Below are 67,134 nucleotides of genomic sequence, written 5' to 3'. Positions count from 1 at the left end.
CAAAAATTAGAGAAGGATTTAAAACAACCCTTAGGAGCTAATATTTCCTGTTGTTCTCTCCTTTCATTTTTATCGATTTCTTAAAAAGTGTATAAAAATATTTTTTAAAAATGACACTGGGTACTCTGTACCCTAGGGCTGTTTGGTATTTCCCTAGAGAGAGGCTTGGCTTCCTCTATTCAGATCCACTGTTGGATTTCAAGTGATGCTCAAAGCGAGGTCACAGCCACACCTAAACACTCTGAAGTCAATTCTAGGAAGCTGAGCCAACGGTCAAAATTAAACAAAGAAATGAAAACTCATAAACCCTGTGGGAAATGCAGTTATTTCAGCACATATTCTATTTGTTTAGCTGGGAGACTAACAGTACTTACGGGGAACATGGATTGTTTTTGACAGAGTGGTAAAAACGTAGAAAGACGCACGAAAAAGAGGAGGGTCCTTGGGAACTTTCTGGCGCTTGCTGTGAGCTTCTTGGTGGACAGTGTTGGTGGCTGGCTCTGAGGCTGGCGATGCTGCAGGAGGTCATCAGATACATGGGTCCCCACCAGTCATCCTTGGGGACTGTCCTGGGAGAGCTGGACCACAGTGGCTGTGGGGTTGAGTCCTGCCCGGCTCTGAGCGTGCTGTAAGGACAGTCATGTCCTACATCCCTTCTGGAGAGCTAGAAGCTCATCTCACTTTTCCACTGGGAGCTGAGGCAGCAGCCTCTGGAGACAGGTCTCAAGTCCCTTATTGAGAGCACTGCAGGCACATCTCCTTGATGCTGCATGGAAACCCCTTGTTCTGGAAGGTTGGCTGGCTTGGGTTCTTTGGCCATGCCCCTCAGCACTCCCACCTGGGGGATTCCTGGAGGGGCCCAGTGGAAGGACACCAAGCACAGAGAAGAGTTTTCTGTAGAGGAACTGATTCAGAGTCAGTGTCCCCACGATTGGCTGTCTCTGTTCCAACCCAAGGAACAGGTGCTCCTAAGAATAGTCCTTCTGACATCTCAGAAGGCCCTGAAGTGCAGTGGCAAAAAGGGAATCTGCCTGTCTTGTCATAGAAGAAACTTGCTTTTACAATGGGCAACACAGCACTTAACCATTGCAAAAATCAGCAGGGCTTACCAGCAGGACAGAACAAAAGGACAAAGAAGCAGGTGAAAGCCGTTCAGTGGCAGTGGGAGAAAAAGGCTCCTGGATGCAGCAATCAGGCTGGAATAGGAGGATGGTGTCCCTTTGCAGATGAAGAGGCCTAGGAATTGTTTGAAGCACAGGCTGGAATCCAGATTGCCGGGAGAAATATCAATAACCTCAGATACACAGATGACACCACCCTTATGTCAGAAAGCGAAGAAGAATTGAAGAGCCTCTTGATGAAAATGAAAGGAGAGTGAGAAAGCTGGCTTAAAATTCAACATTCAAAAAACTAAGAAGTCCAATCACTTCATGGCAGATAGATGGGGAAACAATGGAAACAGTGAGAGACTTTATTTTCTTGGGCTCCAAAATCACCGCAGATGGTGACTGCAGCCATGAAATTAAAAGACACTTGCTCCTTGGAAGAGAAGCTATGACCAACCTAGACAGCATATTATAAAGCAGAGACATTACTTTGCCAACAAAGCCTGTCTAGTCAAAGCTATGGTTTTTCCAGTATGTATGGATGTGAGAGTTGGAGTATAAAGAAAGCTGAGGACTGAAGACTTGACGCTTTTGAACCGTGTGGTGTTGGAGAAGACTCTTGAGAGTCCCTTGGACTGCAAGGAGATCCAACCAGTCAATCCTAAAGGAAATCAGTCCTGAATATTTGTTCAAAGGACTGATGCTGAAGCTGAAACTCCAACACTTTGGCCACCTGATGCGAAGAACTGACTCATTGGAAAAGACCCTGATGCTGGGAAAGATTGAAGGCAGAAGCAGAAGGGGACAACAGAGGTGAGATGGTTGGATGGCCTCACTGACTCGATGGGCATGAGTTTGAGCAAGCTCCGGGAGTTGGTGATGGACAGGGAGGCCTGGCATGCTACTTCGGGTCACAAAGCATGGGGTCGCAAAGAGTTGGATATGACTGAGGAACTAAACTGAACTGAGGAACTGGTAATATAGCATAATAAGGGGAATTACAGTAATGTGGAAGTCATTAAGTTATTGGTGTTATGTTTTCATGCAGAGCAACATGAGGGCAAAATGAAACAGAAAAGACAGATGGGAGAAAATTACCTCTGAGCTCCTCCTCCCTTTTTGGCTGCACCACCTGGCAATGTGGGATCTTGGTTCCCCAATCTGGGATCAAACTCACACTGCCTGTAGTGAAAGCGCAGAGTCTTAATCCCTGGACTACCAGGGAAGTCCCCCTAAGCACCCTTTTTTGAAAAGAAAGTTTAGAATGCCTCTTATCAAAAGGGAGGGAGTGCTGAGTGGAACATGCAGCTCTGGGTTATGAGGAGGAGTCAAGGTTTGCCGGTTGATACAGGAGCAGAATTAGCAAATGCAGGAGAAATGCATCGGTCTAAGATCTTGAGGAGAAGGACAGAGGGAATCTGGAGGAAGAAGGGGTGCAGTGAGAGGAGACGGTCCTGTGGGACCGTGGCAGTAGTTTGTATCCTGCTGAAGGCCAAGGCCATGGTGAAAATCAGAGTGAGTCCCAGAGTAAATGGGTCCAGTCAAGACTGCCCTGGGCACACGCCAAGCTCTGTTGTCCTGACAAAAGTTCTCTTGTTATCATCTGGCAGCAAAATGAGGATAAACAAAGTTCAGGAAAGTGAACTGCATTTGGGGGCAGGGGCCCATATGGGGTGGGTCCCACTTTGGGAGGACTGCCTGGATGCATGAATTTTGGATGGTTTATGATGTAGACAAAGAGTCATCAAGGGGATTAATAGGTAGGAGCCCATGTGTCCAGAAGAGAGAGCACACCCTCTTGGGAGCTGCTGGTTTTCAGTGGATGCTGATAGAGGCCGTAGAATGAACATCGGGTCATGCAGCCTCTGTGTATTTGGAAGGAAATCTAGCATCTGAGGAACCCAGGATGGGCCGAGTGTGGGCGTGTGTGCTCTGGGTGCCTGGGGTAACAGGTGGAACAATCCAGAAGGCTGCCACATGTTCCCTTTCACTCTGACTCCCCCTCCCCTTACCTCCAGCCACAACCAGCGGTGGGAAAAGCTGAAGGGCTGGTACTGGGAGTTAGCGGCACCCCCACCCTGTTTGGGCTCTCCTCCCCTTTCACCTGCACCTCTGCAGCAACCTCCCATGGACACCCCAGCTCCTACCTGTCAGCACTTCAATCTTCTCTCCATACTCCCATGGGAGTGAACTTCATTCCCCTACTTAAGACCCATCGGTGAGTCTCAGGGCCTAGAGAATAAAGCTCCAACTCCTTACCTGGCTTACAGGTGCTGGTTCTTTCGGATCTGGTCCTGCCTCCCCAGCTTGCCTTCTCATTCCAACTCTGCTCAGCCACCTGCACTGCTGGCACTTCTGGGCTGGGCAGCTCTGATCTTCCATGTCTCTGTGTTTCTTCCTTTCTCAGTGTCTCTCATCTTCCAGGTCTTCCCCCAAGCATCTCCTGATCCATCCCTTCAGGATGGAACTAGCCACTTCCTTCTGTGGGCAGAACCAGAGTGTGGCAGGGCTTCAGGAAGAGTGGGATCCGGGTGCTTGGACACTGTCAAGACCCTCTTGCTCCATGTTCCTTTCTACTCTTGGTCACTCAGCTCCACTCAGTGGGGGGCTTATTTCACTTAGTGAGAAACAAGCCTGTGCAGGATTGTCTGTGCTGGAGTTCATTCAGGACACACCACCCCAAGATACACCTCCTGGGCATATTAAATATCTGAAGCTGAAGGAATTAAAAAATGACATACGCAGGAAGGTTACTCTGACTCCTTCCCATCTTGTTCTTCTTCCCTGAAACAAATAAGTCTTCCATGTGGAAGGTACTCTCCCTGTACAAGGAGAAAAGAAGATATTCTCATCACCAGAGAAGGGAATTTGGGGCCAAGAAATCCATACAAACCTTGTTAAACCAACCTTTATCTTCCGAGTTAAACCAACCCTTGTCTTCCTCATTGCTTCATTGCCATTGATTACCCCTGAGGTGTTTGTATGTTAGTTGCTCAGTCGTATCCAACTCTTTGTGACCCCCATGGACTGTAGCCCACCATGTTCCTCTGTCTGTGGGACTTCCCAGGCCAGAATACAGGAGAGAGTTGCCATTCCCTTCTCCAGTGGATCTTCCCAATGCTGGATTGAACCTGGGTCTCCTGCGTTGCAGGCAGACTCTGCCATCTGAGCCTTTATTACCCCGCTTGTGGTCATGCCAAGTCGCTTCAGTTGTGTCGGACTCTGCGAACCTATGGACCAGAGCCCACCAGGCTCCTCTGTCCATGGGATTCTCTAGGCAAGAATACTGGAGTTGGGTTGCCATGCCCTCTTCCAGGGGATCTTCCCAACCCAGGGACTGAACTCGAATCTCTTGTTTCCTGCACTGGCTGGCAGGTTCTTCTACCACTAGCACCACCTGGGAAGCCCTTATCACCCTAGCTCAAGGCTTTTGTCTTGTCAATCCTTCAAAAATTCGTTGCTTGTCTCAGAGTATACAAGCTTCCTGCTTTGGACACTTCTTTGGGTCTTCATTCTCTTGTGAAGGCTCCCATGTACATGTAAAAATTCAATAAGATGTGTACACTTTTCTCCTGTTAATCTTTGTCACTTTAATTTTTTGACCCAATCAGGGATCCTGAAAAAGTTGAAGAAAATTTTTCTTCTTCTTGTCTTACTTCTTAGGGGCTCAGTCTTTTTTTTTTTTTTTAATATTTTATGTATTTGGCCACCCTGGCTCTTAGTTGCACATGCAGAATCTCTAGCTGCCACATGCAAACTCTTAGTTGTGACACGTGGGATCTATTCCCCCAACCAGGAATTAAACCCAGGCCCCCCGCATTGGAAGTACAGTCCTAACCACTGGTCCACCAGGGAAGTCTCAAGGGCTCAGTCTTAAGAGGGCTCATTCTCTTTCTCAATTTCTTTTATTTTTTTTAAGATATATTTTTAACTGGACGATAACTGCTCTACAGTATTGTGTTGGTCTCTGCCATACAACAACGTGAGTCATCCCTAAGTATACGTATGTCCCCTCCCTCTTGAACCTCCTTCCCAACCCCTTTACTCAATTTCAATTTGAAAAATCCTAGGAAAGAATTCTGACTGCCCTTGCTTGGGTCAGCCGTCCACCTCTGACTCAATCAACCGTGGTCAATGGAAAGGGTAGTTATTATTATTCATAACATTGTACAAATATATGTAGCTTTTTAATTAGTCAACTACTAGCTTATTTCTAATGACACTGATGCCAGATACACAGTCCATGGTGAGCTTGGCTAGAACTCCTCACGTCTCTATCTTTTCACATGACCGTCAGTCTGCTGAATGGGCACTGTCGATCCACCACACTGACTGAAAAGTTACAAAGCTAATACCGAGTAGTTTTAATTGACTGATTTTCTTTCTGTCTTCACAAAAGTATTTTAAGGAATATTCAGTTTGTTTTTGCCTTCACTGCCTGTTATTGAAGCCAGAGCCTGAAGAAGAGAAGCTAATGATGAGGGCAGAAAGGGTAAAAAAGACGGGAAAATGAGCAACCATGCATGTATTTATAAGAACATATTCCTAAGGCTATAGCCTGAAAATGATCTATTCATTGAATGAAATGAACTCATTCAAAAATATATTTAAGGAAAACACATGCATAAAGAATATCCTCAAATATAAAGAATTCTGCTTTCTGTATTCTTATGAATAAACATATTAATGTCAAGTGGGTATTTGTCGGGATCTTTATATCCAAGATAACCTTATTAGTACATTTTCTTGGATCCCTTAGTCTCTCCCCTTCTCTGTCCCTAAGCTTACTTAATTGCTAATTTGTTTCTTTTCCTTTTTTTGATGTGGACCATTTTTTAAAGGGCTTCCCCTGTGGCTCAGTGGTAAAGAACTTTCCTGCCAATATAGGCGATGTGGGTTCCAGCCCTGGGTCAGGAAGATCTCCCGAGAAGGAAATGGCAACCCACTCCAATGTTCTTGCCTGGGAAATCCTGTTGACAGAGGAACCTGGAGAGCTACAGTCCATAGTGTTGCAGAGTTGCACATGACTAAACAACAATTAAAAAAAAAAAGCTTTATGGGATTTGTTACAATGTTGCTTTATATTTTGATTTCTTTTGGCTACAAGGCATGGGGGATCTTAGCTTCCTGACCAGGGATTGAACCTAAACCTCCTGCTTTGGATGTCGAAGTCTTAACCACTGGACCACCATCGAAGTCCCACTACTTTGCTTCTTTAAGCTAAATCTCAGAGCCATCAACTTTTTTCTTAGATGTACCTTCTTTCAAATATACTACTTTTCCTACTGTTTTCCTGCCAGATTGGCTCCAGCTTGCTGTGCTGTGCTTAGTCACTCAGTCGTGTCTGACCCTTTGCAACCCCATGGACTGTAGCCTGCCAGGCTCCTCTGTCCATGGGGATTCTCCAGGCAAGAATGCTGAAGCGGGTAGCCCATCTCTTCTCCAGGGGATTTTCCTGACCCAGGGATCACTCCAGGGTCTCTTGCATTGCAAGCAGATTCTTTACCAGCTGGGCTACCAGGGAAGCCTGCTCCAGCTTAGACTGTTAAATAAGTAAGAGAGAGCATGAGACAACTATCTCCTTAAATTCACACCCTATTCTTCCACTAATCATCATCATAATTATTATTAATATTGTCTAATAGGAGTTCATTTTCTTGACAACGACCCCCTTACAGTGAGTTCAGGCTGGACTTGCAGCCAGATAAACCCCTCCCACTGTTTCCTCTGAAATTGCCACTAGCCTGGGGAAAAGATGTTTTCCCTAGAACCGGGGCCCTTGAAAACTAAAAATACCACTCCACGTTTGTGTTCCCTTTTCTTTGAGTGGGAAGAAAAAACACCTGAGATCTGACCTCATTTGAAAATGAGAGTTTGTACTACAGGTATTTTTAAATTGTTTACGAAGCTTTGGGTCCTTCTGCATAGTTAGGCAATAGTCCTCAAATTTGCAGAATGTGCTGTGTACCGTTTTATATTAATCCCAGCAACACGGTGTCTTGATGGCTTGAATCTGCGTGAGCTCACTGTACTCACACATTTTCTTCTTTATTGAATCACATCACGGCATCACTGGAGCTCCCCAGGGCAGATTCCGTGACTTAATTAGATTTTTATTTAACCACAGGAAAGCAAAACATATCATGTTGCCAGACAGTGTTTTCACCTAAACTCAAGAGCATTTCCCATCGTGTTCTAGAATCAGAGTGTGTTTTCACCCACGCTCTCAACCTGCCTATATTATTTTGATTTCTATTGCTCAAGGCACACATCAAAATTAGCCTTTAAATACTGATTTAATCTTTGTTATAATTACATTGCTCCTCATCCCCGAGGCTTTAATTCTTTTTTTACCCCCTGTTTTCACTTCAAACTTTTTTTATTCTGTATTGGGGTGTAGCCAATTAACAATGCTGTGGTAGCTTCGGGTCAACAGTGAAGGGACTCAGCCGTACACACACACGTATCCATTCGCCTCCAAATGGGCTTCCCTGATAACTCAGTTGGTAAAGAATCCACCTGCAGTGCAGGAGACCCTGCTTTGATTCCTGGGTTAGGAAGATCCGTTGGAGAAGGGAAGGGATAGGCTACCCGTTCCAGTGTTCTGGCTTGGAGAATTCCACGGGCTGCATAGTCCATGGGGTCACAAAGAGTCGGACACAACTGAGCGACTTTCACATTCTCCTCCAAAGCCCCCTTTAACTCTTGATTGTGTGCTAAAAAGCAACAAAGCCTCAGGATATAAAAAAAATACAATTGAGTAAATATATTTAAAAGAATCCCATGATAGTAGGAGGAATTATGGGTGGATGGAGACAGAAGTGGCTGACTGGGCAGCTGGCTGACACTGGCACTGAGACTTTCCAGCTGAGTGGATCTGGCCTCGAGCACATGGGCCAGGCTCTTAAGGGATGATGGGGAGAGTTCTAGAAACCGAGCTTCGAGTTTCTGCACCCCTCACACTCTACATCTGTAAAATGTGGAAGGTTGCAGCTAATATTTACTGAGCACTTACTCTATGCCAGGTGCTCTTCAATGCACTTTAGTCATTGAGGCTTCTGAGTTGGGTACGCAAATTACTCTAGCTGCTTTAGAGACAGGAAAACTGAGGCCACCTAGAGATTAAGTAACAGCCCACAGTCATGTATCTGGTCTATTGAATCCAACAGTCTGTTTCCATAATTTACACTCTTAACCTCAAATTGTATAGCATGAGGGCAGTTACCCTCTCATTCTATGAAAATGAATGAGAAAGGAGTACATCAAGGCTGTATATTGTCACCCTGCTTATTTAACTTCTAGGCAGAGTACATCATGAGAAATTCTGGGCTGGAGGAAGCACAAACTGGACTCAAGATTGCTGGGAGAAATATCAATAACCTCAGATCACAGATGACACCACCCTTATGGCAGAAAGTGAAGAAGATCTAAAGAGCCTCTTAATGCAAGTGAAAGAGGAGAGTGAAAAAGTTGCCTTAAAACTCAACATTCAAAAGCTAAGATCATGGCATCCAGTCCCATCACTTCATGGTGGACAGATGGGGAAACAATGGAAACAGTGAGAGACTTTATTTTCTTGGGCTCCAACATCACTGCAGATGTTGACTTAAGCCATGAAATGAAAAGACACTTGCTCCTTGGAAGAAAAGCTATGACCAACCTAGACAGCATATTAAAAAGCAGAGACATTACTTTGCTGACAAAGGTCCATCTAGTCAAAGCTATGGCTTTTCCAGTAGTCATGTATGGATGTGCTGCTGCTGCTAAGTCGCTTCAGTTGTGCTTGACTCTGTGCGACCCCATAGATGGCAGCCCACCAGGCTCCCCCATCCCTGGGATTCTCCAGGCAAGAACACTGGAGTGGGTTGCCATTGCCTTCTCCAGTGCATGAAAGTGAAAAGTGAAAGTGAAGTCACTCAGTCGTGTCTGACTCTTCACGACCCCATGGACTGCAGCCTACCAGGCTCCATCCATGGGATTTTCCTGGCAAGAGTACTGGAGTGGGGGGCCATCGCCTTCTCCATATGGATGTGAGAGTTGGACTATAAAGAAAACTGAGCACTGGAGAATTGATGCTTTTAAACTGTGGTGTTGAAGAAGACTCTTGAGAATCTCTTGGACTGCAAGGAAATCCAACCAGTCAATCCTAAAGGAAATCAGTCCTGAATATTCATTTGAAGGACTGATGCTGAAGATGAAACTCCAACACTTTGGCCACCTGATGTGAAGAACTGACTCATTGGAAAAGACCCTGATGCTGGGAAAGATTGAAGGCAGGTGGAGAAGGGGATGACAGAGGATGAGATAGTTGGATGGGCTCACCGACTTGATGGATATGAATATGAATAACCTCTGAAAGTTGGTGATGGACAGGGAGGCCTGGCATGCTGCATTCCATGGGGTCACAAAGAGTCAGACATTACTGAGCGACTGAACTGAACTGTGCAGCATGAGGGCAGTTACCCTCTCATTCTATGAAGGTATGAAGTGAAGATTCCGTTTGTGCTGGGTGACCTGCTTTGTAAGCTCAGATGCTCCCTGACGCTCTCAGAGGCACCCACACTGCTGTCTGGCGCCCTCCAACGGAGGGGTGGGGTGAGGAGGCTGAAGGACTCCAGTGCACAGCCAGGTTCTGCACCTCCAGCCATAGCATCTTCAGGAAACCATTCAATCTCTCTGAGCCTCAGCTTCCAAGTCTGTAAAATGGGTGTAATGACTTCACCTACTTCTCAAGGCTAGTGTGAGGTGAAACAAGGCCATGAGTGTTGGGAACATGGAGAAAAACCGAGGAGGGCAGATAGAGTTGCTGACATTCACAGGGAACTAACCACATGCAGGTGTTACAGGGAAGAACTGACTCCAGGATGGATCTGTTGTTTTACTTTAGCCTTTGTTCCCCCACTGCCTGCTTTTGTTCACTAAGAGGATACTGTTTATCCTCAGGGAACTCTGCCCTTCTGTTAGATTATTGAACCAACATTCAGGACCCTGTGCACCTGTGAGTGGCTACAGGAAGAAAGAAATGAACATATCCTCTTCCCGAGGTTTGACTTTCTAGGAGATGTGTGCAAGATTAATGGGCTTTTTACTTTATTTCCTCGCTTCCTTCAGCTCTGTTCTATAAAAGAACCTGGCATCCAGACCCCAGATGATGGTTATTTTGAGAAATTAGTCTGCCATCTCCTTGGGCAAGCAGAGCGAGTGTGGACTCGGGTAAGGGAGACTAACCCAGGGACCTACCTGGAGCTCATCACCTGAGTTATCTCATTCTGACTCAGGGAGCACAGAAAGTGAGGACTCTCGTGAACCCGATCTACAGAATAGAAGCATCACACAGCCAGGTGGGGTTAGAATGTTTGAGCCCATGTCCTTAAACCCTGGCCTGGAGCTCCCACCACAGACGTGCCCAGGAAGTGGTTTCAAAAGGTCTCCGCTGGCCCTTCCACAAAACCTTCTGGATGACCATCTCTGGGCGTCCATCCAGTGGCCCCTCCAACTTGTGTTTCTACCTCAGCGAGCTTGTTCTCAAGTGGAAAGTACCTCTTCAGCCATCCTCCTCCCAGGCTTGCCCCGTGTCTTCCGTGAGCCTTGAACTTTCAGAACAGCTGTTTTGGAGGTATTGGCAGTTTCCACTATTCCTGCCTCTGGACTCTGGCCCAGAACTCTGCTCACACTTCAGGGTTTGGGGTCAATCATCCTGAGTGTCTGAGTTTAGGGAGAAAATGCAGGTCATACTATTGGAATTAATTCAGAGGGTGTGATGGATCAAAACTTTGGACCGAGTCTCAGGACTCCTGGGACGGCAGGGAGGCAGCAGGGTTGAACACAGCAGAGGTGGATGTGCCAGCCGCAGACCCTTGGCGGCTCTCAGGGACTGTCCTACCACTCTTTGCTCCGGGTTAGACTTCTCCCCCAAGGCCATTTTGAGTGGGGAAAAAAGGGTGAACAGACATTGTACAAATCAATTCTTTCTCTGGTAAAATCAATGCTGCCTTCAAGGAAAAAAAGCAGAAGTCGAATTTATTTTTAAAAATTTCTTTCTTTCTTTTTTTTTTTTTTAAACTAGAGTATAATTGCTTTGAGGCTTCCTAGGTGGCGCTAGTGGTAAAGAACCTGCCTGCCAATGCAGGGGACCTAAGAGACATGGGTTCGATTCCTGGGTGGGATGGGCATGAAACCCACTCCAATACTCTTGCCCGGAGAATCCCATGGAGCCTGGTGGGTACAGTCCATAGGACTTCAAAGAGACGGACACAACTGAAGCGACTTAGCATGTAATTACTTTATAATGTTGTTTGTTTCTGTTGTACAACAGTGTGAATCAGCTGTATGTATACATATATCCCCTCCCTCTGGAACCTCCCTCCCCTCTAGGTCATCACAGAGCACCGAGCTAAGCTCCCTGTGCTATACAGCTTCCCACTAGCTATCTATTTTGCACATGATAGAGTATATTTGTCAATGCTACTCTCTCAGTTTGTTATAAAAAGAAAGATAGCTCTAAGTCTTGTCCAACTCTTGGAATCTCATGAACTGTAGCCTGCCAGACTCCTCTGTCCTTGAGATTCTTCAGGGAAGAATACCGGAGTGTACTGCCATTTCCTTCTCCAGGGGAACTTCCTAACCCAGGAACCGCACCCAGGTCTCCTGCATTGCAGGCAGATACTTCACTGACTGAGCTACATGGGAAGCTTCAATTCATTATAAAGCAGATGTGATACTGTCTTACTCCATCTCCAGGGAAAACTTTTTTTCTTGTCTCATCCCTGTTGGCTGGAAGCAGCATCGTGTCTCACGGGTCCACTCCTGCTCATGCTGCTTCCCCTGATTTTGGAAGCTGTCAAGTCTCCTTCATCTGGATGTAACTTAACCAGAACCTACCAAATGCCTTGGGGAGCAAGACGATAAATCATCATCCCTGACTGGTCTCACGGAGGCAGTCAGCCCAACAGATGAAACCCAGGGGAGGAGGCAGTCCCGCAGGCGAGTAAGAGCAGGACCCAGGACTGGAGGGGCAGCTGGAGCTGGAGGACTTGGGACGAGGAAGAGGTCAGTGTGGGCTCCAAGTGGGGAGAAGTGGCCCATTTTTTTCTTGGTTTTATTAACTAAACAGGACTTTTAACAAATAAACATCTTTGAGGATGCCCTTACCTATGGGATGAGGGTAAGGAAGCAAAGCATGGTCTAGGCAAAGGTAATGAGTTGGAAATGAACAGGCTTGGCCTCTGAACATGGCACTTTTCTCTGTTTTTATTGTTATGTCTGCACAGTCAGCATGGGTTTTCAATTTTGAATGAATAGAAGAATTAGATCAGAAAGTTCTGGGAAGCTAGATGAAATTGGTTCCTCTTTCAGGTGGTCATTAGCATCACAAGAACACCCTCCACTCGAGGAAAAAGCACAGAGTGTGCGCTCCAGGGAGCTGGGGCTACCAAGTGGCTGTGTGACCTTGGCCTGTCATTCAGCCTGGCCTCAGTCTCCTCACCTCCTTTTGCCCCAGAGTTTCACTTTTTTTTTTTTCATGGACTCCTTGGGAAGCACCTGGGTGCCCTGGATGGGTTTTGCAGTACCCGTGCTTGGTTAAGTGGAGCTGGTGACCCAGGGACATGGTGCTCTTGGCAGAGACACAGAACGCTGAGTGCGACCTGCAGCCGGGGCAAGACCTTTCCATTAGCCTGCCTTTAGAAAGACCATTTCCATTAGAAATTTTCATTAGAAAGACCAGAACAAGGCAGGGGGAAATGCTAAACAGTTCTTTTCTGGCTGTGATTTTTGGCCTGAGCTACACAGAGGGGTTTTCCTGAATGGTTCAGGTGTGGCTACTCAGATGCAGAATGGGGTTTGTGATTCCAAGTACCCAAATGAAAGCAAGTTGGAGAAGCTTCTAGCACAGTGCTTCTTTTTCTTCCTTTTTAATGATGCTAAGTGGGCAATCAGTTTAAAAATAATAATTTATTTATTTTATGCTGCGTGGATTTTCTCTAATTGTAATGAGCTGGGGGCGACTCTTCCTTCTGCGGCACAGGCTTCTCATTGCGGTGACTTCTCTTGTGGAGCACAGGCTTCAGGCTCACAGGCTTCAGTGGTTGTGTATGTGGATTCAGTAGTTGCAGCTCCCGGGCTCCAGAGAACAGGCTCAGTAGTTGCGGTGCACACTTAATGGCATGTGGTCCAGGGATTGAACCCCAGACCAGGGATCGAACCCCTGTCCCCTGCATTGCAAGCAGATTCTTATCCGTTGTGCCACCAGGAAAGTCCTAGCACAGTGTGGCTCGAAGTGGAACTTGCACACCAATCACCTGGGATCTTGTTCATATGCAGTGCTGCTTCAGGAGGTCAGGGGATGGAGCCTGAGATTCTTTTTTAAAAAAAATATTCATTCTTATCTATTTAACTGTGCTGGGTCTTAGTTGTGGTACAGGGGATCATCAATCTTTGTTGTGGTGTCTTTAGTTGCAGTATCCTGGATCTTTAGTTGTGACATGTGGGGTTTAGTTCCCAGACCAGGGATCGAACCCTGCATTGGGAGCATGGAGTCTTCGCTGCTGGACCCCCAGGGAAGTCCCCTGAGATGCTGATTCTAACAAATCTCAAGTACTGCTGCTGGTCCATGGACTATACTTTGAGTAACAAGCCTCTAAAATATTTAAACCCATGTTTGACAGGTCATTAAATAGAACTGACAAAAATAGAACAAAGAGGTGAAAGCAAGAAGGCCTCAAGTTCTAATATTCTCCCAGGATCGTCAGCTGTTTGAGCATTTGATTGATAACAGACAGTTTCTAGGAAAACAACTTATTGCCTTGAGTCCTGTGTGTTTTCTGTGCTTTTTTCCCCTAATGAGGAAACTCACATGAGAAACATCTCAGGGAGCTCTCTAGCTATGTTTAATTTTGAAGGTTTGATTTAAGGGGAAAGAGTCCAGCACATCCCTTAGTTGCATTTTTGAAATTTATGCTATGAAAGGGAAGTGGCTGGGGGAACAGTTGATGATTTTCACTTGCATGCAAAAGCATCATCCTAACCGCCAGAGCCTTTACACAGCTGGAAAACTCCTGAAGAGTGAGAATGAATATGTTATTCTTTTGATTGTATCTGGTGAAAAATGAGAATCAAACAAAACACAACTTACTAAACTCTGAAACTTGCAGCAATTACGCAGGCGGAGTTTCCTCATGGTGCTTAAGTCTTGAGAGCTGAAACGTTGTGAGGGACACACGGGGATTAAATTATTTCCTGCAGGGAGTCTTGTCTCAAGGAAGTTCAAATCTGAGGGCCTAAGCTTATTTCCTAGATTTGTAAGAAGGCCAGACCTGTGGAGAGAAAAACTAAAGTGAAACTGTCCAAGGATGTCCGTGGACATTGAGTAGAAGGGGGACCATCTTTCATTGAGGAAGTAGGGATGAGTGGTATCATCTGGGTGTGTGAGAGAGAATGTTATATATACTACGCTATGTATTATATAATATGAGATAACATTATCTAGATGTGTGCAGAGATGAAGGCATCCAGGTGTGTACAGACAATGATGGCGACCAGGTGTGCAAATAGTTGACATGACTGTCTCAGGACCACAGTCTCGGGTTCCTGGACTGGCAGAGCTTGTAGAGACTTTTGGGATTGTCTGGTTCTCCTTTCACAACATGTTTTGTAGATAAGGACACAGAGATTCCAGAGCTGGGTAGGGCTTGCTCTGGGCGACTCCAGTAGTTACTGTCAGTCTGGGGATTTGTACACAGTGTTCCAGGCGGCTCAGTGGTAAAGAGTATGCCTGCAAAGCAGGAGCTGCAGGTTCAATCCCTGGGTCTGGAAGATCCCCCAGAGTAGGAAAGAGCAGCCCAGTAATCTTGCCTGGACATTTCCATGGACAGGCGAGACTGGTGGGCTACAGTCCATGGGGTCGCAAAGAGTCAGATATAACTGAGCACACATGAGCATATCCCAAGCCTGGGGTCGTAAGCCTTTCCCCTTAGACATCTTTAAGCTGTCCTCTCCCCCTCATCCCAATTCACTCCTACAAGAGCCTGGCTGGTGATGGCCCCAGCATGTCCTGTTGTATGTTCCAGGGGTCCAGTGGCTTAGACATTGGCCTCAGACATTTTATTTGCCATGGGGTTATGTGCTTCAGTGATATCCCCCATGGGTGTCTTATTTAATAACATCTTAAAACACAGATCCCTCTGCTGTGCCCAGAACCTGATGGAAAGCTCTTCCTTACTTAGACTGGTGCATGCCCTTCACACAGGTCCTGCTGGCTGAGCCAGTGTCCCCCACTCACCCCAGGAGAATCTGTCCTTCCAGCAGCCACCATGAGGCCCTGGTTGTCAAGGGGCTGTAGGAAGGGGAACATGCAGGGAAAACCAAGTTGGAGGATTTAAGAATTTTTTAAGGAATTTTTCCTAATATCCATGAAAAATGCTACATTTCCTTTCCATGCTCATCTGGCCATTGTAAGAACTCATGTTGTAGTTAACGAGCTGTTACAATTCATGAAGCAGAAGAGAGTCCCATTCAGTGCTGGTGAGTCTGAATTGGGTCATATCTTGAGACTTATAAATTTCCCTTTGCTGAATGGCCCCTCAAAGAAACCTCTCCAAGAAGGCATATGGGAACATGTTTATTCTACTTTAATTTCTCTGAATTTGAATCTTGAGCTTTTATAAAATAACTAATAAATATAGAGCAGTATATGTTAGTCTGCTAGAAAACATCATTACTGAAAATATGCTTTATTCTCAACCCAAATATAACTGTTAATATGGAATCTTTTTTCCAGCTTCATTGAGATGTAACTGACATATAGTCTTATAAGTTCAAGGTGTACATCTAGTTGATTTGATACACTTGTATGTTGCAAAACGATTACCACTATAGTGTTAGTTAACACCTCCATCCATGTCACATAATTACCCTTTCTTTTTTGTGATGAGGACATTTAGATCAGATCAGATCAGTTGCTCAGTCGTGTCCGACTCTTTGCGACCCCATGAATCATGGCACGCCAGGCCTCCCTGTCCATCACCAACTCCCAGAGTTCACTCAGACTCACGTCCATCTAGTCAGTGATGCCATCCAGCCATCTCATCCTCTGTCATCCCCTTCTCCTCTTGCCCCAGTTCCTCCCAGCATCAGAGTCTTTTCCAATGAGTCAACTCTTCGCATGAGGTGGCCAAGGTACTGGAGTTTCAGCTTTAGCATCATTCCTTCCAAAGAAATCCCAGGGCTGATCTCCTTCAGAATGGACTGGTTGAATCTCCTTGCAGTCCAAGGGACTCTCAAGAGTCTTCTCCAACACCACAGTTCAAAAGCATCAATTCTTCGGCACTCAGCCTTCTTCATAGTCCAACTCTCACATCCATACATGACCACAGGAAAAACCATAGCCTTGACTAGACGAACCTTTGTTGGCAGAGTAATGTCTCTGCTTTTGAATATGCTATCTAGGTTGAAGACGCCTCTTAACAACTAAGTATATAATACAGTATTCAGTATTATTATCTATATGCTTCCCAGGTGGTGCTAGTGGTAAAGAACCTGCCTGCCAATGCAGGAGACTTAAGATACACAGGTTCAATCCCTGGATTGGGAAGACCCCCTGGAGGAAGGCATGGCAATCCATTCCAGTATACTTGCCTGGAGAATCCCTGGGACAGAGGAGCCTGGTGGGCTACAGTCCATGGGGTCGCAAAGAGTTGGACATGACTGAAGTGACTTAGCACATTATTATCTATAATCACCAAGCTGTACATTAGACCCCCAGAATTTATTCATTTTAGAGCTGGAAGCTTGTGCTCTTTGGCCAACATCTGGAACATCTTTATTATAGGGAGGTTTGCGATGACAAAAAATGTGGTCAACAACCTAAATGTCCATCAATACTTTTCTGTGGGTTCAGATATATACATGTAAATGCACAGAGAAAGGACAAATATAACTTCTGAGGGATAGAGCAGGATTTTAGGCTCCTCTGTTTTATGTCTATTAAATAGGAGAATATGTTCAGATACTACTTACGTCATTAAAAATAAATTGAAAAAGATGTAAGATAAAGCACTGAGCTAGTACAATTGTCTTCCTGTATCTATTAGGTTAGGAGAGAGCTAGGGCTCTGTTAGGCTTCTGCGGCAGGAAGCCAGGCTGAATTTGGGAGCTGCTTCGTGCCCCCTGGCTTTCATCCTGATCAAGTTTGGGGAAATAAAGAACCAGGATTACTCACTGTGAAGACAGTGGTTCTCACACTTGAGTGTGCCTCAGAGTAACCCGCAGTACTTGTGATAGATTCATTTCCCCAGTTCTCACCATCGATTTTAATTTAATGGGTCTATCTTCTGGTCCACCAATCTGCATTTTTTTGTTTGTTTGTTTGGATCCTGCGAGGCTTTTGGGATCTTAGTTCCGCGACCAGGCATTGAACCGAGGCGCATAGCATCGGACGTGTTGAGTCCTAACCACTGGATTGCCAGGGAACTCCTGAAATCTGCATTTTAAATAAGCACCAGAGTTGATTTTGATGAAGATAGTCTTTGGGAGTAGTAATACATTTCTGTTATTCCTCCTTTGCTGAGACACTGCTCACGATGTCATCACACATGAAAGCCAGGGCTGTTTCCCTGGTGACAGGGACTCATTTGCTAAGATAAAATGCAGGGAAGACACACCCATCCTAGACCTTCTAACTGCCAGACTGCTATCCCTGAAAGCCTTGTATATGTGTGTGTGTGCATGCACACAGACACATGCACAGTGAACTTGAAAAACACCGCAAGGACCATTCTAGTTCTGCACTTTGTCAAAAAGAAAACAAATAGGAAAGAGCCCATCACTTTAGACAGCAACGCCAGAATGAACTTAAATGTGTCTAGAAAATAATTTGGAGGTGGACGTAATGAGATGCGATTTGGTTCATCACTGTGTTTTGTCAGGAGACATATATTAATGGAAACTCAAACGAGAGGCTTCTGTAAGGTCATGCTTTCCATGTAAATGTGGCCACAAAGAGCCCTTCACCACTAAATGGCACCATGAGGATGCAGAATGATGTTTACCATCCATAAAAGCTATTTTTGTCGACAATGAAGGATAGAAATCAAAATGAGAAAGCAAATTGCCTTGTCCCTGCCTTTGGAAAAGAATGTCATAGAAACAAATGGCTTTCAAGTGTTTTGTTTTGGTTTCCTTGTTTGTCTATCTAGCTATCTGTCTACCTATCTGTCTAATCTGTCATCTATTTATGCATTCATATATATTTACTTCTAATAGACTAAGCTGTTAGAATGGACATGAGCACTCTGGGAGATAGCGGAGGACAGAGGAGCTTGGTGTGCTACAGTCCGGGGGTCACAAGGAGTCAGACATGACTTAGCAATTGAACAACAAGAAAGACTAAGCTTAGGCATGCCATCCATGCTGCTAATATGGTTATTGGTAAGAGTCCAATCAAAAGTTAAAAAATAAAGTGGCTGATATCCTGAACTGGGCAGGCTGGCCAAGCCTTGTGTCTTTTAGGGGAGTCTTTGAACAGAATGTCACTAAAGAAGATGACCTGGCTGGGTCCTGGATCTTCAGGAATTCAGTGAGGTCCAGGGATGGCTGCAGTGAGACTGCCTGAGATGAGAGATCCTAGGTAAGTCAAGGGCAGGTACTAAAGCCATCCTCGAATGCTATAGAGAGGTCAGGTCTCCAGCAACTCAGCCACCACGGACCTCTCCCCAGCCCTGGATAACCACATCAAATAGGCAGCCCTGTGAGCATCATTCATGGGCCACTTGGGATATTGTTAAAGACATATATTTCAAAGTTAAGCAATCAAAAGGAGGAGGAAGGAGTTGTACCAGGCAGCAACATCACCCAGGTACTCCAGGGTAGTGCCTGCCAGGGATGCAGGGAGCGTGGGAACGCCTGCTCTGGGAAGAAATAATGCTGAGCAGTGGCTGGGGAAAGAGGAGGAATGGATTCCTGACACAAAGCTTCAGCCCGAAGAACATTTCAGTCATTAGAAAGACTCAGTGAGCACTCACTTCTTGTTCATTTCCTGCCACCTGAATATTTGCAGACATTAATAATGGGCCCCAAGTTGCTGTGTGTGTTTGATGTAAACATAGGAGGGAGAACACATTTAAGCAACACATGCAACATTGACATGGTTGAGCAACAGATGTTGTGAATCCTTTAAAGAGTCTTGGGCATTAAGATAAATATGATCTATAAGGGTAAATACAGTTTTAATTTACTAAAGCAATTAGCAAAATTTCCCAGTAAGCATTAATGTCCCCCTTTTATAGCAGTTGTCGGGATGGCATTTATCATCTTAGAGCACAGTGATTTTTGTAGACTTCTCTCTTATTAGGCTGCCCAATTCTAGACAATAATGTTCTTTTTTCCTGGGATCTCTGGGCTGTGTATGCCTGGTAAAAAAGGATGGAGTGAAGATAAGCATTTAGACTAAAACCCAGCAAATTCTTCTCACCACAAAGACTATCTTCTGGAGTAATGTTCAAGAGGAAGCCTTGAGAATTACACCGAAGAAACCCTCTTGATGAGAGGCGGTGACATAAGGCAGGACAGAGGTTTCCCCAAAAGTTGACCCCATTGCTGTGAGCCAGCTGTGTGCCAGTTGATTCACATGTACTGGATCTTCCCAATGCCTTGCAGAGAAATGGGCGTTATTATTAATTTCTCCTATTTTCCAAAACCGGGGTCCTTCTTGGATTAGGACAGCTCGTACTTAGAACCGGAGCCTGGTTATACAAGCCCAAGAGCCATCTGCTCTTCCTCATATTTGGGTTTTGGGACCATTTCTCTCCTTCCTTTGGCAATCAACTTGTGCTTCTCTTAGGGTTTTCTTTTTTCTTAAACACCTTCCTCCATTTGCCCTGCTGCCATTTTAGGGAGCAGGAAGAGGACAATCTGAGAAAATTCATTGTTTTTGAAACCCAATTCTGGAGTCTTGGTATCTGAAGAGAGCTAACTATGAAGGCTGGTAGCACTCCCAAGCAGAGTACTTGGTGAATTTAAAAATTTTATTTATTTATTTATTTTAGTTGTGGTATGCACACAACTGAATATAGTTCCCTAACCTAGTTAACTATAGTTCCTGGTTTAGTTCCCTAACTAGGAACTGAACCCAAACCCCCTGCATTGGGAGTGTGGAGTCTTAGCCACTGGATCACCAGGGAAGTCCCTACTGTGTGAATTTTTAAGGTGCTGTGTTGGTGTAAGATACCGCTGCTCAACCGGGGGTGATTTTGTCTCCTACCCGCAAGGGTATTCGGCAATGTTGGAGACATCTTCGGTTGTCACAGCTAGGTGTGTGTCCTACTGGCATGGGGAAGGAAGAGGCCTGGGATGCTGTTAAACATCCCCTAAGGTAAAGGACAGCCTCCCATGACACAGATTTATCCTGCCCAATGTGTCACTAGCGCCGAGGGTGAAAATCCCTGCTACAAGGCATTGCTATATTTCTTATATCTTTGGAAGCTATCTTTTGGGGGAGGAGGGGGAAGGGGGTATGTCTCATAAAGTGGAGCACAGTTACTTACATGTATTAGGGTAAACAAAACTCATATACTCTAAAATACATCCTTAATTCTCTCATGTTTTTCTCTGGCATTTTCATTCAAAATGATATAGAAGCAAATTAAATTAAATGATGGCAAGCAAATTAAGAGAGCATTCAAGTCTCCTTGTAGCTGTTGGTCTTTTAAAACTGATGTTCAAGACAGATAATAGAGTGAACGCTTGTTGTAACTCATGTCTGGTTGTCATCTGTGCATATTTGGGGAAATTCTTCATCATCATTCCCAAGTTGAAGTCAGAACTCAAAGTCCCAGCATTTTTGCTATTAGAACTCAGGTATGGGATTCTGTGGCTTCCCTGGTGGCTCAGCGTTAAAGTATCTGCTTGCAATGCAGGAGACACAGGTTTGATCCCTGGGTCAGGAAGGTCCCCTGGAGGAGGGCATGGCAATCCACTCCAATATTGTTGCCTGGAGAATCCCAAGGACAGAGGAGCCTGGCGGGCTACAGTCCATAGGGTCACAAAGAGTCGGACACAAAGGAGCGAATGAGCTCACATACATGAGATCCGGGCTCTGCCACTCAGATGCACTTGAGGGAAACTTTTCTTTAGAAATGAGGAACCTGAGGGCACCTGAGCAAGTGGGAGCCCCATTCTGTTGGGCGCGGTACAGAGGTGCTTGGCTTTGGGGAACAGCAATGTCTGCAAGATTGAGTTCCTGATGAAGAATGGCGTTGGCAGAGGTGACAGTGGCCATGGCAGCAGCGTTGTCACAGGCAGGGGATGTGGGTGGAGATTTCTTCATCAAGGCTGGTTTTAGAAGCTGAGTCTTGAGGCTGATCCTCCAGTCCTCTCAGCAGTTACAGAAGCAAGCTGCCACTCTTTTCTACTTAAACCAGTAAGACTGGGTCTGCTGTATGCCAGGAAGAACTCTGACTGATGCACAAGATTTATCAGTGGTGAGCTTCTTTAAAATCTAGAGTCTTTTTAAAAAAAATTTATGTTTTTGAGATTTAGCTTTTTAAATTTTTAAATTTATTTGGCTGAGCTGGGTCTTAGTTGAGGCATGCAGGACCTTTGACCTTCATTGTGGGATCTAGTTCTCTGGCCAGGGATGGAACCTGGGTCCCCTGCAGCGGGAGGGTGAAGTCTTAGCCCCTGGACCACGAGGTAAGTCCCCTTAAAGTCCTTTAAATAGCCTCCTTTGCTCTAGTAACTTTCTGTGTGTCCAGTTTAGAACCAAAGATCGAATGTCCTCCTTTTTTCCAGGCTCTAGGTGTGGGGCTTCAGAACTTTGGGGAGCAGGTAGAAGACCAGGCTGGAGTAGGAAATGGCAGCCACACCAGTATTCTTGCCTGGGAAATCCCATGGATACAGGAGCCTGGCGAGCTCCAGTCCCTGGGGTTGCAAACAGTTCAGGCATGATTGAGCAACTATCACTCACTCACTTATTGTTGACACCCTGACTGCTAACTCAAGATCCTATTTCTTGTTTCTAGTTGAGTGGGTGATTCTGAGGCAGGCTCCAGGTTAGAGATTCCCTCCTGTTCATATTTCATGGGGCACGAAGAAGTGGGTATCAGGTTGGAGACTTATAGCTGTTAGCATTTCTTGAGATAAGGGATAGATGGGTGCAGTTAAGGCATTTACAATCAGCCTCCTGTTTACCATCTAAAATGGAAGTAACAACAGAAACAGGGTGAATAGCCAGTGTTTGTCTCTTGTAAACACCTTAAGGTAATAGTCATGGCAATAGTCAAGGTAATAGTCATGGCAAGGACAAAGAGGGGCAAAACCCTGTTTAAGAAAAGGCTTAAGGGATTCTGCTCCCCCTCTTTTGGGACACGGGAGACTCTGCATGCACAGAAAGACTCCTTGTGGGTCAAAAGTCAGGGGATAACACCAAGCCATAATGAATCTTGCTCCTCCCAGAAACCTTCACCTCGAGATTCATCTTAGTTGAGGGGTACATGTGCACTCAGGGGAGGGTCCTAGGTAGATCAGATGTGGAAAAAGAAACCATATAATTGGCCTGAAGGAAGACAAAGACCCAGAAGAACTGATCCATATAAATGACTTAATCACCTCTTTACTTCGCTCCTCCTCACTAGGGGGAACACCCACACCCTTTCTCTTTGGGTGTGCATCTCTGCCTTGCTTTTGTCAAAACTAAACTGTTTCTCTGTGAGCTCTCCCACTTGCTGTTATGCTATGTCTCATCATAAACTTTGTACCTGCATTTACAGTTTCTGCCTCTTTAATAAATGCATTTTTCCCTAGATGCAAAGATACAGGGAAAAATAGCTTCTAGCCCTTGCTGGTCTGATGGCTAGGATTGTTAGTTCTTATCCAGAGTTTCCAGGTTCAATTCCTGGGCAGAGAATTAAGATCTTACTTCAGGCCACCTCTTACTGCTGCCTCACGGAGATCAATTAATGCAAAAACAATTATGAAAAAAGCAAAAGTAAAAAGAAATTATTTAAATAAGCAGCTATAAGGAGATATGTTAAGACCAAAAATAATCCAAAATCAAGAATCCCCAGAGATTGCTAATTTACTAAAGCCACGGGGCTTTTCCATTTTACCATTGGGTTTTTTAGAGTAGCTGCACCCTGAGATTATTTTCATGGGTCCCTCCACTAGCTGATTCTGTTTCTAGAAAAGTCTGCCCCAGACTGTAAACTGTTTGAGAGCAGAGACTATGTCTTATTCATCTTTCTCTCACTCAATGCACCCTGTCCAGGACTTGTCACCTAACAGATGAATCATAAATAGTTGTTGAATTTGCAGGTTTTATCGTCCCCTTTTCCTGTCATACCCCAACTCCTCATGTTACTCTGGGGTGTGAAGTTTCCTGTCACACCCCAACTCCTCGTGTTACTCTGGGGGGTTACCCACTCCTTTTCTGGGGAGCTAGCCTAACCAGTAAAGATAGAAAAAAGACAAGACTTTGTTAGTCTAGTTACAAGATTATGTAATCAGCAGGAATCTACACTATAAAAGGAAGGTGTGTTTGTCTTGTAGATGTTCTACTCTGAGGCCATACCTGCAGGGATCTAGTGATTCCCTGGGTCCTGTCCAAAGCCTGCCTGAAATAATCATGGCTTGATAGGTGACTAGAGAGAAAAGTAAAGGGTTACCTTACTCTATCTTCTGAATTCCACCTGCCTGAGAGGTCATCTGATAGTAAGTTTTCTTTCTAGAAAGTTTCTGTTCCTTCTCATCCTCCCAGAGCTAAGGACCTTGTCAAGAGCTTTTGCATGAGTTTGGTTAGAGAAAACCTAGGGGTTGCCTAGGCATCCAGGCCCACGAGTGGGGACCCACAGTGAAGCCAGATTAAAATGAGACAGACATAAGATGTACGCCCCATGCATCACTTTAGAGATGACTCTGGGGTAGAAGACACAAGACTATTTGGGACTCCTTTTGATTTTTGGTGGGGTGAGAAGAAAAGGCTAACAAAAGAAAGATTTCTGGCCAGAAAAGTAGCATGTAAGCCTCCACTCTGTGCTTATGCAAAGCTAGACTGAAGAGTTAAAAAAAAAGTAGTATGTGTGTGACAGAGCTAGAAGGAATAATTATTATGTCTGGAGTCGGGGATGAAAAAAAAAAAAAACACAACATTTTTCCAAAGCACACAGGGTTTTCTTGGCCTTTGTATGTGATGCTGCGTTAGTTCTCACACTGCCTGTAACAGGCTCTTCTCACCTGTCAGTGGTCAGCCTGCCACACTGAGTCAGCTCAGTCTGAGGAGCCCCGGGGTGCCTGGCTCTTGGAACACACACAGGACAGGCTCAAAAGACAAAACTCAAGTCTGGGGGAGCATCTCTTACGTTATTGCCTGGCCTTAAGTTTCAAACACTGCTCTCTCCTCCCTGGTAATGAAAAAAATGATCTCTAGTGGTTTCTCCTAAAAAAAATTAAAACATGATCTCAAATATTTTCTTCTAAGTTTGGGCTAATTGCCGTATATCAGCATGAACTCAGCTGCCATGGAATCTTCATTGTCCTTAAGCAGGCTTCCCAGACTCTGCCTTTGTTGTCTCTGACTCTATCTTCTGTTCTCTATCTCCTGTGCCTATTGTCACCAAAAAGCATAATACCATCCTCTAAGTTCATACAGCCCAAAGTTGTGTCTCCTACATGGGATATAAGTAAGGGATATTTCAGGTGAGGCATAAAGATCTGTTTAACTCAAACATGATAGAGGTAGCATTGTAACTAAATTTGTTAGCGCTCCTTTAATAAACCACTGTGGGGGAGGGGTTCCCTATTTTTATTAAGTCCCATCGAAACTCACTTATATTTTCCGTTTGCGCAGATATGTCTGTCTTGGGTTCAGAGGCAGGAAATTACAGTAGTGGAGGGTTTGGCTCTAGAACCCGGCAAGTTGAAGTTGAGATTCCAGCCCCACTGCTTTTCAATTGTACCATCATGGTTAGTTGCTTAGCCTTGAAGTACCAGTTACCTCATTTGTAAAATGAGCATAATAGTAATTTTGAGGGGAATTTCCTGGCTGTCCAGTGGTTAGGACTCTGTGCTTTCACTGTGGAGGGCATGGGTTTGATCCTTGGTTGGGGAATTAAGATTCCACAAGCTCTGCGGTGCAGCCCAAAGAAACCCAATAGTTTTGAGGCGGTCAAATGAGATAAGGCATGTGAAGTACTTAGCACAGTGCGTGGCATGTAAAATGCCCTCAAGAAATGGTGGCTATTTTTAGCCATTCAATCAAAAAGGATATTTATTTGGTATCCGCTGCGTTCAGACATATCGTAGGTACCAAAATGCTTCAAGACATTGGCCCCTGCCTGTAAAGAGTTTACATCAGGGGTCGTGGAGGCAGGGGAGGAAACACTTCCACAATTTCAAAGGTAGAATGTAATAAAGGACAGAAAGATCATGAAAGGGAGAAGACCTTGAAGACAAGGTAACCTTTGAATTGGGCATTGTAGCATGTGAAGAATGTGAGTTGTGTGGGGATGAAGCAATCGGTATTCTATAGAAAGGGAATAAACCCCAAGAGAGATGATGAACAGGAATGGTGAGGTCGTGTCTGTGTCCAGCAGGCTAGCGTGGTCTGAATATAGGGAGTGAGACAGGTGGGAAGCAGACCAAAAAAAAAAAAAAAAGAGGGAAGATCAGAATAAAAGGGCATGCTGATTGGAAATGCCATGCTAAAGCTCTAGTCTTTGTTTGATGGGCCATTAAAGGCTTTTGGGGAATAGGAGGCCTCCCAGGTGGCACAGTGGTAGAGAACCCATCTGCCAATGCAGGAGACTCTAGGAGACATGGGTTTGATCCCTGGGTGGGGAGGATCCCCTAGAGAAGGAAATGGCAACCCACCCCAGTATTCTTGCCTGGAGAATCCCATGGATAGAGGAGCCTGATGGGCTACAGTCCATAGGGTCGCAAAGAGTTGGACATGACTGAAGCGACTTAGAATGTCCAAAAAAAAAAAATGCACCTCAAATCGTTTTTCAACTCTGTTACCACAATTTCCTCTGCTAAAGATATTTTGAAGCAAAAAAGTGCCTCGCCTTTTGGGTACATAAAACCCTGTTGATGAACATGATGAGAAAGATCGAAAGGCATGTTGCAGTTCATGAGGTTGCCAAGAGTTGGACACGACTTAGTGACTGAATAAAAAGGGATTAGTCGGGCACAGATTGTATTTTATTTTGAAGTTTGTTTTTCTTTTACTATCATACTTTCTCTTTAGCTATAACTAGATAAAGTGATTATAACTCAGAGCATGTGGGTTTAGAATAAATTCAGGTGCATAAAATTGGATTGCCTTTGTTCCCATGTTGACTTTTCTCCCTGTATGAGTGATCACTTGAATTTGGAGAGTGAAATAATTTTACTTCTTTCCAGCCTCATGGGAATATCTGCAGTCAGAAGATAGAGTACAGGGCTTGTGAAAGAGGGAATAATAAAGTTCCATCCTCTGGGGAAAGGAAAGAAAAGGTGAAGGGAGGAGATGTCTTCAAAGGAGGGAGGCTACAAAGCCTCTTTCCTGCTTCCCCCAACTTCCTCCAGATTAATTTGTATTTCAGTGAGGATGTAATACTGCTAAAGATTTTATGTAACTTTTAAGCCTCCTAGATGTTTGTTACTTTTGTTATCCTCATGGAAACCGTGCAACTACTAAAATGTGGTGACGAGGCCTTAGGTGTTTATTTAAGGATGGAGAGGGTGGGGTCCCAGAACTTATATTCCATACTGGTATTGTCAGGGAGATGAAGAATAGAGCCTGGTAGTCAAGAAAGAGTGAAGAGTAGGGGAGGGGGTGGTAGCGGAGTAGTGATGGGCAGGTATTGAAGTGTGCCTGCTGCACAAAGGCTGCGTTTTCTGACCTAAGGAGATAAAACCCAGTGCTGTCAATGGCACTGTGAGCAGTTACCTATAGCAGGAGCCAAGTCACTCCGGGCCATCGGCTTCCACTCCACCCTACTGCTCTTGGAGTCTGCAGCCCGGCCCAGGATGTAGGCAGCGAGGCAGCTCTTTGAACTAGGCTAGGGACCAGGTCCCTCCTCCAAATGCGACGGACACAGAAGAGGGGCTGAACTCCCTGTTTATCCGCTCCCAGGCACGCCCGAGCCGCGCAGCCACGGCCGCGGGAGCTGTCCGCGGTGCTGAACCATTTTCTTGGGCTTGATCGGACCCGTGACTCGGCATCGCGTCGCCAGCTTAGGCAAAGGGCTCAGTGAGTCCCGGGGAGCGCGAGCCCCCTAAGGTCTGCGGCTAGTTCCAAGCGCTGCAATTTAAATCCCTGACAGAACTACCTATGCGACTCTCTTAACCCGAGCCAAGACTCAAGGCAGGATCCGGCTTTTAAGGACGAGTCCCTCATCTCTCCCCTACATCCCGTAGATATCTCAATCCCCCACCCCATTTCCTGCCCTGCGACTTCCTTACGGAAACGGCACCAGGTCGTCCCGAGAGCCAGACAGTTCACGCCTCTCATCTCCCTAGTTTACTGCACTCCCCTCCAGAGCGGGACTCTCCCAGGACGCAGCAAGCTCCCACAATATAGATTCTCCCCTGACCCTCCGGCCCAGGTTTCTGGCCCCCTTTTCCTTTTCTGTTTCTACTATCCTTCTCCTATTTCTCAAAGCACCGAGTTGGGAGGTGCGAGCTCCGCCCCTATTTTCCCTACAAGGGCACGCTGTTGTGGGGGCGGGGCGAAGGGGAGGTGCTTCCAGCCCCTCTCAAAAGCCGCGAGTCCACTGGGAACTCGAATCTTTTCAGCTCCGCGGAGTAGCCTGCACCACCGTCTGGGTGGAGGACTTCCAGGGACAGCCAGGATTCTACCTCTCTTTCTCCGGAGAGCTTTCCCATCCGTCAAGCCCCAGTCACCAGGTAGGACTGCGCTTGGGTCTGGCTTGTGGGGACTGTAGGGGCTCCAAATAGAGTGGAAGGCATTTAAATAACCTATGCACATCTAACCACCCCTAGATTTCATTTTACAGAGGTGGGGGTGACAGCACTTTAAATTTTGTTGATTATTTATTGTGGCCTGTCATTCTAAAGGGAATATTTGAGTAATTAAGGTGTGTGTGTGTGTTGAGGGGGGAGACGGTTGGCGTAGGAGGGGATGGAAAGAGAATGGGAGGTGACAGACTCTGATTATCTTTGGACAGGTGGCTATGGCCTCATTGCCCACTCAGGGTCCAGCGGCCCCTGACTTATTTAATGGGCTGCTGCCTGCGTCTTCAAGTCCGGTCAACCAGAGCTCAGAGGCGGTGGTGGGCAATGGGTCGGCGGCTGGTCCAGGCTCCCAGGCCATCACGCCGTTCCAGAGCCTGCAGCTGGTGCATCAGCTGAAGGGGCTGATTGTGCTGCTCTACAGCATCGTGGTGGTCGTGGGGCTTGTGGGCAACTGCCTGCTGGTGCTGGTGATCGCACGGGTGCGTCGGCTGCACAACGTGACCAACTTTCTCATCGGTAACCTGGCCCTGTCCGACGTGCTCATGTGCGCCGCCTGCGTCCCTCTCACGCTGGCCTACGCATTCGAGCCACGCGGCTGGGTGTTCGGCGGCGGCCTGTGTCACCTGGTCTTCTTCTTGCAGCCGGTCACCGTCTACGTGTCGGTGTTCACGCTCACCACCATCGCGGTGGACCGCTACGTCGTGCTGGTGCACCCGCTGCGCCGGCGCATCTCGTTGCGCTTCAGCGCCTACGCGGTGCTGGCCATCTGGGCGCTGTCCGCGGTGCTAGCACTGCCGGCCGCCTTGCACACCTACCACGTGGAACTCAAGCCGCACCGCGTGCGCCTCTGCGAGGAGTTCTGGGGGTCCCAGGAGCGCCAGCGCCAGCTCTACGCTTGGGGGCTGCTGCTCGTCACCTACCTGCTCCCCCTGCTGGTCATCCTCCTGTCTTACGTCCGGGTGTCGGTGAATCTCCGGAACCGCGTGGTTCCGGGCTGCGTGACCCAGAGCCAGGCCGACTGGGACCGCGCGCGACGGCGCCGCACCTTCTGCCTGCTGGTGGTGGTTGTGGTGGTGTTCGCCGTCTGCTGGCTGCCGCTGCACGTCTTCAACCTGCTGCGGGACCTCGACCCGCACGCCATAGACCCCTACGCCTTCGGCTTAGTGCAGCTGCTCTGCCACTGGCTGGCCATGAGCTCCGCCTGCTACAACCCCTTCATCTACGCCTGGTTGCACGACAGCTTCCGCGAGGAGCTCCGCAAACTGTTGCTGGCCTGGCCCCGCAAGATTGCTCCGCACGGCCAGAGCATGACAGTCAGCGTGGTGATCTGATGCCACTGTGCCAGGCCTTGGGGAACTCCAGTCCAGTGGTCTCCGGAGGGTGTCCACCCGGAGGCCGGACTGGGGAGATTATTCCAGAGCTAGGCTAATACTAAACTAATGTGGCTCCAAACTGCCAGCCCACCCCTCTCGTCCCTCTGTCTCACCTTGTATTTGTGTCACTGTAAAATGTTACGTAGGCTTTGATGAGACTCATGCTTTGCTTGGAGGAGGCCAGGGAGAACAAAAGAGGTTTTACTGTTTTCTCCTTTTACCACTGAAGGCCAAACAAAGCTCTTTCCCCTGGTTCAGATAATATTTCAGAAACGTGACTGTTTTCCTTGCTTTCCCTTCTGCTTGTTCCATAGGGAGTGAAGGAGCAATAAGCATGGGGTTTAAAATGGCTGGTTGGGGTTGGTAAAGCTTTTCAGGTTGCTTTTTAAAAAGGACTCACCTGAGATATAATACAGAATAGTGCTTAGTCCATTCAAACCCATTACCTTCTAGGATTCCAGGGAAACATGTATTACAAATCTGTAACTAGAATTTCAGCATCTCCTGAACAAGAGCTTTATATGCCAAAGGGATTTTCACTTTAAATCCACTTGCATTTATAGCACAAAATACTTACAAATCACCTTCAAGAGGTTTTGCTATTGTTTTCTCTCTTCCTTATCCCCCAATTGCTGTTTGAAAATGATGAGATAAATTAGTTGATGAAGAGATAGATAACACAGGAGTAAAGTGGAAAAGGTTCACACAAGGGGAAATACAACTGCACAGGACAGACTATCTGTGTGTATGTTTGTGTATATACACAACTAGTGTTTGCCACAAGGCACACACTCAAATATTTGGTTTTCTGAATGCTCAATGTAAACTGTGAGCTGTAACACACTCTTGTATTCTCTAATTGATCTTGCAACAAATCAACAGCTGTGAACTGACTGCTCAACACCTGCTCCGTGGTGACACACTTGGAGCGTGATCAACTCAGAATACAAGGACTAGGAGAAGCTTGCTGAAAGCCAGAACAGAAAAATAACCTGCTGCCCACAGGATGTACAGATCAAACATGTAATTCCTTCCAGGGTTAAGGGAATAGGGGAAGACTGTTGGGCCATGATACCAGGCTGCTAATTCTTACCCTAACATCCCAAGAGTTCTTTAAATGAGGACAAGTGCCCTGGGACAAGAGTTTCCAATTGATGTTGGAAAAGTGATCATGGCAGTGAAGGCAGGAGTCTTGGGAAATGATTCATGATATGCAGCTGTCAGATTAACCCTTGCAGCATATGGGGCATAGACTGGTGTCTGCAGCCATTCAGTTACCAACCGGAAGATGCCAGTACTACCCCAGCTCACTAAACAGCAGAATCAGTGTTTTCCCACCTCTCCCCTTCTCTTAGTCTCAGTGAACTCATTCACTCAGTAAAGTGTGCCCTTAAAGGAAGGGAAAGAGGAGGTGATTTGGGGATGACAAGGATTAAATCCTATTACTCTGATGTCAGTAGCCACAATGGAGAGTGGTTCCATTCACAGTTGGGTTAGTTAGCAATATGAATCTTTTTAAATCAAATTAACTTTTATTTTAAATTAATTTTTATTGGTATATAGTTGCTTTACAAGTAACGTGCATCTTTAGTATCTATCTATCTATATATCTAGACTTTTCACAGCATGGGGAATGGCAGGAAAAAGCTGGAGAAAGAAAAAGGCAGGTGAACTCGGGACATACCAGTTACCTTTGATAATGGCACTCAAACTAACTTTCAGCTCCATCTTTGGATGTGGAGAACAAAGAGCCTGTGCTCTAGCAATGTGACCCACCCACAGCATTAGGTCACCCCTCCCCTACCCCAAATGACCTCCTCTCCCAGGATCCCAGGGACTGATTCCTGTGTTTCCAGCAGCTCTACTGTTTGGAAGACTCAAGATAAGACATTTCCTGTTTCCTCAGATCATACTTTGGTTTGGTATGTGTGGAGAGTGAAAAGACTGGGGAAAAGGGTGGAATTAGTCAGGGAGGAATTCAGTTAGTTGTGGTCTCTTCTTTGGAGGGTTCGAGTCACTGGTTTCAGCCCTGACTGCTCCTAGAATTACCGGGGGAGTTTTCAAAAACCATCAGTGCCTAGGCCATGCTGCTGCTGCTGCTGCTGCTAAGTCACTTCAGTCATGTCCGGCTTTGTGTGACCCCATAGACAACAGCCCACCAGGCTCCCCCATCCCTGGGATTCTCCAGGCAAGAACACTGGAGTGGGTTGCCATTTCCTACTCCAATGCATGAAAGTGAAAAGTGAAAGTGAAGTTGCTCAGTCGTGTCCGACTCTTAGCGACCCCATGGACTGCAGCCTACCAGGCTCCTCCGTCCATGGGATTTTCCAGGCAAGAGTACTGGAGTGGGGTGCCATCACCTTCTCCAGCCTAGGCTGTATCCCCAGCCAATTGATTAAAGATGGAGATTGGGCACCAGCATTTTTTCAAAGCATTTCAGGTGATTTTAACACATAACAAAGGTTAAACACCTTAAGAATGATCCTATTTCTAATGAATCTCAGAAACATCCGAATGAAGCTTTGGGAATACGCTATTAGCCTTTAGACAATACTTGATGGATTACATAGAGGTAAATCTTATAATCAGAATATATAGGTATCCATTCAACAGTTTCCTTACACATCTGTGTGTAAGGCTCTGTATGAGTCCAGTCAGTTGTTTTTTTTAAGTATTGTTATTCAACTTTAGGTTGATGGCATTATAAAGTTATACACCATGAATTATTCTTAGTTGCTGGCATGTTTAAAAATTTGAAATATTCCTGGATAGTTTAAGTCAACTGTGAGAGAACAGTATCCTCATTAATTACTAGAAAAGCTCTCACACGTTTCTATCGTGCCTACAACTTCAGTTAAATTTTTTTTAACACGTATGTGGACTTTATGGAGAGCCTAAAGAGGTTGAAGAATCACTGTGTTTATAGACATCTTTACAAATTATGCACATTGGCAACTGAACAGCAACTAATTAATTCTTACCCCATCTGAAGTGTACTTGAGACTTGTTTGACTACAAAACAAACTGACCAAACACATCTCCAGAAATGAGTCCTGGAGAAATCCAATAGGGCTGAGGTAGAACTTTTAATTTGATATAGTAATTCATTTTAGTTAATACCAAGTATCCAGTCCTTTTCCTGCAAGGAGTTGTAAAGCTGGGAATGGGGCCAGCCTACTACTTGGCACCAGCCCTTTCTGAGACTGATGGGAGGTTCTGTAATCCTCTTTGTAAGAATTGTCACCAAGTCTTATTTTTGGCAGCCAACCAATAGATTTATCTCATTAAATTGGCTGGGGAGTGTTTCAATATGTGTTGGCCGCAGTTACCCAGAAATAGCAGTTGTAAGAAATGCTAAAGTACATTCCAGTTGATGTAACCTCCCTGAATTTTCAGTCTGTCTATTGGGGGGTGTTAAGTTCCCAGTTTATTTTCTCACATTGGTTAGTTCACCACCTCTGTCCTGTGGCTTGCATTCCTGAACATCTAGTAGTCTTACAAACATAAGGTATGGAGCTGATGCCAAGAACGTGGCTAGATCTGGAGTGAACCCAAGGTCCATCCTACAGATGAGAGGTTAAGAGCACATTTACTCTCCAAGGTAGGTCCCTAATTGATTTCTCTTCATAAGCTGATGTCTTTGTTACATGCATAAGATGCCTTTGTGGCTGACTCACCGTGTGAAGCTCTTCAGGCTAGGGCTTGTACTGTCTTTCATACATTGTAGGTACTCAGTTCAGTTCAGTTCAGTCGCTCAGTCATGTCCAACTCTTTGTGACCCCATGAATCACAGCACGCCAGGCCTCTCTGTCCATCACCAACTCCCAGAGTTCACTCAAACTAATGTCCATCAAGTCGCTGATGCCATCCAGCCATCTCATCCTCTGTCATCCCCTTCTCTTCTTGCCCCCAATCCCTCCCAGCATCAGGGTCTTTTCCAATGAGTGAACTCTTCACATGAGGTGGCCAAAGTATTGGAGTTTCAGCTTTAGCATCAGTCCTTCCAATGAACACCCAGGACTTATCTCCTTTAGGATGGACTGGTTGGATCTCCTTGCAGTCCAAGGGACTCTCAAGAGTCTTCTCCAACACCACAGTTCAAAAGCATCAATTCTTCAGCACTCAGCCTTCTTCACAGTCCAACTCTCACATCCATACATGACCACAGGAAAAACCATAGCCTTGACTAAATGGACCTTTGTTGGCAAGGTAATATCTCTGCTTTTTAATATGCTGTCTAGGTTGGTCATAACTTTCCTTCCAAGGAGTAAGTGCCTTTTAATTTCATGGCTGCAATCACTATCTGCAGTGATTTTGGAGCCCCCCAAAAATAAAGTCTGACACTGTTTCCACTGTTTCCCCATCTATTTGCCATGAAGTGATGGGACCAGATGCCATGATCTTAGTTTTCTGAATGTTGAGCTTTAAGCCAACTTTTTCACTCTCTACTTTCACTTTCATCAAGAGGCTTTTGAGTTCCTCTTCACTTTCTGCCATAAGGGTGGTGTCATCTGCATATCTGAGGTTTTTGATATTTCTCCCGGCAATCTTGAGTCCAGCTTGTGTTTCTTCCAGCTCAGCGTTTCTCATGATGTACTCTGCATATAAGTTAAATAAGCAGGGTGACAATATACAGCCTTGACGTACTCCTTTTCCTATTTGGAACCAGTCTGTTGTTCCATGTCCAGTTCTAACTGTTGCTTCCTGACCTGCATACAGGTTTCTCAAGAGGCAGGTCAGGTGGTCTGGTATTCCCATCTCTTTCAGAATTTTCCACAGTTTATTGTGACCCACACAGTCAAAGGCTTTGGCATAGTCAATAAAGCAGAGGTAAATGTTTTTCTGGAACTCTTTTGCTTTTTTGATGATCCAGCAGATGTTGGCAATTTGATCTCTGGTTCCTGTACCTTTTCTAAAACCAGCTTGAACATCTGGAAGTTCATGGTTCACGTATTGCTGAAGCCTGGCTTGGAGAATTTTGAGCATTACTTTACTAGCGTGTGAGATGAGTGCAATTGTGTGGTAGTTTAAGCATTCTTTGGCATTGCCTTTCTTTGGGATTGGAATGAAAACTGACCTTTTCCAGTCCTGTGGCCACTGCTGAGTTTTCCAAATTTGCTGGCATACTGAGTACAGCACTTTCACAGCATCATTAAATCAGTAGAACAGTCTCCAGCCATGGGATTAATAAACCAAGCCAGTTACACATATAGTCTAACTGTATACAACCTCAGGATGGCCAGGATCAAACCAAGGATATATCATACCAAAGAGAACATGCTACTCAATCTAGACTTGCCAATTTCAGGAAGTTCCAGGAATGAGCTGTTCATTTGGGACCTTCTATGACCCCCTGGCCCTAACCTCAGTAATGATAGCATTTCATTACATGGCACCAAGTTTTGTGTTCTCCAAGATTGCGTGTATCTAAATCCTTCTATATCATCACAAAGCTTAATCATTATTTAAATGTTAGAATTTAATTACTCCCACATATAACTTGAGAAATTTAAAAACATTCAACACATGGGTCTATAAACAAAATTTAATCATCTATTTTCAAAACCATTCATGACAGCATCATAAACAGAATTTTTGGTACATCTGCAATACGACTTAAAAGTAGATTTATGCACCCCTTACCAGGGATTTTTTTTTTTTTTTTGCAAAGTGAGATAAGCCAGTATGTAAAAGATGTTGAAAATGTGAAATATTTATTTGGATGGATTAGAGTTGCAATCTTGATGTGTTAAAAGACTGTACATTCCTAGTCAGCCTTTGGAAGTAGAAAATCTTATTTTGAACATTGAATATGTACACTGCAACAGGTTTTGAATTGTTCTCCTCTGGTTTCCAAGTCAATTCCTCTTCATTTCCTACTATTTCTGTATTCTGCCTTTCCCCCCTTCTACGTCTCCATATTATCTATGAATACCTTTGATCTGGTGCTCCCTCCGGCCCATTGAAGGGGAGGTGATGGGATTCAAGCTTCCATCTTGTTGAGGAGACACCCTGGCTAATCCCCTTGCAGAGAGCAGGCTTCAACCAATGAGTCAGGGGCATCTGCCTGTTGAGTTTCCTGCCTACTCTGGGTCTTGGTCCTCATATGATTAATGTTTCACAGGCAAGTACCAGGCAGAGGCAGAAAACAGGAGCTCGCACAGAATCTCTGCAGGGTCCTTGACATGATAAATTTCATGGGGAGCTCTCAAGAGGGGTCTAACAATGAAAGGTCAAATGTATTTCATTTTGATGTTTGGGGCTGTAGTAACAAAACCTGAGCTAGAAAAAGCAAAGGACAGTCTCTTCCTCAAAGCCTTTCCTGGCTTCCTCCCTCAGCTCTCAAAAAAATCCTCTTCTTGACTTGCTGATGACTAAATATCCTGGCTCCAGAACTCGTCTCCTTCTGGAATGACATTTAATGAGGTACGGAAAGTTACACCTTTTCCTCCCACCACACACACCCAGTTATCACCAAGAAATGAAGGAAGTCTTTTGAGCTAGGAAACTGAAATAAAAACGTCAGGCCTGAGCTCTGGGTTAGAAGTCAGGTGCTGGATTTCTTTCCTAGCCCAGAATGGCACCTCTGGGTCTCCATCCCAGGAGGCTGGCCCAGTCACCTGGGTGGGAGGTGCAGTGCTGTAGTATAACCCAGGGTGGTCAGATCCGTGGCCTGGCCACTGTGGTTGTGCCACAGGTAGCTTCCTGGTGAAGCCAGTCCTTCTGAGGCTGCTGCCCATTGCAGGGCAAATGCTGGGGAGGGGGGCACAGTGACCTCTTCATTATTATTAATACAAAGAAGACCAAGAGCAGTAGTAGGTGAAAAAGTGGAGTGTTTGTGAATGTCTTCAATGGCCATAACTGTTTCTTTACGACAAGCCTGTGTTTATACCTGTATCTTTTTACCCCAGTCTCCTCCAGCAAATCCTGTCCCCCTTTCCTTTTCTGTGATATAATTACAGTGCTTGTGGACATTTCTGCAGAAAACATTATATTCTGGGAGAAGGGTTCTTGTGGAGGCTTAGAGTGAGACTAATAATAAGCATCTGGCTATGCACCAAATGACTAGCGGGAACACACTGTGCTTCTGCTTGACCTGGCTCCATCAGGGGCACCCACGGGCCTGTCACTTGGCTCAGCAAGCGTACAGCAAAGGTGGTGGAGATCTGAGTGGAGGAGGAGCATGCCAGGCCTGGAGGAAGGTCACTGTGGGGGCCCAGGAGTCAGGTATGGGGAGGAGTTAAAGGAAGGTTAAGCCCTACCCACACACGTCTAGAATCACCACCAGTGCCTCCAGCCCCTGTCAGGGTACAGGGCTCCCGGCGAGCCACTCCTGTGCCCACACAGGTGCCATGACATTGGCCTACGTCTTGCAGTGTGTCCTCTCAGAATCCAGTGCCTTCCTCTTGACCTCGAGGTCCTCCGGCAGCCCGGCCACCGCTCTGTGTTCAGCTTGCTGTCCTCACCCGGGTCTCTGAAGTTGATGGCATTCCTGCTGCACAGCCGTGGGTACTGGTGGCGCTACTGACCTCGACCTGGGCAAGAGTGCCAAGCCTGCACTGATGGCACGTCGTGGTCGACTTTGACGTCGCCTCTGTGTCACCTCTGGTGAAGGCTTTCGGTCTTCCCAGGCCCTCTCTGAGCGCGGCCCGGCCCCCAGGCAGAGCGCTGGAGCACGGATGTCGGACCGTCAGCTGCTCCTCTCTGCGGCCCGGGACCTCTTCGGCCCCTTCTCCCAGCCCCTGTGTGTATTTCACCTGCTCCAGCAGTCCCATCCCCAGAGCTCTTTCATGTCCTGCAACAGCTCTGCCCCTAGTGCAGTTGTTATCTGTGCCCCCCACCCCCCACGATGCTCGCCAGTTCTTGCCCAACTGGGGTCTTGCTTTCAGCCTCCGTCCTTTGCCTCTCTCCTTCACCCTTCTACTCCCCGGACCCAAGGGAGGCCAGCAGCCATATCCGGGATCTCAGTCGCCTTCCCTTGCCCTTTCACCGGCCCCAGCTGGGCCCTGTATGGAGGCAGGCGAGCCGTGTAGGTAGGTACCAGGCAGACGGGACCAGGAGCACCCGCGGTTCTCCGAGAGACCCTGGCATAGGAGATACTTGGAGAAGATGGACTCAGGAGGTCAGCGGGGAGCTTCTGCCCTGGGCAGCTGTAGGTCCAGCCCTGGCAGGGAGGAGCCAAGCTCTGGAGTTCCTCTCCGTGGCAGGTCCTGTAGCCTTACTCTTAAGCGATCCACACTTAGATACTTAGGCGTCCTTGGAACGCTCTGAAAACGAAGTCTGGTTTCCAAGCAGGAAATCAGAAGCTCTGGGATGGTTGAGCTCTTGCCTGCGCACAAGTAGGTGGGCATCCCGCCGCCACGGCTTGGGGGTGGGGTAAAGGAGCAGGGGCTTCTTGGAGCGTGCTGGGCCCGCTGTCCTGTTTCTGGCCTGACTGCGGCCACCTGTCATTTGCCTATTTCCTGAGCATTCTATCTGAAAGGAAAGGAACACGAAACCACTTATTCTGTGTATGTTGGTGGAGACTTAAGCCTTCCGACTCCCTGTGGGGACTGATCAGAACTGAGGGCCGGAAAAGGAAGAAACCGGTTTCGCAGATTTGGGGGAGGAGTCGGTCTTGCGCCGCCTCTCCCTGGCACTGTGAGTTAGCTGTGCTTTGCTGTGTGCGCAGACCCGGAGGCGCCCCCGCTAGGCCCACAGGTGCTGGGGAGCCGAGGTTTCTGCACCCTGGCAAACACACACTTACCAGTTTCGGCAGAAGAGGGGAAGTAAGCTGGTGGAACAAAAGCAAAAGCCATCTACTGACCCACTCCAGGCAATTATTGATGTAAAGCAATATCTCCTGCCAAAAACAGGACCTCCAGGATTGAGAAGTTTGAAAAAAAATTACAAAATCCGCAAACCTTTTTCTTAAAAACGTCATGGATGAAAATTTCCACCCATTATTCTTGGGGGAGTTAACAGTTTGTGCTTTTCTTCCCAGATCCTACCTGGAGCATCCACAAGCATATACGCGTAGTTTATATTTTGCAAAAATGAAATGAAACTGTACAAACTCTTTGTAATTTACTCCCCGGCCAAAATTATAATCAAGAATGTTAATGGAGTGTGGTCTGTAAAAATGCTGAATTGCTGTACACTTGAAACTAATATGATATTGTAAATCAACTGTACCTCAACAACAAAATTATATCGAGAACAGCCTTCCATGTTGGGACGTGGGTGTGGACCTCATTCTAGATTGGCTGACTGAAGAGGAGTCTATGGTCTGGAGGTTCAGTGATTGTTTGCCCAGTGAGTGATACTGGTTGAAGAGACAGCTCTGAGGCTTACAAGGGTTCCCAGAGGCCGGCAGGACATGCAGAGCAGTTTCAGTTCATTGTAACCACAGATGCTGAAACGATGCCTCTTGGTCCCAGGGAGGATAAGGTCCTCTGTGGAGCCTTCCCAGAGACTGCTGCCATCTGGGTTGGTTGAGGCTCTTTCTCCTTGTTCCCAGATTTTGCATAGCACCAGATTGTGACTAGTACCACCCCAACTTTTCCCCAGCAAACAGTGGCTGATGTTTATAATCACAACCTAGGGTGAAATTTTACCAAGAGTTGGGAGATGAGATGGGAATCCTCCACGTGGCCTTGAATCCACAAAGGTCAAAAGTCCATGAGGGAGTGAAGTACTGAATTGTTATTTGTGTCTGACTCTTTGCGACCCCATGGACTGCAGCATACCAGGCTCCCCCATCATTTAATATCTCCTGGAGTTTGCTCAGATCCATGTCCACTGAGTCAGTGATGCTATCTAACCATCGTATCCTCTGCTGCCATCTTCTTCTTCTACCTTCAATCTTTCCCAGGATTAGAGTCTTTTCCAATGAATCAGCTCTTCACATCAGGTGGCCAAAGTATTGGAGCTCCAGCTTCAGCATCAGTCCTTCCAATGAATATTCAGAGTTGATTTCCTTTAGGATCGACTAGTTTGATCTCCTTGCAGTTCAAGAGACTCTCAAGAATCTCCTCCAGTACCATAGTTACAAAGTATCAATTTTTCCATGCACAGCCTTCTTTATGGTCCAACTCTCACATCCATACATGACTACTGGAAAAACCACAGTTTTGATTATATGGACCTTTGTGAAGTATTCAATACTTTACCTTATTTGACCACAGGTGAGGATTTCAGTCAGGATGTTGACACTCTACGAGGGTTCATTGACAAAGGAGCTAATTACAAGGGTGAGGTATAGGGAAGCATGAGGAACGGTAGATGGTAGAAGAAGAGGATTCTGTGGACAGGACGGGTGGGAGGGGGTGCTGAAACTCCAAGAGGCAGAGTCATTGAGAGACCACCTGTAGAGGAGCAGTGTCCTCAGTGGAAGACTAGAGTCAGCCCAAGGAGCCAGGGGAAAAGCAAGTTCACAAGAAACTAGAATGCTCTCTACACATGTCTGAATGTCACCAAAGTGATGCATAAGGAGAAGCTATAAGGCATAGTTGGGGCTGAGGCAGAAAAGAAGGAGAGATGACCTCAATGGAGGTAGGTTACCTTTATTCAGCCAAGGAAGGGCGACAGTCAGCCTAACGACCAGGCTGAGTACGAGAGGGATCAGGGAGGCTTCATATTTAAAGGGAGGTTTGGGGAAGCGATAAAGGAAATGTTCAGTTAAGTTCAGTCGCTCAGTCATGTCCAACTCTTTGCGACCCCATGAATCGCAGCACGCCAGGCCTCCCTGTCCATCACCAACTCCCAGAGTTCACTCAGACTCATGTCCATCAAGTCAGCAATGCCATCCAGCCATCTCATCCTCTGTCGTCCCCTTCTCCTGCCCCCAATCCCTCCCAGCATCAGAGTCTTTTCCAATGAGTCAACTCTTCACATGAGGTGGCCAAAGTACTGGAGTTTCAGCTTTAGCATCATTCCTTCCAAAGAAATCCCGGGGCTGATCTCCTTCAGAATGGACTGGTTGGATCTCCTTGCAGTCCAAGGGACTCTCAAGAGTCTTCTCCAATACCACAGTTCAAAAGCATCAATTCTTCGGCGCTCAGCCTTCTTCACAGTCCAACTCACATCCATACATGACCACGGGAAAAACCATAGCCTTGACTAGACAGACCTTTGTTGGCAAAGTAATGTCTCTGCTTTTGAATATGCTATCTAGGTTGGTCATAACTTTCCTTCCAAGGAGTAAGCGTATTTTAATTTCATGGCTGCAGTCACCATCTGCAGTTATTTTGGAGCCCCCCAAAAATAAAGTCTGACACTGTTTCCACTGTTTCCCCATCTATTTCCCATGAAGTGATGGGACCAGATGCCATGATCTTCGTTTTCTGAATGTTGAGCTTTAAGCCAACTTTTTCACTCTCTACTTTCACTTTCTTCAAGAGGCTTTTGAGTTCCTCTTCACTTTCTGCCATAAGGGTGGTGTCATCTGCATATCTGAGGTTATTGATATTTCTCCTGGCAATCTTGATTCCAGCTTGTGCTTCTTCCAGCCCAGCGTTTCTCATGATGTACTCTGCATATAAGTTAAAGAAGCAGGGTGACAATATACAGCCTTGATGTACTCCTTTTCCTATTTGGAACCAGTCTGTTGTTCCATGTCCAGTTCTAACTGTTGCTTCCTGACCTGCATATAGATTTCTCAAGAGGCAGATCAGGTGGTCTGGTATTCCCATCTCTTTCAGAATTTTCCACAGTTTATTGTGACCCACACAGCCAAAGGCTTTGGCATAGTCAATAAAGCAGAAGTAGATGTTTTTCTGGAACTCTCTTGCTTTTTCCATGATCCAGTGGATGTTGGCAATTTGATCTCTGGTTCCTGTGCCTTTTCTAAAACCAGCTTGAACATCAGGAAGTTCACAGTTCACATATTGCTGAAGCCTGGCTTGGAGAATTTTGAGCATTACTTTACTAGTGTGTGAGATGAGTGCAATTGTGCGGTAGTTTGAGCATTCTTTGGCGTTGCCTTTCTTTGGGATTGGAATGAAAACTGACCTTTTCCAGTCCTGTGGCCACTGCTGAGTTTTCCAAATTTGCTGGCATATGAGTGCAGCACTTTCACAGCATCATCTTTCAGGATTTGAAATAGCTCAACTGGAATTCTATCACCTCCACTAACTTTGTTCGTAGTGATGCTTTCTAAGGCCCACTTGACTTCCCATTCCAGGATGTCTGGCTCTAGGTGAGTAATCGCACCATTGTGATTATCTTTGTCTTGAAGATCATTTTTGTACAGTTCTTCTGTGTATTCTTGCCACCTCTTCTTAATATCTTCTGCTTCTGTTAGGTCCATACCATTTCTGTCCTTTATCGAGCCCATCTTTGCATGAAATGTTCCCTTGGTATCTCTAATTTTCTTGAAGAGATCTCTAGTCTTTCCCATTCTGTTGTTTTCCTCTATATCTTTGCATTGATCACTGAGGAAGGCTTTCTTATCTCTTCTTGCTATTCTTTGGAACTCTGCACTCAGATGGTTATATCTTTCCTTTTCTCCTTTGCTTTTCGCTTCTCCTCTTTTCACAGCTATTTGTAAGGCCTCCCCAGACAGCCATTTTGCTTTTTTGCATTTCTTTTCCATGGGGATGGTCTTGATCCCTGTCTCCTGTACAATGTCACGAACCTCATTCCATAGTTCATCAAGCACTCTATCTATCAGATCTAGGCCCTTAAATCTATTTCTCACTTCCACTGTATAATCATAAGGGATTTGATTTAGGTCATACCTGAATGGCCTAGTGGTTTTCCCTACTTTCTTCAATTTAAGTCTGAATTTGGCAATAAGGAGTTCTTGAGCTGAGCCACAGTCAACTCCTGGTCTTGTTTTTGTTGACTGTATAGAGCTTCTCCATCTTTGGCTGCAAAGAATATAATCAATCTGATTTCGGTGTTGACCATCTGGTGATGTCCATGTGTAGAGTCTTCTCTTGTGTTGTTGGAAGAGGGTGTTTGTTATGACCAGTGCATTTTCTTGGCAAAACTCTATTAGTTTTTGCCCTGCTTCATTCTGTATTCCAAGGCCAAATTTGCCTGTTACTCCAGGTGTTTCTTGACTTCCTACTTTTGCATTCCAGTCCCCTATAATGAAAAGCACATCTTTTTTGGGTGTTAGTTCTAAAAGGTCTTGTAGGTCTTCATAGAACCATTCAGCTTCAGCTTCTTCAGCGTTACTCGTTGGGGCATAGACTTGGATTACTTTGATATTGAATGGTTTGCCTTGGAAACAAACAGAGATCATTCTGTTGTTTTTGAGATTGCATCCAAGTACTGCATTTTGGACTCTTTTGTTGACCATGATGGCTACTCCATTTCTTCTGAGGGATTCCTGCCCACAGTAGTAGATATAATGGTCATCTGAGTTAAATTCACCCATTCCAGTCAATTTTAGTTCTCTGATTCCTAGAATGTCGACATTCACTCTTGCCATCTCCTGTTTGACCACTTCCAATTTGCCTTGATTCATAGATCTGACATTCCAGGTTCCTATGCAATATTGCTCTTTACAGCATCGGACCTTGCTTCTATCACCAGTCACATCCACAGCTGGGTATTCTTTTTGCTTTGGCTCCATCCCTTCATTCTTTCTGGAGTTATTTCTCCACTGATCTCCAGTAGCATATTGGGCACCTACTGACCTGGGGAGTTCCTCTTTCAGTATCCTATCATTTTGCCTTTTCATACTGTTCATGGGGTTCTCAAGGCAAGAATACTGAAGTGGTTTGCCATTCCCTTCTCCAGTGGACCACATTCTGTCAGATCTCTCCACCATGACCTGCCCATCTTGGGTTGCCCCACGGGCATGGCTTAGTTTCATTGAGTTAGACAAGGCTGTGGTCCTAGTGTGATTAGATTGACTAGTTTTCTGTGAGTATGGTTTCAGTGTGTCTTCCCTCTGATGCCCTCTTGCAACACCTACCGTCTTACTTGGGTTTCTCTTACCTTGGGCATGGGGTATCTCTTCACGGCTGCTCCAGCAAAGCACAGCCATTGCTCCTTACCTTGGACTAGGGGTATCTCCTCACCACCGCCCCTCCTGACCTTCAACGTGGGATAGCTCCTCTAGGCCCTCCTGCGCCCGCGCAGCCATGGCTGCTTGGACATGGGGTCGGACCTCCCTGCCGCCACCCCTGGCCTCGGGCATGGGGGCATGGGGTAGCTCCTCCCAGCCGCCGCCCCTTACCTCAGACGTGGGGTAGCTCCTCTTGGCCGTTCCTGCGCCATCGCAGTCTGGCACTCTCGGCCACTGCCCCTGACCTTGGACGTGGGGTAATGTTAGACAGGACATTTTGGGTAATCTTTAGTTGAGATGGCATTTGTAGTTGAACAGGGGTTGGGAGGTTTTGGGCAGGGGGTTATAAGTCCCTTGGGCACGGGTGATAAGTCCCAGGCAGATGTAGTGGGTGGGAGGTTTCTGGGCAGGGGGTGATAAGTCCCACCGTCCAAGAGAATCAGGGCAGGACTTAAAGTTCGATTTTGTTTTCCCCAAAGTTAGATGATTCAGCAAAGGCCTTTGAGACTGTTGTTTTCTTTTCTAGGCCCAAGGACTCCTTCAGAAGCCATGTGAATTTGGCAGAGGAGCCATTCCCAAATGGCCTTGGTGATCAAAGAAGACTTCATGAATGAAGTTGCATTTGAGCCAGATTTTGAAAGAAGCACAGGATCATAAGCAGTGCAGACAGTGATGGTGGAAAAGCTTGTTATGGGCCAGAAAGAGTGGTAGCAAAGCAAAAATGGTGATGCAAGGGGATAAAGCAATCCCCTTTATGGCTCACTGACCAGAAATGGGTGACATACCTTTATCTGCAAAGGAGTCTGGGGAAGAAACCGTTTTCCATCTTTTATAATGGGAGATTCACAATGATTATTGGCTTATTGAGCCCACAGTGACTGTCTGAGTCCAGGGGTCAGCATCTCCTTAGGTCTTATTCCATATTCAGGGAAGAGATGAAATGGCACACATCATTTATTGGGTTCTGGAAAGTAGCAAACTGCAGCTTGGGGAGTATCTGCTTACTGAAGGTCCCCCACAAGCCTGCTGGTGTTGTGATTCACCCTTTTTGAGTCACCAGCTACATCTCAGTGTATCGCTGAAGTTCATATATATTTTTTTTAACAAGTGCTCATAGAGTATTCATAAAGCTTGGAGACTTGGAGGACATGAATATAGATGAAAAATAATGTAAAGATACTTGATTTTAAAGGTTTCACTTTCAAGATAGCTCTAAGGTTTTTTTTTCTTAAAGCTGTCAATTTTTTCAGATGATGACAGTAGGGAGAGATAGAGTTACTGCTTTGTCTCAAACTCCTGGCTGTTTTAAGGCAGTTCTACCAGCTTGGGTTTCCTGATCTGCCTCTTAGGTGGGAGACCCTAGGCAGCTATTGGCATTTACTGCTGTGCATCTAGATCGCCTTCCCCGAGGGCCAGGACTACTGAGTCTGTCTGCTCTGTGTGCTCTTTGCAGCTTAGGGTGTCAGAACCTCGAGTCCTCTGGAAAGAAACCTCCAAAGTCAACACCCATCCTTATGGAGGCATAGTCACGCTGGGTGTGGACTTAAAAAATATTCACAACCTGAAAGTTGAGAAATATGTTTTACTCAATGGGAATTTTTAGGACTTCAAGCTTAGGAGGCAGCATCTCAAGTAACCCTGAAAGAATTGATCTGAGGAGGTGAGGGGAGGAACCAGGTTATACAGAAGTCTTGCAACAAAGGGCCGGTGGTCTGAACATCAAAAAATTATAGTTAAAGAAAACCAGATATTCCAAGTTGAGGAATTTAGTTCTTTTCTATGTATGCGAAAATGCAAGATTCTGGGCTTACTGAAATCATTCCTTGGATATGCACCTCATCTACCCAGGGCCAGTGTCTTGTGTTTTCACATCCTGAGTTTCCTCAGGGTTCACCAGCTCACCAACCCTGGTGGCTGCAATTGCTGATGATTGTGACATGCTTTGTTTATTGATGTGGCAGGAAATGCTCTATTTTTCACTGGATCATGCTAGAACCTCACCAGGCCCAGAATTTTGTGGCTAAGTCCTCAGCGGAGCAGACCACAGAGGGTATGTGTATTCCAGAAATCACAGTTCTATGAATTCTCTTGAACTCTTGGAGCACAGTACCACCGACTGAACAGCTTAAACAATAGACATTTACTGTCTCATGGACTTCCAGGTGGTGCCGTGGTAAAGAATCTGCCTGCCAATGTGGGAGATGCAAGATTTGATCCCTGGGTTGGGAAGATCCCCTGGAGAAGGAAATAGCTACCAACTTCAGTATTCTTGCTTCAGAATCCCATGGACAGAGGAGCCTGACTGGCTATAGTCCACGGGGCCCCAAAGAGTCAGACATGACTTAGTGACTGAGCATGCATTTGAGAAACTTTCTCACAGTTCTGAAGGTTGGCAGTCTGAAATTAAGGTGTCAGTGGGGTTGGGTCCTTCTGAGGGTCACGAGGCAGAATCCGTTCTGTGCTTTTTTTCCAGAGCCAACTCACTGGAAAAGACTCTGGTGCTGGGAAAGATTGAAGGCAGGAAGAGAAGGGGATGACAGAGGACAAGATGGTTGGATGGCATCACCGACTCAATGAGCACGAGTTAGAGCAAGCTCTGGGAGATGATGAAGCACAGGGAAGCCTGCTGTGCCTCAGTCCACGGGGTCCCTAAGAGTTGGACACGACTGAGCGACTGAACACCAACAGCAACAAATGGGAGCTCCATGGGGGCAGAGGTCACAGCTGCTTTACTCAGCAGCATATCAGAGTCTGGCCCTCGTAAGCATGGCTGAGAATGATTTTCTCTAACCTGCACCCCTGTGCCTGGAAGTACAGCAGGTGTTATCCTCATTTGTGGAGAGGGCAAGGGAACTGACTTACTTTGTCCCATCACAAGGAGTGGGGAGCCTGGGGTTCAGATCCAGATTCTCTGCTTCCAAGTCAGGGCATCACCCACCACACCATGCTGCCCTGAGGGTTTAGAAGGTCTGGTGAGGGATCACTCCTTCCTTGGCCTCTGCCTTCAGCCAGCGCTTCTCAGAATCACTGCCCAGCCCTTAGAAAACAAAGGGGCCCGGTCCGGACTTAAGACTTACTTCATCGGATCCTCTTGGGGTGGGATTGTATATTTAAAAATAGTGTCTGGGAATCAATTCAAGAAAAGTATTGCTATAGTAGATGTGTTAAAGAGAAAAAGTTTTGCTAGCAAACACATCGCTCTGTGGTTGAACTGAAATTTATAGTCAATTAGCCGAGATCAGAGAGGACACTTCTCAAGTGCCTTGAATGTGTAAAGTACTGTCCTCTTTGATTATTTTCCCTTTTTTTTAATACTTAAAAAATATTTTGTCAAAAAACAACAATATTTTGTTCATTCTGCGTGGCATGTGGGATACTAGTTCCATGTTCAGGGGTGGAACCCATACCCCTTGCGCTGGCAGCTCAGAGTCAACCACTGGACCAGCAGGGAATTTCTTCCTTTGATTATTTTCTTCATCCAACATCTAGCAAGAAATGAGGACTCTACCAGGTGAAGGTATCCCCACAGGGGCCATGTTCTCTCCATGTCCCAGGGGGCATTTGGTGGGCCTGGGGAGATGCCCACAGTGGGCAGTCAGGTCCTGCCGCCCTTGGTATGGCAAGCAGCAGGCATGGTGACAGTCATTCCTTCTGAGAAATTTCCACTCTGTGACAAGCTCACACATCTCCAGCATCCACTGAAGCCCTACAAGGCTGGCATTGCTCTCTCAGCTTTACAGGTGAAGAAGCTAAAGCTCAGAGAAGTCATTTATCCAAAGTAGGTGAATGGCACCAGGATTGAATCCAGATCTATCTGGGTCCAAGCCCCTTCTTCTCACACTGTCCTACCCCACACAAGTGACATGATAATGACAAATAGCAACAATAATAGTAATAATTATGACTACATTTTACGGAAAGTTGGATACATGCCAGGTAGCCTAGAATTTTATAGCTCAATAGTAACACTGAGTATAGAAACTATGATGATCCCTACCTCCTAATGGAAGGAGCTACAAAGTGTTTGCAGTCTGTGCACACTACATTTTATAGGTTGGAAAAGTAAGTCACAGGGAGACAAAGTGGCTTGTCCAATATCACATGACTTGTCAGTCACAAAGTTGAGACACACTCAGGCAGACTGCTCTAGAGCCTGGGTTCCTGCCTCACTAAATTGTGTTTTCTCTCAAGAAGCAGGGTTTCAGAATTGAAAGAGACAGGTGTACCCCAGTGTTCACTGTTTGCAATGGCTAGGTCATGGAAGCAACCCAGATGTCCACTGGCGGAGAATCATAAGGGAGTTGTGGTACATATACACAGTGGGATAGTCAGTTCAGTCGCTCAGTCGTGTCCGACTCTTTGCGACCCCATGAATCGCAGCACGCCAGGCCTCCCTGTCCATCACCAACTCCCAGAGTTCACTCAAACTCATGTCCATCGAGTCGGTGATGCCATCCGGCCATCTCATCCTCTGTCGTCCCCTTCTCCTCCTGCCCCCAATCCCTCCCAGCATCAGAGTCTTTTCCAATGAGTCAACTCTTCACATGAATATTCCTCAGCTATAAAAAAGAACACATTTGAGTCAGTTCTAATGAGGTGGATGAAACTGGAGCCTATTATACAAAGTGAAGTAAGTCAGAAAGAGAAACACCAATACAGTATATTAACACATATATATGGAATTTAGAAAGACAGTAACGACACTATATGCAAGACAGCAAAGGAGACACAGATGTAAAGAACAGACTTTTGGACTCTGTGGGAGAAGGCAAGGGTGGGATGATTTGAGAGAAGAGCATTGAAACTTGTATATTACCATATGTAAAATAGATGACCAGCGCAAGTTTCATGCATGAAGCAGGGCACTCAAAGTGGGTGCTCTGGGACAACCCAGAGGGATGGGGTGAGGAGGGAGGTGGGGGGGGGGTTCAGGATGGGGTCACATGTACACCTGTGGCTGATTCATGTATGGCAAAAACCACCACAATACTGTAAAGTAATTAGCTTCCAATTAAAATAAATAAATTAAAAAAGAAGAAGAAGAAGCAGGGTTTCCTGACACAGTAATAGTTTGAACATGCTCTCTCTGCCTGCATTGCTCTGTGTTTGTGGTATTGTATTTTTAAAATTTTTATTGGAACACAGTTGATTTACAATATTGTGTTAGTTTCAGATAAACAGCAAAGTGAATCAGTTATACCCATACATATATCCGCTCTTATTATGATTCTTTCCCCATATAGGTCATTGCAGAGTCTCTAACTGTGTGGGGTCTCCATTGCTGCCCGTGGGCTTTCTCTAGTTGCAAGAAGAGTGGGAGGCACTCTTCATTGTGTGCGGGCTTCTCATCCTGGTGGCTTCTCTTGTTGGGGAGCACAGGCTCTAGGCACAGGGCTTCAGCAGTTGCAGCGCGAGGGCTCTAGAGCACAGGCTCAGTAGTTGTGGCCCACGGGCATGGGCCATGTTGCTCTGCGGCGTGTGGGATCTTCCCAGACCGGGGATCTAACCCGTGTCCCCTGCAACGCAAGGCAGATTCTCAACAATGGGATCATCAGGGAAGCCCATTACAGAGTACTGAGTAGAGTTCCCTGTGCTGTACAGTAGGCTCTTATTAGTTATCTCTTTTATACGTAGTAGTATGTATGTGTCAATATCAATCTCTCAATTTATCCTTCCCTCACTTTCTCCCTGAAAATCCTAAGTTGGTTTCCTACATCTGTGACTCTGTTTCTGTTTTGTAAATAAGTTCATTTGCACCATTGTTTTTAGATTCCACCGGAAGTGACATCACATGATATCTATCTTTCTCCGTCTGATTTACTTCATTCAGGATGATAATCTCTGAAAGTGTATTTGCTCAGTCATGTCTGACTGTTTGCAACCCCATGGACTATAGCCCAGTAGGCTCCTCTGTCCAAGGGGATTCTCCAGGCAAGACTACTGGAGTGGGTTGCCATGCCCTTCTCCAGGGGATCTTCTCAACCCAGGGGTTGAACCTGGGTCTCCTGCATTGTGGGCAGGTTCTTTACCATCTGAGCCACCAGGGAAGCCCTGGTGATGATAATCTCTAGGTCCATTCATATTGCTGCAAGTGTGAGATATTCTTTGACGTTCAGATAACTTGTTCTCCTGTTGTGCAGAGGCTGGCTTTGAGACAAAGTGCAAACCCACGGTGAGTCTTCCAAGCAAGCTCATGTCCTCTTTGGATGCTGACCAAATGAGGTCTGAGATCTTATCACTGGATGGAATTCCCTTTTTCTCTCCCTCCCTCCCTTCCTTTCTTCTCCCCTGCCTGCAAACGTTCATTGCCCATATCTTTGTTCTTTTGATGCTGGTGATTTGCCACTTGGATGCAAGCCTGGAGGATGCTTTGGCTGCTTTAATGAGGACCCTACTAAATACACAGGCACAAAAGCAATTTGCCAGGCCATTACTACTCAGATGCTCATTACAATAATCAAGAGGTAATGACACTCTGTCGCTGAAGCCTGAATAGAAATCAGCCTGCCTGGATTAAGAGAGGAAAGATTATGGCAAGAGAGTGTTTGTCCATTTCTCACGCTTATTGTTAAGGCAGTTTAGACCCGTGTCTTAATGAATCCATCTGTTAAGGGTGGTTTGGTTTTGAGTGTATTTAATACTCACAAAGCATACTCATCACCCATTCCCCCTGGTTAGCACACCTGCTCAGAGAATAGTAGCTCTTTCAACCACAAACCAGATTCAGTGAACAGGCCAGGTCCCTGAGATCCACAGCTGATGAAAGAGACCTGAAGCGGGGCAGGCATAGCCTTATACAGCAAGGTGTGCATGTGTGCTAAGTCCCTTCAGTCGTGTCCAACTCTCTGGGGCCCTATGGATTGTAGCCTGCCAGGCTTCTCTGTCTGTGGGATTCTCCAGGCAAGAATACTGGAGTGGATTGCCATTTCCTTCTGCAGGTGATCTTCCCGACCCAGGGATCAAACCCGTGTCTCCTGCGTCTCCTGAACTGGCAGTCTGGTTCTTTACCACCTGCGCCTCCCGGGAAGGTCTCTATATTTGATTGCAGTCTGTCACTCCTGGACAGTCCAAGAAATGTCCACATGACAGAACCCTGGCTACAGCTGTGCCAGCTATGACTTGGACAAAAATTGAGGACTGCTCACTGACAGGTAGTGCTGCAAAATCAAACACTTTTCCAGGGGGTGAGAGACCCTGAAACACACGTAGAGTCCAAGACCATTAGAAGGACCCCCAAGGCAGCATCTGGTCTGATCTTTGCACCTAACACTTAGGTGACTAAAGTTCAGAAAGGGTGTGGGGCTTTTCCCAGACCCCACAGCCTGTGCTGGTGGCACAGTAGGGATACACTTCAGTGATTTTCTTTCAATTCTGTTAAAAAGTTTTTTTTCCCCCTGATTTTACAAATAATACAAAAATCTTATTGCTAAAACAAATACATAAAAGTATAAGGAAGAAATGAAAAATGTTAGTGATTTCTTAAGCTCTGAAAGCATGTCACTGAATTTATGCAGAATCAGACACATTAAGAATAAAATAGGTGGCACTTCGCTGGTGGTCCAATGGTTAAGACTCCATGCTCCCAATGCAGGGGGGCTTGGTTTGATCCCTGGTCGGGGAACTAAGATCCCACATACTGCAACTAAAGATCCTGAATGCCTCAACAAAGACGCGGTGCAGTAAAAAAATAAATAAATAAAAATAGAATAAAGTAGCTAAAGGGAATAGAATGACTGGCAGGCAATTGAATGACTGTCAGGCAATTGAATAGCTAATATCCATTGACTGATGGGTTTTCTTTTTTTATAGGATTTATTGAAAACACCTATCTACTCACCCAGCTTTTACAAAACAACAGATCAGTTGGAATTAGTTCCAGGTCCAACAACACAAGAGAAGACTCTACACAAGGACATAACCAGACGGTCAACACCGAAACCAGATTGATTCTATTCTTTGCAGCCAAAGGTGGAGAAGCTCTATACAGTCAGCAAAAACAAGACCAGGAGCTGACTGTGGCTCGGATCATGAACTCCTTATTGCCAAATTTAGACTTAAATTGAAGAAAGTAGGGAAAACCACTAGACCATTCAGGTATGACCTAAGTCAAATCCCTTATGATTATACAATGGAAGTGAGAAATAGATGAAAGGGCCTAAATCTGATAGATAGAGTGCCTGATGAGCTATGGAATGAGGTTTGTGACATCGTACAGGAGACAGGGATCAAGACCATCCCCATGGAAAAGAAATGCAAAAAAGCAAAATGGCTGTCTGGGGAGGCCTTACAAATAGCTGTGAAAAGAAGAGAAGTGAAAGGCAAAGGAGAAAAGGAAAGATATAAGCATCTGACTGCAGAGTTCCAAAGAATAGCAAGGAGAGATAAGAAAGCCTTCTTCAGCGATCAATGTAAAGAAATAGAGGAAAACAACAGAATGGGAAAGACTAGAGATCTCTTCAAGAAAATTAGAGATACCAAGGGAACATCTCATGCAAAGATGGGCTCGATAAAGGACAGAAATGGTATGGACCTAATAGAAGCAGAAGATATTAAGAAGAGGTGGTAAGAATACACAGAAGAACTGTACAAAAAAGATCTTCATGACCCAGATAATCACAATGGTGTGATCACTCATCTAGAGCCAGACATCCTGGAACGTGAAGTCAAGTGGGCCTTAGAAAGCATCACTATGAACAAAGCTAGGGGAGGTGATGGAATTCCAGTTGAGCTATTTCAAATCCTAAAAGATGATGCTGTGAAAGTGTTCCAGTCAATATGCCAGCAAATTTGGAAAACTCAGCAGTGGCCACAGGACTGGAAAAGGTCAGTTTTCATTCCAATCCCAAAGAAAGGCAACACCAAAGAATGCTCAAACTACCACACAATTGCACTCATCTCACATGCTAGTAAAGTAATGCTCAAAATTCTCCAAGCCAGGCTTCAACAGTACATGAACTGTGAAATTCCAGATGTCCACGCTGGTTTTAGAAAAGGCAGAAGAACCAGAGATCAAATTGCCAACATCTGCTGGATCATCAAAAAAGCAAGAGAGTTCCAGAAAAACATTTACCTCTGCTTTATTGATTATGCCAAACCTTTGACTGTGTGCATCACAACAAACTGTGGAAAATTCTGAAAGAGATGGGAATACCAGACCACCTGACCCACCTCTTGAGAAATCTGTATACTGCTCAGGAAGCAACAGTTAGAACTGGACATGGAACAACAGACTGGTTCCAAATAAGAAAAGGAGTACGTCAAGGCTGTATATTGTCACCCTGCTTCTTTAACTTCTATGCAGAGTACATCATGAGAAATGCTGAGCTGGAAGAAGCACAAGCTGGAATCAAGATTGCTGGGAGAAATATCAATAACCTTAGATATGCAGATGACACCACCCTTATGGCAGAAAGTGAAGAGGAACTAAAAAGCCTTTTGATGAAAATGAAAGAGGAGAGTGAAAAAGTTGGCTTAAAGCTCAACATTCAGAAAACGAAGATCATGGCATCTGGTCCCATCACTTCATGGGAAATAGATGGGGAAACAGTGGAAACAGTGTCAAACTTTATTTTGGGTGGGGGGGGGGGCTCCAAAATAACTGCAGATGGTGACTGCATCATGAAATTAAAATACGCTTACTCCTTGGAAGGAAAGTTATGACCAACCTAGACAGCATATTGAAAAACAGAGATATTGCCTTGCCAACAAAGGTCTGTCTAGTCAAGGCTATGGTTTTTCCAGTGGTCATGTATGGATGTGAAAGTTGGACTGTTTAGAAAGCTGAGCACCAAAGAATTGATGCTTTTGAACTGTGGTGCTGGAGAAGACTCTTGAGAGTCCCTTGGACTGCAAGGAGATCCAACCAGTCCATCCTAAAGGAGATCAGTCCTGGGTTTTCATTGGAAGGACTGATGCTGAAGCTGAAACTCCAATACTTTGGCTACCTGATGTGAAGAACTGACTCATTTGAAAAGACCCTAATGCTGGGAAAGATTGAAGGCGGGAGGAGAAGGGGATGACAGAGGATGAGATGGTTGGATGGCATCACTGACTCAATGGACATGAGTTTAAGTAAACCCTGGGAGTTGGTGATGGACAGGGAGGCCTGGCATGCTGCATTCCATGGAGTTGCAAAGAGTCAAACACAACTGAGTGACTGAACTGGACTGAAGACAGTATTTATTATGAAGAAATTTAGCTACCTATAAGGGAGTTTAACTTGCCCAAGAGCTACAACAACAGCTCATGGTAGGAAGAGTCTGGTTGGGGGCTTGGTGGGGGTAGGTGAATGCTACTTTCAATCTCTGCGTCCCTCAGCTCCAGCCTAAAATTATGAGGAGAGGACATCTGGTGGACTAGGTTTTATTCCCTGGTCAGAGTGAAGAAGGAACCTGAGTGTGGTTCTATCAGTCTGGAACCACAGAGAAAGTGGAAATGAGAGAGCCCTCTGGAAGGGGGAGTGGAGATTGGGCAGTACCAAAGGCTAGTCTTGGAGATAGGAATCACGGGAACCTTCCTCATGTTATTCAGTAATTGGATGTGGGGGGTCACAGGCAGGGGACATGATCTTGAATGAGTTGACCCTTTTCAAGTGAGGCGATCCCTGAGGGGGCTGATACTATAGTTCCTGACATCCAATCAGGCCATTTACTACTACTCCTGAGTCTACATACATTCTAACCTGGGGGCAACTTCACTTTCCATCCAGTGCAGTATACTGCCTGAAGCTCTATTCATACCTTACTATTGTCTTTCAAGGCCATTACTAAGAAGGACTATGATGAAGTTACCATCTATTTTTAACTTGGACCAATGTATTGAGCTGAACCATTGATGAGGATATGACCATAGGTGTGAGCTGCAGGAAAGGTGTTAATGTAACCGTGGTGGATGGCATGGGGGTCTGGCTATTGCTCATGAAGCTTGGGCCCTCTGGCCCTATTTGGCTCAAATCAAAATGTATCGCTTTTATCTTGCTCATTTGGCCCAATTTCCTCATTAGATCCAATTAGCATAATGTCATTGATAATGAGCCAGCATGGTGTTTTGTTGGATGTTCATCTAATCAACCTTTGTGGACTATATTATGCTGGAAAGCAGGAGAGTTAATACAGTCCTGAGACAAGACTTTAAAAGGTACATTAAATGCAAACTGTTTTTAATTTTTTGCTGTTATAGGGAAGGAAAAAAATACATTTGCCTGATCAAAGACTGTATACCATATTAAGCTTTTCTAGAAGATACTATATCTAGCATTCAGTTCAGTTCAGTCGCTCACTTGTGTCTGACTCTTTGGGACCCCATGGACCACAGCACGCCAGGCCTCCCCGTCCATCACCACCTCCCGGAGTCTACCCAAACTCATGTCCATTGAGTCAGTGATGCCATCCAACCATCTCATCTGTCGTCTCCTTTTCCTTTTGCCTTCAATCTTTGCCAGCATCAGGGTCTTTTCCAATGAGTCAGTTCTTTGCATCAGGTGGCCAAAGTACTGGAGTTTCAGCTTCAACATCAGTCCTTCCAATGAACACCCAGGACTGATCTCCTTTAGGATGGACTGGTTGGATCTCCTTGCAGTCCAAGGGACTCTCAAGAGTCTTCTCCAACACCACAGTTCAAAAGCATCAATTCTTCTGTGCTCAGCTTTCTTTATAGTCCAATGTTCACATCCATACACAACCACTGGAAAAACCATAGTCTTGATTAGACGGACCTTTGTTGGCAAAGTAATGTCTCTGCTTTTGAATATGCTGTCTAGGTTGGTCATAACTTTCCTTCCAAGGAGTAAGCGTCTTTTAATTTCATGGCTGCAATCACTATCTGCAGTGATTTTGGAGCCCCCCAAAATAAAGTCAGCTACTGTTTCCACTGTTTCCCCATCTGTTTCCCATGAAGTGATGGAACCAGATGCCATGATCTTCGTTTTCTGAATGTTGAGCTTTAAGCCAACTTTTTCACTCTCTTCTTTCACTTTCATCAAGAGGCTTTTGAGTTCCTCTTCACTTTCTGCCATAAGGGTGGTGTCATCTGCATATCTGAGGTTATTGATATTTCACCCGGCAATCTTGATTCCAGCTTGTGCTTCTTCCAGTCCAGCGTTTCTCATGATGTGCTCTGCATAGAAGTTAAATAAGCAGGGTGAGAATATACAGCCTTGACGTACTCCTTTTCTTATTTGGAACCAGTCTGTTGTTCCATGTCCAGTTCTAACTGTTGCTTCCTGATCAGTACACAGATTTCTCAAGAGGCGGGTCAGGTGGTCTGGTATTCCCATCTCTTTCAGAATTTTCCACAGTTTGTTGTGATGCATACAGTCAAAGGCTTTGGCATAGTCAATAAAGCAGAAATAGATGTTTTTCTGGAACTCTTTTGCTTTTTCAATGATCCAGCAGATGTTGGCAATTTGATCTCTGGTTCTTCTGCCTTTTCTAAAACCAGCTTGGACATCTGGAATTTCACAGTTCATGTACTGTTGAAGCCTGGCTTGGAGAATTTTGAGCATTACTTTACTAGTATGTAAGATGAGTGCAATTGTGTGGTAGTTTGAGCACTCTTTGACTTTGCCTTTCTTTGGGATTGGAATGAAAACTGACCTTTTCCAGTCCTGTGGCCACTGCTGAGTTTTCCAGATTTGCTTGTGTATTGAGTGCAGCATTTTCACAGCATCATCTTTTAGGATTTGAAATAGCTCAACTGGATTTCCATCACCTCCACTAGCTTTGTTCGTAGTGATGCTTCCTAAGGCCCACTTGACTTCCCATTCCAGGATGTCTGGCTCTAGGTGAGTGATCACACCATTGTGATTATCTTGGTCTTGAAGATCTTTTTTGTACAGTTCTTTTGTGTTTTGTTGCCACTTTTTTTTTTTATAATATCTGCTGCTTCTATAATAATATCCATACTATTTCTGTCCTTTATTGAGCCCATCTTTATATAAAATGTTCCCTTGGTATCTCTAGTTTTCTTGAAGGAAATATCCAGCGTAGCAGCTACAATTTAAGCCAGTACTTGGGGTTGAGGTTACAGTATTCTAATGTCCTCTTCAAGAATCACCTAGTTTTTGTAGGACCCAAATTGGTGAATAAGTGGAGAGAATGAATACCTGCAACCTCTGCATCCTTGTAGTCCTCAAAGATGGCACTAATATGCTATTCTTTCTCAAAAACTATAGCACTTTTGATTTATTATTTTGGCAGAGGGAGGCTGCTTCAGAGTTTTCCAAAGGGACTTCTTCACTTTTTTTTTCGTTGTTGTTTAATTTTTTTTTTTTTTCTGCGACTTGTGGCATGCAGAATCTTAGTTCCCTGACCAGGGATCAAATCTGGGCCCCCTGCATTGGGAGCATGGAGTCTTAACTATTGGACTACCGGGGAAGTCCTTGGACTTCCCCATTTTAATAGCTTTTACCCCCACAAACCATGGGACCAAAGTAGAGGTTATACTATCAAATGAGTTTATTCTAATTATTTGGGGACCACAAAAATGGACACCAGGTGAATCCATGGACCCGGTGGGCCCATTGTGAGTCAAACCCTACCAAGACTTAATATTTATTACATGACCCCAGCTATAGTAGGGGGCATGATGAAGCTTTAGGGCTCCAGGTATCAATGTCAACTTGGATCCTGTGCCCAGCAATCTTGAACATTTTGTGTATTTTTCCTCAGGGCACAGTTATCTGAGTAAATGGCTATAGAGTCCTTTAGGGAAAGACTGAAATAATCTCTACCACATACACTTGCCCTGGTGTTGCTGAATCCTTCCTGGGATGCAGGCTCTGCTCTAGTCAAATGGATTCTGGGTCTAGAAACTGGACGTAAAATCATGCCTTTTTAAAAACATTGAGATTACTGTTCTTAATCTCAAAATCAAGATTTTGGGTGCGTTAGCTCAGATATTCCTATATCATATATCAGGATCCCATTCTTTCCTAACAGGGCCTCTACCTTGACCTAGTAGACATGCTTAGATTAGGAGCTTGGTTAGTTTTACAGTGAAGGCCTGGGTTTGGTCCTCAGCTTTCTCTGCTCTTTGGTAGCAGCAGACAAGCACCTTCTCATGTGCTAAGAAGACTCCCTGGATTCTAAATACAGCTTTAAATCGTCAGCCTTTGTTATAATTTTAAAAGGTGACAATTGGACTTGGAAATAGCCAGCAGCCATCCACCGCCTTCAGTTACTATTTCCTCTGTATTTCTTGAAGAGCGTTCACACTGCACCATCTAGTGTAATCCCTCCAACGGGCTGTCATTCTAGCGCACCACCAGTGACCGTTTGAATGGCTGGGCTGCCACCTTGTGCCCGGAGCTATCTGAGCGTCCTTTACCACCCTTGGTGAGTCTTCATGTCAACTGAGAGCTTCCACATCTGCTTTCTCAGACCGTTTTTCTTCTTCTTTTTAAAAATATGTATTTATTTGGCTGCACAGAATATTAGTTGGGGCATGCAGGATCTTTGATCTTCCTTACAACTTGCAGGATCTTTAATTGCAGCTCACAAACTCATGGCACATAGGATCTTAGCTGCAGCATGTGGGATCTAGTTCCCTGACCAGGGATCGAACCCAGGCCCTCTGCATTGGGAGCATGGAGTCTCAGCCACTGGACCACCAGGGAGGTTCTTGGCACCAGTGTTTCCCAGTTGGGTTCCCAGGAAGCCGATTGGACACTGGTGGTGATATAGTCATTAAGTCGTGTCCGACTCTTGCAATCCCATGGACTGTAGCCTGCCAGGCTCCTCTGTCCATGGGATTCTCCAGGCAAGAACACTGGAGTGAGTTGCCATTTCCTTCTCCAGGGGATCTTCCCGATCCAGGAATCGAACCTGGGTCTCCTGCATTGCAGGCAGATGATTTACCAGCTGAGCTATGAGGGAAGCCCCCAGACTAGACATTATGACACAGGGTATTATAATATTTATAAGAAAGGGCTCTTGGGATCAATACCTGTGGAAGGAAAGTGAGGAAGCATGATCAGCATAGGAAGGAGCTGATTTGCCATTACTGTGAAGAGAGGCCACAGCTGATCCTGTAGGAAGGTGGGATAGTCCTTCAAAGTTGTCTTCAGTTGGGGCAGGGGGCTGGGCCTTTATACCCTGACACAAGTTAGTCATTGGATGCAGGCTGTCCCTAGAGGGCACAGGGCTTTGGGCGAGGTGGTTTTCTTTCCAGCAGAAGCATGCTTGAAGGGGATTGATAGCTGAGGGCTGTCTTCCGGCAGCCCTCCCAGCAGCTGGGGATTCTGGGTCTTTTCTCTAGAGGCAGATCTGGAAGACACATCGCAGTGCTCAGCAGACTGTATGCTCTACTAAGTGAAGAAGTGTCTGTGCTCACCTTCTGGTCCCTCCACTAGTACCACAGAATTATGAAAAACACTGACATTTTAGAATTTCTCCCTCCACCCATCTTCACTGTTAGTGAAAGGAAACAAGCAGTGCGTGTGTTCAGTGTTGTCTGATGCTTTGTGACCCCATGGACTGTAGCCCACCAGGCTTCTCTGTCCATGGGATTCTCCAGGCAAGAATACTGGAGTGGGTTACCATGCCCTCCTCCAGGGGATCTTCCTGACCCAGGGATTGCACCCGAGTCCCGGGAAACCAAAACAAGCACAACGGAGGTTTATTTTCTCACTACCCACCTAGAAACAAAAGAAAATACATTCATATTTGTTTTAACACATGTCCTCCATCCCTCTACACAGTTAATATGCATGAGAAGAAGCAGAGGACTGACATCTCTAGGGTGTTATCTGATACTAATACAGCCGTCCCACTCTCCTTTGACTGACGTTTGTAAATCTCTTTCATCTTTTACTTTCAACTAGCTTATATTGTATTTGAAGCAAGATTTGTGTACACAGTGTAAAGTTGGGTTATCTACTTTCTCAATCTTCATCTTTTAATTTGAGTATTAAATTATTTGTGGTTATTGTTGCTTAGTTGCTAAGTCATGTCCGACTCTTTTGAGACCCCGTGGGTGGTAGCCTGCCAGTCCCATGGGATTTCCCAGGCAAGAATACTGAAGTGTGTTGCCATTTCCTTCTTTAGGGGATCTTGCTGACCCAAGAATCAAACCTGCATCTCCCGTTTGGCAGGCAGTTTCTTTACCTCTGAGCCACTGGGACTATCAAACATAATTTAGAAAACTCAATAGTTTTCCATTTTTAATCTTCCTACTGTTCTAAGAATTCTTCCCCCTGTCACCCCCGGCTGTTTTCAGGATTGTATGTTGTTTCTAGTTTTCAGAAGTTTAATTATGGTGTATTTTGGCATGGATTTCTTCAGGTTTGTCCTTTTTTTTAATCAGCAGCTTGAATCTGTAGGTTTATGTCTTTTAAAATTTTTGAAGTTTTTAGCCAGTATATATTTCACTGCTTTTCAGCCTCATTCTCTGTCTTCACCTTCCAGGACTCTGATGGTATAAATGTTAAATCTTCTGTTATAGCCCTACAGTGTCTCTTTTTTTCCTTATCCATTTTTCCATTTTTGTTTTATCAGATTGGATACTTTCTATTGTTATGTCTTTCATTTTACTGATTCTTTCCACTGTTTCCCCCACTTTGCAGTTGAGCCATCCACTGAGCTTTTACATCAAATCTTTTAATTTTGGTTATTGTAGTTTTCAGTTCTAAAATTTCTATATGTTTCTTATTTATATATTCTATTTATTTAAGGACACCTACTTCCTTCCTGAAATTTTCTATTTTTTCATTTGTTTCGAGTGTGTTCATAAGTGAAGCATTTTTTTTTTTCACCATGGCTTCTTTAAAATCTCTGTTAGATATTTCTAACATCACTTTCATCTTTGTGTTGACCTCAATTAAATATCTTTTTTAAAATTCAGTTTGAGATCCAGGCTTTTCTTGGTATGAAGAGTGATTTTTGATGGAAACCCGAGTAGTTTTGTTTTATATTCTGAGATTCTGGATCTTATGTAAACTTTCTCTCTTAGTTGACTTCCCCTGGCCCCATTTTGGTAGGTGGGGCAGAGTGGGGAGATGCAACTTCACTACCGTCGGGTGGAGGAGATGTCCAGGTTTTCCATCTGGCCTCTGTTGACACCCAAGGGGGTGCTTTATTACTGCTGAGTGTCCTGACTCTTATTAGGCCCTTTCTGACAGCAGTACAGTGGGGAGGGGAAGGGGGGCCTTATTATTGCCAGGTGGAGGTAGGTGTTCTAGCTGGGAGGTAGGGAGTGTGGTGGGGGCTTGTTAGGGTCTGGCTGGGATGGAAGTTCTGGCTCCCTCCTTGGCCTTCCCATTACCACCCCAAGGTGAGGGTGTTGGGGTGACTCATGAGGGTTGAAGTCTATGCTCCCCAGTCAACTTTTGCTAGTTCGGGTGTGGCCACAGGTTTCCTGTGGTCTTTGGTTGGAGAAGAAAGCAGTTACTGCCTGAAGGCTATCTGTCTTGCTAAGCTTTTTTCCTGATCTTGGCCTGAGAGAATGGGTTTCTTTAAAAATATATGCTCAGTGGCATTTTTGGGTTGTCAGCTTTTTTGGCCCCAAGTCTGGGATATATGAGGCAAAAAGAAAGCCTAGGGAACTCACCACCACATCACTCCTCAGGCTCTGAAGTCCCTAGTTGTTTTGCCTTCTTCCATCTATCTTTCAGAATTTTCCTTTTTTTAAAAAAATATTTATGTATTTATTTGGCTGCACAGGAGCTTACTTATGGCACACAGGATCTTTGATCTTCCTTGCAGCTTTCGAGATCTTTAATTGCAGCACCTGAACCCATAGCTGTGGCACATGGAATCTTGATTACAGCACGTGGGATCTAGCTCCCTGACCAGGGGTAGAACTCAGGCCCCCTGCGTTGGGAGCTCGGAGTCTTAGCCACTGGACCACCAGGGAAGTCCTTAGAATTTTCTTATGCCTTTCTTTGTGTATGATATTTAGGATTTTTAGTTGTACTTAGCAGGAGGAATAGGAAAAAGTACATTGATTCTATCTTCCTGGAAGTAGAAGTTCTAAGATAATGTTTTTAAGTGCATAAAATAAAATACAGAGCTTTAGGAATGGAACAAATTATCTTGAAACTTGGCTATCAGAATATAAAAACCCCACATTTGGGATATGTTACTATATCCATGTCTTTATTAACATATTAAATGAAAGCTCTAGGTCTCATGGTCACTGTAATATTGACGCAGTGATTTGCGTTGGTGGTGTTTTGAAAATCTTCATCAGTTGCAGTGCAATGTCAAATGATCTGTGATTTCTGCTAGGCACAGAGTCCCTGATGTCTCCTATTTGACTCTCTCATAATTGAAGGAAATGCCAAATTTTAGTTTTAGTGAGTCAAAAATAAAAGTCAATTATTTTCTGATCCCACTTCACAGACCCACTGAATTCTTGACCTTGGTTAACGACCTCTGCTTTTAAGGATAAAACAGAGCGACACCAGCAAACCCTATAGGCAGAGATTTCTGGCAGACACTTAAAAAGTCATTTGAGACCAGAAGCCCACAGTGGTCAATAAATAAGTGGATCAGGCCAGGGCAGCCAAAAGCACAGCTGGATCTGATTAGGGGATGACTGGAAGCCAAGTTTCTGGGCCAGGCACCGGATCTCAGAGATTCCTGCTACCCAGATCCATGGATGCTGAATCAGTCACGTGGGAAAGCTCAGCAAACGCTGGTCTTACAAGTCCCCCAGGAGAAACTCCATCTGGGAAGAGGATGTGTGTGCATGCTAAGTCACTTCAGTCATGTCCAACTCTTTGCTATCCTATGGACTGTAGCCCGCCAGGCTCCTCTGTCCATGGGATTCTCCAGGGAAGAATACTGGAGTGGGTTGCCCTGCCCGTCTCCAGGGGATCTTCCTGACCCAGGGGTCGAACCAGCATCTCTTATGTCTCCTGCATCGGCAGGCAGGATCTTTATCACTAATGTCGCCTGGGAAGCCCTAGAAGAGGTTGGGTCTTTGGCAATTCAACTGGGCAGTTTAGAAAGGAGAGGGCCCCCCTAGCCCCGCCCCTCTGAACAACCTGCCAATTACCCACTATGAGCCTGTTACTACTGCACTGAAGTGATTTTCTTCTGAGGACACTGTGTTCTATGCTCCGGCATTCAGAGCCTGACTCCCACACAACGGCAATCTGGGCACCCAGATTGGATTGGCTAATGGCTGTGTTTTCATCTAAGGCAGGACGGTGTTGTAAAGCCTTGAAGGGGTACGAAATGACACGTCTGCAGGAAAACGAAATAAGCACCCAACTTGCAAGTTGCCAATTTGGATCCTATTTGTCCGGAGCAGGCCTGATACAGTCTGAAGGGTGTTTAGAAGTTTCTTTTGCCTCATTTCCTTGCCTTTCTCTCCCTTTGGTTAAAGTTATAAATAACTGTGTCTTGCATTTTAATGAAAGGGAGTGGAGTGAACAACCAGAGGCTTTGGGAGGAAACCTGAAATAATAGTACAGTTGCTAAGGAACGGGGCTGGACAAGTTAATTTTGTTGGCATAACATCTCATTATTTAATCTCCTAACATATTCATTTCATCCATCTGTCACCATGTCACTGAAACCGGGAGGAACTGCTAATTACAGCCCCGGGGTGGAGAAGGGACCTGTCCAAAGCTTGTGTAAATTTCAGCTCTCAGAGTGGGGCCTTGGGCTTTGATTGTACTGTTGGAGAGCCCACCCTTCCCTGTTGTGTGAGGCAAGCTCGTGAGGGCCTCAGGAACCTCTGGCGGACTTAACTCTAGTGCACCCAGCAGCTCTGTAACCTGGAAGGATGGTAGTCACCTGGGATGCTCTGAAAAAAGATTAGTGTTTGGGCCCCATCCCCAAGGCTTCTGATGACATTGGTCCAGGCAAGGGATTAGAAAAAAACTCCCCTAAGTGATTTTAATGGGCTGCCCAGGCAAAGAACCACTGATTTATAAAATTGCTACCTTTTCCACTGTTGTGTCTCATTTTCAAAGTTCCATAGCCTCTCAGTATTTTTTTTTTAAGTCTCCTGATCACTTTCTCCCCATCTCACATATAGTTACTCTGATAATGAGCTTTTTTGGTAAAAGATTTTTTTTTGATGCGAACCCTTTTAAAAGCCTTTATTGAATTTGTTACAACATTGCTTCTGTTGTTTCTGTTTTGGATTTTTGGCCATGAGTCAGGTGGGATCTTAGGTCCCTGACTAGAGACTGAACCCTCACCTCTTGCCTTGGAAGGCAAAGTCTAACTCCTGGACCACCAGGGAGGTCCCTGATGATGAGCTTTTAATGAGGGCTCCCTGGACACTGGGCACAGAACTATATGGTTTTTACCTGCATGGCCTCTTACAATCCTCACAATAATCTTGTAAAGTTGATATTTTTGTGAGTCCCATTTTACAGACAAGGAAACTGATGCTCAGAGAGGTTGAGTGCCTCGCTGCTAAGTGACTGATCCAGGATTTGGACACAAGTCTTATTCCAAAGTTAGCCCATTAAAGTCACTTAGGGGAGGTTTTATTTCAAAGAGCTTCCCTGGTGGCTCAGCTGGTAAAGCATCCAACTGCAATGTGGGAGACCTAGATTCAATCCCTGGGTTGTGAAGATCCCCTGAAGAAGGGAAATGCTACCCACTCCAGTATTCTGGCCTGGACAATACCATGGACTATATAATCCATAAGGTTTCAAAGAGTTGGACACGACTGAGCGACTTTCACTTATTCCAAAGCTCAGCTGGCTATACCTGTGCCTTCAGTCCCCACAAAAGGACGTGCTGGTTCACACTTGCAGACTTTGCACCCCCCATGCTTGGGACCGGCTCTGTCCTGGTTGGGGGTTTGTGAGAAGCTGAGATGGTAGGTCAGATGACTGGCTGGTTAGTCACATTGCCAGCTTGCGCCCTGGGTCTGAGCTCTGAGGAGGTTCTCTTGGGCTCCTCACCTCGACTGCCTCGATTCAAATCCAGCCCTCCTTCTTACCAATGCGTGACCTTGACCAAGTCTCTGAGTTCTTTAAGATTCAGTTTCCTTAGGGTTGGTGGGAGGAGAACCCACTGCATAGAAGTGCTGTGACGATGAAATGCAATGACGTGTGTCAGGCACTCAGAATAAGGCCTGGCACACTTTACTCATGAAGGGTTACATGATCTTCACCCCCAGCTTTACTGAGATTTAGTTGATATATAACACTGTATAAGTGAAAGGTGTATCATGTGCCGATTTGATAGGCTTATGCATTGCAAAATGATTACCCCAATAGCTTAGCTAATACTTTCATCATGTCACATGGCTACCATTTCTCTTTTGTAGTGATAGCCTTTACGATCTACTGTCTACTTTCAAGCATATAGTACAGAGTTATTAACTATAATCACCAGGCTGTACAGTGGGTCTGCAGAACTTATTCTTAGACAGTTGGAAATTTGCACACTTTGACCTGCAGTTCTCTATTTTCCCTACCCCTCAGCCTCTGGTCACCACCATTCTAGTCTCTGTTTCTCTGAGTTTGGGGTGTTTAGATTCCACATTTATACAAGTGATATCATGTAGCATTTGTCTTTCTGTGTCTGACTTGTTGGACTTAGCGTGATGCCCTCAAGGTCCATCCATGTTGTGGCAAATGGCAGGATATTCTTCTTTCTCATGGCTGAATTATCTATCTCCTCATTTTCTATATCCATTCATCGTTGGTCGACACTTAGATTGCTTTCCAGTCTTGGCTGTCGTAAGTGATGTGCCCATGAACAGTGGGGTGTAGCTATCTCTTCAGGATCCTGTTTCCATCTGAAATGCTAGTTCTAGCATCATTACTAGCACAGAGCTAGCACTCAGAGGCTGTTTTACTTCCCCAGTCTCTTCAGCCCAGAGACGTCCAGTGCCTGGCACCGTGTCTGGATTCTAGGTGCTGGGCAGCTCGGAAACTGTGTCTGGGCTTCCTGAAGCTGCTGCCTTGACCCCCTGGTTCAAACACAGACAGCTGACCCCAGAGACCTAACCTTAACCTCCACTTTTGGTTGATTAAGCCACATCAGATGACAAGGACCTTTCTCCAAATGTATTATTAGTATGAACTCTTCCAGCATCACGAGAGAAACCCAACTCAACCTGGCTTTAAGCTGAGAAGTAGTTTCCTGGCTGACATGGGCTGAGGCAACTGGAAAGGCCAGAGCTGGCTTCAGTCAGGAGGGACCCAGGGGCTCACACAGGTCCCCAGGCTCCTGTCCGTCTCTTTTCAGCCAGCAGTATTCCTTTTCTCTCTGCTACCTTCAGACATCTCTCCAGAAGTTCAGGCTTACAACCTTATTACCAGTGAGTCCCCTGTAAAGGGATTTCTTGACTCCAATAATTGCAGTGAAAGTCATGGAATGCACTTGGATCAGATCTGGCTCAAGACCAGCAAGGCAATAGTATCGAGCCCAGCCCAAGCTGGCTCAGAACGGAGAATTAAGCTTTCCAGGTGTCAACAACTCAAACAAACCCCACATTTCAGGGCCATCTGAAAAGTCCGCTTAACTCAGCCTGGTGATCGGACAATTCGGAAGACTGTCTTACGGCTTGTTTACACAGACAAGATTCTGGGGTGGAAGAAAAATTAGAATTTGATGGGGGAGGAGGAAGAAACTGTTTAGGAAAACCAGCTTCTCTTCCATATACTAACAAACAACCTCCCCCTCAACTCTGGTGGGTTTTAACTCTCACCCGCCGCCGCCCAAAACAGCAAAAAACTTCGTCCATAACTGTGTGAGCCTTGAGCGCCACCTTGTGACAAAGTGTGGTATTTTCCCTGGACGAACTTGTCTCCAGGGAAGAGCTTCAGGCGCCACACCGCCACTACCTATAGCACTACTGGGCTCTGTGCAAAGGTCACAGAAATGACAGTCCCCGCCATGAGCCCAGATAATTCAATACCACATGTGGACTCTGCTTTAGCGTTTGAATAAGGTCCCACGGGGCCTCCAGAGTGGTGGCTGTTGTCTCTTCCTAGGCACCCTGAAAGCCAGCCCAGAGCAGGCACTGATGAATGAGCAGGTTCCTTCCAGATTCCCCAAGATCTGCTCTATTTTCTCTTACAGACATTCCCAGGGCTAACATCAATCTCTGGCGTATTTTCAGTTTTCTCAATACAGACATTTCTTCTCTCACTGCTGGCCTACAATTTGCCTTTCTGTCCAGGACAAAGGTCCATCTAGTCAAAGCTATGGTTTTTCCAGTAGTCATGTATGGGTGTGAGAGTTGGACTATAAGGAAAGCTGAGCACCGAAGAATTGATGCTTTTGAACTGTGGTATTAGGGAAGACTCTTGAGAGTCCCTTGGACTGCAAGGAGATCCAACCAGTCCATCCTAAAGGAGATCAGCCCTGAATATTCATTGGAAGGACTGATGGTGAAGCTGAAACTCCAACACTCTGGCCACCTGATGTGAAGAACTGACTCACTGGAAAAGATTCTGATGCTAGGAAAGATTGAAGACAGGAAGAGAAGGGGACAAGAATCCCAACACAATCATTGTTGGATGGCAACAGTGATTCGATAGACATGAGTTTGAGCAAGTTCTGGGAGATGGTAAAGGACAGGGAAGCCTGGTGTTCTGCAGTCCATGGGGTCACAAAGAGTCGGACACGACTGAGTGACTGAACAACAAAATCCAGGACTTTAGGATCAATGCTTCCCCTTGCCACCTGCCCCTCAGTCAATAAATGGGTCATTATATATTGATGTCTTGGCACAGTGCAAAGTCTGAGCTTAACACAGGACGCCCTCCATCCTAATCTGTGTTCTC

General features: G+C 45.5%; 1 protein-coding gene across 1 annotated transcript; it reads left to right on the top strand.

The window, feature by feature from the left end:
* Positions 1-27,814: 27,814 nt before the first annotated feature.
* On the top strand, positions 27,815-30,882 carry PRLHR (prolactin releasing hormone receptor). The gene has a single exon (XM_061404008.1). It carries the CDS (start codon positions 28,271-28,273, stop codon positions 29,381-29,383), a length of 1,113 nt encoding a protein of 370 aa, XP_061259992.1. The 5' UTR covers positions 27,815-28,270; the 3' UTR covers positions 29,384-30,882.
* The last annotated feature ends 36,252 nt before the right edge of the window (positions 30,883-67,134 follow it).

This window comes from Bos javanicus, chromosome 26 (genome assembly GCF_032452875.1).
Source record: "Bos javanicus breed banteng chromosome 26, ARS-OSU_banteng_1.0, whole genome shotgun sequence".
NCBI classification, from domain to species: Eukaryota; Metazoa; Chordata; class Mammalia; order Artiodactyla; family Bovidae; genus Bos; species Bos javanicus.
The sequence above is the reverse complement of the archived record's forward strand: the minus strand, read 5'-3'. Positions and strand labels throughout refer to the sequence as shown.

What these genes read in the sequence shown, in the direction of transcription:
- PRLHR (XM_061404008.1), top strand. Translation starts at nt 28,271, where the DNA reads ATGGCCTCATTGCCCACTCAGGGTCCAGCGGCCCCTGACTTATTTAAT.